This window comes from Cheilinus undulatus, linkage group 21, assembly GCF_018320785.1.
Source record: "Cheilinus undulatus linkage group 21, ASM1832078v1, whole genome shotgun sequence".
Lineage (NCBI taxonomy): Eukaryota > Metazoa > Chordata > Actinopteri > Labriformes > Labridae > Cheilinus > Cheilinus undulatus.
In genome coordinates this window covers 2311252-2378746 of record NC_054885.1, presented here as the reverse complement: position 1 = coordinate 2378746, position 67495 = coordinate 2311252, and the positions used below count along the sequence as shown (strand labels likewise).

The 67495-nt window shown below is 42.3% G+C and overlaps 1 protein-coding gene across 1 annotated transcript; it reads left to right on the top strand.

Annotated features, from left to right (window-relative positions):
• Positions 1-9891: 9891 nt before the first annotated feature.
• Positions 9892-67025, top strand: gsg1l (gsg1-like). The gene is made up of 5 exons (XM_041778164.1): positions 9892-10347; positions 32763-32810; positions 51030-51182; positions 59772-59883; positions 66662-67025. The coding sequence occupies exons 1-5, from the start codon at positions 10059-10061 to the stop codon at positions 67023-67025; spliced, it is 966 nt and encodes a 321-aa protein (XP_041634098.1). The 5' UTR covers positions 9892-10058.
• Positions 67026-67495: the final 470 nt, after the last annotated feature.

The window sequence follows — 67495 nt, the reverse complement described above, 5'->3', positions numbered from 1 at the left end:
CTTTATGCTCACTAGATGCTGGTGAGATTTACCAACGTCAGACTGAAGTCTGTGCAACAATGCAACAAAACTAGTGCATGATTCAGACCAGAGCAAACAACCTTAAAAACGCCCTTAAACATGTGAATCTGTGTGCAGCACGAGCTTGTCTGCAGCCTCTCCATGTGGACTTATGAAACGTGGTGTCACAGAGACAAACTGCTGACTTTGATGAAATACAACAACCTCTTTAGATCACAGACTGCAGTCAATTTTAGCCAAGGTTGCTGAGCGCTGACAGCTCTCAGATATCAGCTGTTTACCTGCACGCAGCTCTGCGTGTGCCTTCCCTTCACCTCTGTCGTCTGCAGCGCGCCTTCCAGATGTTGATCACTTCCTGCCGGAGGTGCTTAGAGTGATGAAGACGTCTACGTGACAGGATGCCTTTTCCCATGAGTCCCTTCACCTCCATCCCAACGCCACACGCTGCTGTCGTCTCTGCAGTTGGCTTCAGACACAGGATGCAACTCCACTATAAAAAAGGGCTAAAAACAACAGATGAGGATTTATTATGCACTGAACTTATACATCTGTGGTTTACTGGTAGAAGGAGCCGCATCAGCATCAGCATCAGTCTGTGCAGAACTTTACAGAGACACATGGAGGAGTCAGCATGTTGGATCTGTGTGTGTTAATCTATGGAGTGGATCATTTTCCCCTCTAATGACTCTGAGAGTATAAAGAGAGTCCTAATAGGATCAGTGGAGTCCTATAACGGCCCACAGTCCTCACTGAGGAACAGCTGGAGGGAATTCACTCTCCCATTACACACAAACACACCAGGAGAATTACTCTAATGTGGATCAACACACTAGGCTGTTAAAAAACACTGAAATAGCTCAAATGCAGACGTTTCAGATGAAAGACTATGAAAACCAACTGTTTGGAAATACTGAACTTCTTTTGTGTTGTGTGGTTTTCATGCTTGCATTGTTTGGTGTATAAAAGTGGGTTTGTGGGAGCTCTGACGGACCATTTATCGAAAATAACAATTTTGTCTGAGGGAGCTCTGACTGACCACAGAACAGTTTTCCATGAAGCCTCAGTCCATTTAAAATAAGCTTTGGCCCAGAGAGGACGGCAGTGTTTCTGAATCCTGTTCACATATGGCTTCTTTTTCTTCTTCTTCGTGAAGAAACACACATGATCTGCAGTTCTAATTTTTTTCTTTTTAGTTATTATTTATTTGAACTCCTGGGATGTTCCTTCCTTTCCACAGGCCTACAGGGAAAGTCTGAGGCCCCGTCCACATGGAGACGAAAACGATATATTGCTGTTTTGTTTTGAAAAAGGTTTCCGTAAAGACGGAAGCATGGAACTGCTGGAGACGCTGTAGTGCATATGCCAAGCCTGCGCGTGGTGCTGAGAGAAGATCACAGAAAACTGACACAAACTTTCTTCTAGTTGTCCTTCTGGTTGTTCTCCACGTTGGATTTAAGAACATCTGTTGTGTGCGTTTCATGGTGGTGGTAAAGGAGCATCAGATTTTTCTGTAAAAGCCATAACAAGCTCAGTAGCTTCTGCAGCACGAACACAACTGTGTAGTCTGCCATTATTGTTTTGGCCGGACCCGCGCAGACGCCTTAAGGGAGCTACACTGTGTGTGACGTAATCGTTTCAGGAAAGATGCAGATGGCCATCTACACGGAGACGAAACGGTAGTCATTTATGGATTTATGCACTCTGGGACCCGTTTTCAAAAAGTATCATTTACAGTCACCTGAAACGCCATTTCCATGTGGATGAAATGCCAATACGACCAAAAACATTTGCGTATACGCCTGAATTCGTTTCCGTGTGTATGAGGCCTGAGGCAGCGAGAGAAGCGGCAGTAAACCAGAGTAGAGCAGGCATCAAGGAACCTTGCAAAGCAGGTTTCCATGTTACTCTTAAAACCACAACATCTTCTTTTCCTCCTTTTCTGAATTTAATGATCTTTCAGGGGCCGGACAGGAAGCTTTGGGGGGCCTGATATGGCCCCCGGGCCGCCAGTTGATGATCACTGCTGTAGATGATGGGAGATTTAAAATCCTGATGACAGGAGAACCCCTGCCATCTCTGCCTCTCTAAAATGTTCCTTTTATACCCAGTCATGTTACTGACCTGTTGATAATTAACCCAGTTAGTGTCAAAATGCTCCTCCAGTTCTTCTTCATAAGTACCACTTACTTTTCCAGCCTTTGGTTGCCCTGTCGCTACTTTTATCAACAATATTTCAGGTTTAACATCTGATGTGTAGTTTATGTTCTATTGTGAATCAATCTGTGTTTATGAGATTTGGCAATCCCTGACTTCTGCTTTCATTTACATTCCACTCAGCGCCCCAGCTTTTTTGGAGTTGGGTTGTATGATATAAATGTTCGTCAGTCAGGTCAAAGGTGTTTCACCTCTAACCTGTCTCCTGCAGTGAACTTCAGTGTGAAACAGTTGCATAAACACAGCTAAACTCTAAAGTTGTGAGCAGATTAGAGACTAATCACTAACGGCTCCTTCAGCTCAGCTCCTCCTCACGTTAAAACCCGGAGTGTCTGTTGAAGATGAGCGAGCGGTGGCGTGCATCAGCGCCCTGTTGTCGTTGTTGTTGTTGTTGTTGTGTATCGTGTTGTGTTGTGATCCACTGGCGGGTGCTGAGATTTAATTCTGACGGCAAACAAAGCCGGGGTGAGCCCACAGATGGTCCCATATATCCAATGGGAAATCTTGTCAGGGGCATCCATCCAACAGCGCTGCACAAATGTGTGTGAGTGTGAGTGCAGGTGTGTGTGTGTTTCAGAGCCAGAGAGGGGATTTAATCGTCACACAGACCGAGTGATTCATAGCTCTGTTTCTGGAGCTTAAAAGCAAACAAATTACAGGCCGACGTGGAAGTTTACACCGTGTTTGTTTGGAGAGTAAACATTTGTTTGGCTGTTAATTGGATCATCTGATTTATGTGTCATAACTGGGAAGATTTAGGCTGTAATGGGGGATCTGGTTTGGTACAGTAAACTCTGATACACTGCCAGAGTCGGCCTTCATTGGCAGCCTTGAGCTCCTAACGGTGCAGGTCTCTCTAAGGTCAGCACCTCTGGGGTGGTCCACGAGGCAGGGCCGGATCATCCGGACTCCCTGTCTGTCATCAGACAGATCCTGGTCAGAGAATGACCGCACCAATCAGAGTCATTAGAGCAGAAGGAGGCGGGGCTGCAGGAGGGGTTTCGCTGAATCGACTGCAAGATTGTAAACCAGGGGTGTCAAACTAAAGGCCCATGGGCCAAATCCGGCCCATGGTGCAGTTATACCCGGCCCACCAGATCACATGATACTTTAACTGGAACTGGCCCACCAGTCTGCAGGTTTCCTCCAGTATATAAATGTAAACTTAACCTGGATGATTTGTAATTTCCTTGTAGAGTCATAAAAATCAGAAAAAGTAAACGGTAAAAATTATTTAATAAAAGTCAGGAACGTGGGGAAGAAATTTAAAAACCCATGATTTTTAATTTTATCTCAGTTTTTTTGACCTTTTAAAATGATGGTTTTGACTTTTTATTTCATATTTTAACCTTTAAGATTCATAATTCTAAATTAAATAAATCCTATTTTGACCTTTTAAAGTCATGATTGTGACTTTTATCTCATTTTTTTACCTTTAAAACTCATGATTTTAAATTTTATTTCATATTTTAGCTGTTAAAAATCATGATCTTGAATTTTATCTCACTTTCTCGTTGGAAAGCCTGTTTATTTCCCTTTAAAATGGTGCCACATTTGTAAGGAACATGCATTTGTAGGATGAGCAGCAGAGCTGAGTATGGGGGTACCAGAAGCTCAAAAAGAGTTTATAGCAACAGCAAAATCAGCTGTTTGGCATTGGCAGAGATTTGGCAAATTATTCATGGGCGTAACCCACATACTCAGCTCTGCTGCTCATCCCACAAACGCATGATCCTTACAAATGTGGCACCATTTAAAAGGGAAATAAAGAGGTGTAAGATTTACTGCCAAGAAGCATTGTTACAGCAAAGAAATAATGTACCAAACTCAAATTTCCTTACGTTTTGTGCTAAGTTTACTTAAAAGGGGTTCATTTATAATGATTATGACATTTTTTTCCTTTAATTTGCAGACAATTTGCAAATCTTCCTGCCAAACAAACACACTCTCTGGATGCATTGTTCAGCTGTCTTAAAGTGTTAAATCCTGCATGGAGCTAAACTTGTTGAACCTAAACAAAAAGAGCGTCTCATTTGGATTATTGTTATTGATATCGGTATTGATCCACACCTCCATGGAGCCTCCATATGTCACCCCTGCAGCTCTCACTAGCCAAAACATTTATATGATATACAAATAGAACTTTTCTTACATGTTAAGGATTAAAGATGTCTTTAAAACCCAAAGAGATTCATTTTTTAAGGTAATGTAAACTCAGAGTCGACTTCCTGTGCTGGAGTCACCTGAGCTAGAGTCTGCTCTGCTTACCTTGGAGAAAAACATCCTCTAACAGCTGATCCTGAGGACCGAATGTTCTCAGAGTCCGGATCAGGATGTAACAGATATTTTTTGTTTTGGCTGTTCAAACACGGCTCGCTCACAGCGGAGCAATTATCCGTCCTCAGGGTTCATTTGGTAACTGTTCACACTTTGTCTGCAGATAAATCCAACATCTTTATCTCACATTTATCATCGCCGTCTTTATTGACCCCCCTGAAGTGCTCCGTCACAGCGAATCAGACCCCGCCGACGTCCGTCACATACACAACGCTATCAGCACGCGCCAGCTCGGGTGGGTCGTATTGATCCGGGGGTGGGGGCCATAAAATGGGAGGTGATGGATGGGTGCGGTGGGCGGCTCGGCCTTGGGGCTGCTGATTTTCATGCCTGGAGATGTGAGCGCTCTGCTGGCTGATCGATAAAAGAGGGCTGGACGGTTTCTACATAGTCATCACCAGTTACACCTGACACAGCAGCAGAGGGGGGGCAGTTACATAAGATGCTCAACATTTTTACCACAGGTTTCTTTACATAACATCTGGCTGAATGAACAGAACTTAAAAATCAAGTTTTGGTGCTTTGAGAGATGGAGCTCAAAAATTGTCAACAAAAAAGTAGGGATAGGGCAACGAAAGGCTGGAAAAGTAAGTGGTACTGATGAAAAATGGCTTGAGGAGCATTTTAACACTAATTAGGTTCATTAGCACCAGCAACATGACTGAGTATAAAAGGAGCATTTCCTCAAAGTAAAATAGCCTGATTTTGAATTTCCCTCCTCTTCAGTCCGTATTATCATCAAAAGATTCAGAGAATCTGGAGAAATCTCCGTAAGCAAGCGACAAGGCTGAAGGGGCCCTCAGGGGCCACTGCAGTAAAAACAGGCATGATTCTGTACTGTATACAGCGTTCGTTTGGTTGAGTGTGATCATATAATCGAGATCAGGTGATCTCAGGCAAGCCCCCATCAGCTGACTGCCAGCTGATTCCCTCTAAGCACGCTATTGGCTAATCCTGCTCATGCTAACATCTCTGAACTACTCCAGCCAGACGACGATTTGCTGCAAGCTGCTTTCTGCAACCCTCCTCCACCCCAGCTACTCCTTTATTCTGTTTCAGACCTGGGATGAGTATTAAAAACCGGTACTGACATGGTACCAGTACCAACTCAGCCGATATCTACTGGACAGAATTACTACACAGATATCAGTGGAATTGCTGTGATTTATGTGCTAAGGTACACTGGGTTCCTGTTCTTATCCCATGTTCGACTGGTACCTTACAAAGAGATTTCTACAAACCCAGACTGGTTTTAATCGCCTGCTGACTGTCAACACGTTTGTTTTTCTCAAAAGTGTCGATTCAGGCACTGTTTCAGCACCATAAAGTTTCCAGTTAGTCCCAGTATCAGAAAAACCCAAACCGACTTCTGATTTAATCAGTGCTGTCTGTTGACTGTAGCTGTGTTTCTGTTACTCTTAGAAATGCACAAAATCTAAATAGAGCATTAAAAAACTGGTAATGGAAACACCTGGATCTGGAAAAACCTCTCAAATATGGCTAAAAAGTTTTTACGCTCTCATGAGGAGGTTTTTCAGAAGTTTCGATATAGAAGTATATCACAGAAGTGCAATAGAAACACTTTCCCTCATTTCCACGTCACAGGACGTGACGTACGGAGTCACATGACCAGTTCACGCTGAGACAAAATGGCGTGGTATGTGTCGACAGAAGAGGAGACAAGACTCTTCTCATCATACTTTTACCCTTAAATCTCAGACGCTACTATGTCCATTTTGAGGACATTCATCATTTTTATCATTATTTTGAGCTGATAGTCACATTTTTATAGATTGAGGCATCAAATTTGGCCAAAGTTACCATTTTTCTTCATATTAAAAGAAAAAAAAAGTGTTGCCCATAAAACTCTACTGACGCCAAATATCTCCATCCATCTTTGTTTGTCCAAAATCTGGACAGTAGACTTCCATTTAAAACAAGTTTTTTGACTGTGTGTCTATGGCACCAAAACAACATATAGCAACCTTTTCTATGCAGTCACTCGATCACCAGGGCTCTAAATTTCACCATTCCACAGTGATCCAGCAGATAGTGCCAGCGCACCATTTTAACCCCTTCAGCAACGCACATGCAGGACTTCTTCCATGGACTCAGAGTGTTTGAAGCGCTATTTCACCCACTAAACATCATCAGAATTCAATGAAACGATTGGTGCCACTAGATATGGATGTCTGAGAGTGGGCTACATGTGTAAGGAAAAGTTTGCGTGCTCCTACGTGTGTGCTCAGGCGTGACTCTGCGTCTATGTTTACAGCCGGACATGCTGTAAGTGGAGTGTTTACAGTTGAAAATACTACTTCCAAGCTCTGCAGTCTTGGACTAAGAAAAGGGGACATTTGGACAATTTCAACTCTCCCCTCACTTCATAGCAAGTGGATGGACATGCATGAGGATGCACGGGTCCTTTCCATCAATAGGAGAGAATATATCATATCTCAAAGATGCAGTGAATTTATATATGCACATTATGAGCGTAATCGCCATCACATTTTGGTTAGAGGTGGAAATGCGTGTGCTGGTGATTCATATCCTACATATTTCCTCTGTTTTTTTATGCCTGCACATAAAATAAACCTAACATGAACAAATGCATTTGCTTGGCATAAGATTTGGTAGAGGAGGAGGCTGAGAAAAGGATGGTAAAACTGGTGTGTTTTTGGCTCCGATAGACTCATCTGTTTAGCATGGACGCTGTCTCACTGAATCACAGCAGGCATAGTGGACAATAACTGGGATTAAAAGGGTGTAACATTGAATTTTTTATTTTTTATTTTTTTAGTGGTCAGGGTTGAAGTTGTTGAAGAGATTTGAAGTAGTGAAAGTAAAAGAAAATGTTGAAAAATGATTATTTTGTTAACATTTATTTGCATGTCTGATTTCTGGACCTGCTGACCTCAACCATGCTTAAGGTTACGAGGGAGCGAGGGTTTTACGTGGTTTTTGCCATACGTACAGACTTTTCCTCTGAACTGTCATCCACTGCCTTCGTCTTTTGTTCAAAATTGTCATGGCAACCGCTGTAGATGTAATTATAATTTTACCCAAACACAACGGGGTTTGAGTGTCCAGCTTCCCTGCAGCAGAGTCTCGTGAAATGAGATTGGGCTCATGCCCAAAACTCCCTTCAATGGAAACACATTAAAAGTGCAAAGTACATAGCCACACAATTTAAGAAATATTACTTTTATTTTGCAAAAAACTGTAATGGAAACGCAGCAAAGAAGTCCTGACTGAAATGACAGTTCTGGAGAGAAGAAGCCATATGTGAACAGGATCCAGAAACACCGCCGTCTTCTCTGGACCAAAGCTCATTTAACATGGACTGAGGAAACATGGAAAACTGTTCTGTGGTCAGAGGAAACATGGAAAACTGTTCTGTGGTCAGAGGAAACATGGAAAACTGTTCTGTGGTCAGAGGAAACCACAGACGCCGTGTCCTGTGGACTAAAGAGGAGAGGGAGCATCCAGCTTGTCCTCCTGGCTCAGGTCTAAAGCCTGCATCTCTGATGGTATGGGGTTGCATTAGTGCCTATGGCGTGGGCAGCTCTAACATCTGGAAAGGAACTATCAATGCTGAGAAGTAGAGAGAGCTTTTAGATCAGGGGTTTCAAAGTGTGTGAGAGTGAGCCTCCCCAAGAAGAAATAATTCATTCAGTGGACCCCACCCACAAAAAGGACTGAAATTGAAAAAACATTTCAATTTCAAACATTTACGTCTAATCTTTAAACATTTTTAACATGAATATATTTTGGATATTTTGGTTTGCAAATGTCCTTAAACATCTGCCTTTCCCTCTTATTCAGTTATAATGCCATAAAAAAAATACCCTTTTTCATATTTTGGGGCCATTTTACAACTTCTTTTTACCACTTTTCCTCATTTTTCCCACTTTTATCCCATTTTTGCCCTTTTTGCCCATTTAAGCTACCTTTCATCATTAAATATCCCGTTTTTCCCAATTTTTTTGCTCATTTTTGCTATGCCTTTTTGCCACTTTTCCAATTTTTTGCCACTTTTATCCCATTTTCTGCCCTTTTTTAAACAATTTTTTGTGACTTTTTGTCCTTTTAGGCTACCTTTTGCCATTAAATACCACTTGTTTCCTTTTTTTCCCTTTTTTTGGCCTTGTTCACAATTTTTTTTGCCACTGTTTGCACATTTAAACTACCTTTTACCATTACATACCACTTGTAGCCTCATTTTTGCCACTCTTGACTGCTTTTTACCCATTTTAGTCACTTTCCATTCATTTTTTTGTCACTTCTCAAACATTTCTGCTACTTTCTGGCCATTTTTCAAATTTTTCTCCCCATTTTTCACCCATTTTTTTGCTGCTTTTTGACCGTTTTGCCACCTTTAACCTATTTTTATTGCTACTTCAAGCTGTTTTTGCCTCTTTCACCTCTTAGATTGTGGCTCTTGCAAAGGTTTTTTTTTTTTAAATTTTGCTCTTTGGTTGAGTAACACTGCTCTATAGTAACTCTAAGTTTATCCATTTAGCTCCATGCACAGCAGAGGTTAGCAAAGCAAATCACCTTTTTTTCTGGTTTATGGTTCCGCCTCCCCTGAAGCTCTGTGGCGCCCCCCAGGGGAGGCCCGCCTCACACTTTGAAAACCACTGCTTTAGAGCAACATCTGCTCCCATCCAGACAACATCTCTGCCAGGACAATGCTAAACCACATACCACATCCATCACAACAGCATGGCTTCACAGGAGAAGAGTCTGGATCCTGAACTGGTCTGCCTACAGTCCAGATCCTTCACCAATAGAAGACCCAGGACTGTTGAGCAGCTAGAATTCTACATCAGACAAGAATGGGACAACATTCCTCTCCCAAAACTCCATCAACTGGTCTCCTCACTACCGAGACGTTTACAGAGTGTTGTTAAAGAAGAGTTGGTGGCCCTGTCTCTACTTTTTAGAAAACTAAAGATTTAAATCTCCTTGACTGTTGGGTTGATAAAAATGGCTCTGTCATGGACTTTGGGGATCTACTGGATGATCAATCAACAAAAAATGTTGATTAAAAAGATGCTTGAAGACAGCATTTTCGCTTTGAACGTGCCTGAGTGTTTTGGAGAGCAGTCCAGTGACGCACAGGGACGAGAGAGAGAGAGAGAGAGAGAGAGTTGGAGGGAGGGATCAGGTTTCCTCAGTAAGCATCCTGCTCGCTCTGCTCTCTCTCAGTCACTTCTCTCCTCTCGGTGATGCTGGAGGATGCTGGATGTGATGCTGCAGTAGGAGGAGGAAGCTTCTCTCTGCTCTCTCTCTCTCGGAGAGTCTCAACCACCTGTCACTTCTCTGATCTGAGGGGAAACTCGCTCAAAGAGGAGACGAGAGGCGGAGACGCGCGTAATTCCTCTGTGCGTCCTCCCCGCGCCATGCCTCCTCTCCTCCTCCTCCTCTTCCTCCTCTCTCTTGGATGAACTTTCTCGCCGTTTTGGGGGGACGCGGCAGAGATCATGAAGACGACGCGGAAATGCCGCGCTCTGCTGTCCGTGGGTCTGAACCTCGTGGCTCTGTTCTTCTCCACCACTGCCTTCATCACCACGTACTGGTGCGAGGGCACCCAGCGCGTCCCGAAGCCCAACTGCAGCAAGCAGCGGCGACACAACTGCATCGATTACGGCGTGAACGAGACGGACCCGAGCAAGGTGCACTACAGCTGGGAGACCGGGGACGACCGCTTCCTCTTCCGCCGCTTCCACACCGGGATCTGGTACTCCTGTGAGGAGAACATCCACGAGGCAGGTGGGCACAGAACGGAGTGTGTCAGCCAGAAAGTTAGCTGTTCAGAGGCGATAATCTACGACGAATCTGCCCCAAAGTGCGTCCTTCTGGTGGTTTTAGAACCACTTTTAGATCCCAACATTAAAATCTGATTTACACTGAGTAATTTAGCCTCGTATTCTGAACATTTTCCACCCTTTGACACCAGACATTCGTGTTTAAATCGCAGCTTCTCTGGTTGAATCTCTCTTGAATGACAGCAGGTCATTCGGGTCATTTTTACGCACGCATCCAAGACAAATCTCCGTGCGTAAAACTGACATAACAGAAGTTTCAGCGCGTGAATGTGGTGCTTACTGTTGTTCTGTTGTAGTGTGGCTGGTTTATACCTCAGTGGGTTTATAAAGGCTGTCTGACTGCGTTTGAAAGTCTCCTAACTGCCCAGATGTGTCGTTTTAATCTGTAAATTTGTCGATGTAAAAAAAAAACACTTTTACAGGAAACTATGGAAATCCCAGCTCAGGTTTGAAACCACCAGCGTATTTTTGGAACCTACATGTTCAGTCATTTAGTTAATAACCCTAAAATCAATAGACAGCTGAAGGAATTTGCAGCAAAAACACGAAACAGTTTTTCAGACATAAAGATAACCATGGGGGATTTTCTGGGTTAACTGATAGATCAGACAGCTCACTTTGATGGATGACAAAGAAAGATTTGTTTCTTAATTTGACTTGTGGCTATTCCATATGTGCTGAAGAACATCATGAAAAGGGTTGGGGAGTTTTTATGAGTCCAGATCACACTCAGGAACATTAAAAATGTGCCTTAACCTTTTCTAAGCCTCCTTGTGTGAACACATACAGTAGAGAAGTCAAAAGGGCCTCTGACTTCTTATCAGAGACACTCTTGTGACTCTAAAACCCCTCATCAACAATATTTCATTTATAATTTCTCAGAGAGGCTCAAATTTCCCCTAAAACAGCAGGAATCAGTGGATTCATCCTCATCATGGTTTTTTTTGCACATTAGAGACCATGGACAGATCTGGGAACACAGGACTCTGAAGTCCACATTGTTGCTTACAAAGAAGGATGGTCGCCTCTTTTGCTGACCCCATGGGTCCCTCCATAGGTCTGGACCCCTCCGTAGGGCTGGGCCCCAGAAAGCTTTCTCTTCTTCCCCACAATCCTTGTCATAATGTCATGATTAGGGCTGTCAAAATTGACACGTTAATGCGGATTAATCCATCATCTAATTGATCTGATGAAAAATTTTAATGAAGTTAACCCATCTGCAGTGCAGAATGACTCAAAATCCCTGAAACGTCTCTTGCAAAGCATTTCGGGCAGTTTGTCCAAGTAGGGTTACCGTCGAGCATGCGCAAATGGGCCGTTGATCCGGTAGTGACCAACCAACTCAATATGGAAGACGCTAAACAGCACATTGGCCCTCTCGTTTTTTTGTTGTTTTTTTTTGAGTACAAGAAAACAATACAATTGAACGTGATTAATATAGATTAAAAATGAATGATATTTAATCATGATTAATCTAAATTGATCCACAGCAACCCTGTGATTAATCTGATTAAAGATTTTAATTGTTTGACAGCACTAGCCATAATCATCCAAGGTAGACTTAACATGAACTACCAGAGTGTCAAACGATGGTTTGAGCTCCTGGAGAAGAAAGAAGCTGGCATTATTAACCGCTTTTATTTGCAAGGGAAAAAGAACACTACATAGATAAACAAACAAAAATATTAGTTTTATATCGCACTGATCGTATTGTAGTGATTGTGTGTTTACTGATTGCATCATACGCACTTTTAAATTGTATTCAGGACTGGGCAGTAATATGGTAATACCATACCAGGGTATCAAAAAACAGCCGTGGTACTGCTTTAATTACTGTCATGAAGACGGTGCTGTGAAATGAGCGAATATTTATAATAAAGTCCTCAGATTACGTCTGAGGGGCAGGGAGGGAGGAAACGAAAGCGCCTAACTAGAAATCACTTAAATCCTGCACGTGTCACCTCACAAACATCGCGTTTTAGACTCGGAACATTTTGTTTAAGGTATGAAGGAAACGCCGGTAGAGGCGCGCTCTGATCACTGTGATTGCCCGTGCACGGCAGCAAGAGCTTAAATAATGTGTTATTTAAACACCTGGCAGTAATACCATACACCCATTGGAGAGGGTATGACGGTATTAAAAAATGATACCGCCCAGTCCTAATTGAATTATACTCATCGTGTTGTATTTTAGTGATCATATTGTATCACACCGTAGGAATCATACTGATAATGGTGTTTGTACTGATCACGTTTTTTTTCTATTGGTCGTGTCATATCATACTGATTGTACCGTATTATACAGATCGTGTTATATTGTACCTCTTGCATCGTACTGATCATATCATTTTGATCGTATCGTATTTTAGTGATTATATTGTACTGAATCTATCATAACATACTGATCGTATTGTAACAATTGTATGACACTGATTGCATCATTTCTTACTGATTGTATCGTACTGATTACATCGTAATGTACTGATTGTATTGCAGTGATTGGATCGTTTCATACTGATTACACTGTATCGTACTCTTTGCACCGTATCATACTCTTTGCACCATGTCGTACACATTGCATCATATTGTACTCGTCACATTTTATCATACTCATTGCATCATATCGTACTCGTAGCATTTTATCGTACTCATTGCATCATATCGTACTCGCTCCATTTTAATGTTCTTGTTGCATCATATCGTAATCGTTGCATCATAGTGTCGTACTTGTTGCATTTTATCGTACTCGTTGTATCATACTCTTTGCGCCCTGTCGTACTCTTTGCATGGTATCATACTCGTTGCATCGTATTGTACTTGTTGCGTTGTATCGTACTCGTTGCATTGTATCATACTCTTTGCATCATATCGTACTGGTTGCATCATATCATACTCATTGCATCACATCGTACTTGTTACACCGTATCATACTCGTTGCATCATATTGTACTGGTTGCATCGTATTGTACTCGTTGCATCATATAATCCTTGTTGCATTGTATCGTACTCATTGCATCATATTGTACTCATTGCATCTTATCGTACTTGTTACACCGTATCGTACTCATTGTATCATGTCGTACTCATCGCATCATATTGTACTCATTGCATCATATCGTACTTGTTGCATTGTATTGTACTCGTTGCATCATATCGTACTCGTTGCATCATTTCGTAATTGTTGCATCGTATTGTACTCATTGCATCATATCATACTTGTTGCATTGTATTGTACTCGTTGCATCGTACTCGTTGCATTGTGTCATACTCGTTGCATTGTATCGTACTCAATGTATCGTACTAATCGTATTGTACTGATGGTATTGTATTGATAGTACCATATTGATCTTATCGTTTCGTTTTATTGGAACCTTAATTACTGCATCATATCATACTGATAGTTTGGTACTGATTGTATTATATTGACAGTATTGTAGTAATCTTATTTTACTGATAGTCTTGTTTTACCTGATTGTGTCATACTCATCCTCTTGTTTCAGCCCCTGTGATTCCCTTCTGTTCTTAAACATGAATATTTGCTTTCATTTACTACATGGCCTATGGCTCAAGGTGTAAATCAAAGACTGTGCTCATGTAATAGAATTGACCACTCCTCAGGAGAGCTGGTTTACTGTGTTGTGCTGAAGAGCAGTCCTATGTCCCCCCTCCTATTCCCCCACTGGTTTGCAGTAACACCGCTCTAAAACTGCCCTGGCTGGAGCACAGAAACACCAACACGAGACATGTAGTCTCAGAGAAACACCAACACGAGACATGCAGTCTCACAGAAACACCAACACGAGACATGTAGTCTCACAGAAACACCAACACGAGACATGTAGTCTCACAGAAACACCAACACGAGACATGTAGTCTCACAGAAACACCAACACGAGACATATAGTCTCACAGAAACACCAACACGAGACATGTAGTCTCACAGAAACACCAACACGAGACATGTAGTCTCATAGAAACACCAACACGAGACATTCAGTCTCACAGAAACACCAACACGAGACATGTAGTCTCACAGAAACACCAACACGAGACATTCAGTCTCACAGAAACACCAACACGAGACATGTAGTCTCACAGAAACACCAACACGAGACATATAGTCTCATAGAAACACCAACACGAGACATGTAGTCTCACAGAAACACCAACACGAGACATGTAGTCTCACAGAAACACCAACACGAGACATTCAGTCTCACAGAAACACCAACACGAGACATGTAGTCTCACAGAAACAGCACAATGGAGAAATACACGGGCAACATGTCAGCAACTTTAATCATCTTTTGGCTGATTTAGAGTCATTTTGGTCAGACATAGCAGCGTGCCACTGTTTAAAATCATTGTGGAGAGGAACTGTTGGATTGATTCTACACCATGTGCACGTTATGCACAGCTCAGTGTTTGTGCACATGCTTGAAGCAAAGGAAGGAGGTGTTCTGAGATTCAGTGTGGTCAGACAGTCTGGACTATGGTAAGTCATGTGTTGGTGCACCCTTAATTATAATTAGGGGCTGTAAAGTTAGTATGAAGACAAAATGACTCAACTCTTTCTGCAGACGTTGGCTTTATGATGCTCCTTATTTTCTTATTTTAGCTCCCTACATAATGCTTTATGTACTTAATCCAGAAACAGCCAGGCTGTTTCCTTTTTATTGACATTGCCTTCAGTAGCCGAGTGTCTCACTTCTAAATCTTCCTCCTGATGGTTAATTTTCTGTTTTTACAGCAGTTATGGAACAGACACATCTGCAGCTCTGACTCTGCAGTCTTCAGCAGCATTCTTCTTTGTTTAAGAGTGATTTTCTTTTCAATCTTTCATTTCTGACCCTTGTCAAAGTTATGTAATGTGAATGAGATATAGACGAAGCATGCAGAAAGAATCTGCAGGCCAAGGTTTTTTATGTAAAGAAGTTTTCAGATATTCTGGGGGTTTCTGAAGGCTCCTCTGGTATATATTAGCAGCATGTTACTGCTCTGCACAGAGCCAGGCCTTGAACCCAGCGTCCTTGGAGAGAAACAAAACAAAGATCAGGGCAGATTTATTACTCTGGCAAGTTTCCGACACAGAGGTGATACACAGAGGGTTTCCACATAAAGAGAACGGCATCGTAATAAAATCTGATAACAAGACGGCATTTTATTACCGCAGAATAAACGTCTGCATCCATCAGCGGCTCTGGAGATGTTCACCACTTCTATTTAAGAGCACTTATCACTGCTGATTACTGTTGCTAGGATACTGAAGTTACTGACTGTAAGCTCTTTTTATAATTACTGCGTATGTTTAAAGAGAAAGTAAAGCCAGAGTTCCAGCTGAGGTTCATCTACACTATGAGGGATAAGACACGCCCACTCCCTCCTTCCTACTGTCCCTAATCAGCCACAGCATCATTCAGTCTATGCTGCTATGGGTTATGCTGCAAAATGAATATGTGCATCCTTGAGAAAAACATCAAATTTCTGAGTGCACCGTGACATTTTCACATACTTGTCAGTAAAAAAAACTCAGGTTACTCCTGAAAAACCCCGACATCAGTGAAGGACAGCAGACTAGTTTATGAAAACACAGGAGGGATGTTGTAACGGGGCCTGAGCAGAGCACTCAACCCTCTGAGACCAGCATGGACGTTTGTGAGAGGAAGTGGCACAGGCTATTAAAACTCATTTAACTTTTGAACCATGAATCGTAGCCTCTAATTTTTTCCCCCTTCTTAAAGCTAGCCGTCTAATGACTCTATCCATGCCTTTGAATTCCATACAGAAGTTTTTCTAGCAAGTCTGGAACTCTGGTGTCTTTCCACAGTCTTTAAAGATTGAATCCACACCAGGTATTCTGATATTGACTGTCTTTTAATCCATTCTTTTAATCTGTTTTCAGTTGTTTTAGCCGCTAGCTTTCAATTTCCATATTGCAGGGGTGTCAAACTCAATCACAGCAGGGGCCAGATTCTGGATTCAGGTCTAACCTGAGGGCCTAACAGGGTCACCTTTTTAACCAGAAACTGTCAACCTCGTTTCACCAGATATATATATATATATATATAAATGATGATAAAATAAAGATTTTGACATTTAGAAAGTTAAACAGAGAAGTTTAAAGGCTCACAATCTGAGAAAAGTCAATTTTTTCGTTTATAAAGGTCAAAACATGAAATTGAAATTGAAGAATAACGTTTTTTAAGGAAAACATATTAGAAAGAAAAACAAAATCATGAGTTTAAAAGGTCAAAATATGAAATAAAATTAGTTCTCATGAAATTAGAAGTCAAAATATGATTCAGATTTTTTAACTGTGAGTGTAAAAGGTTAAACTATGGGATTTTGAGATCAAAGTTAGGAGTTGTAAATATGACATAAAACACATATAATTGGTTAAAAACGTCAAAATATGAATTAAAATTTAGACGTATGAATCTTAAAGGTCAAAATATTATATGAGAGGTCAAAATTATGAGTTGAAATGATAAAAGTATGAAATAAAAGTCAAAATCCTAATTGTGAGATGCAAAATTGAAAAAGTGAAATTAACACCCAAATAAATATCTTTTCCCACATTCCTGACTTTTTATCTAAATATTTTTACTCCTTACTTTTTCAAATTTTGTGACTTAACAAGGAAATCTTAAATCATCAGGATGAATTCACATTTTTATACTTGAGTAAATCTGCAGACCTCAGACTGATGGGACAGTTAGAACAGAAATATCAGATCATCTTGCGGGCCGGATTTAACTGTTCCATGGGCCAGATTTGGCCCCCAAGCCTTGAATTTGACACCCCTGCCATATTGAATACGTTGTGTTTGGTTGTGTCAACCAATGGCAGGCGACGGCCTGAATAGTTCATAATGAAGAGAAAATGACACAGAGAGGCTGTGACGTGTCCCTCTGTGTCAGACAGGAACCGCTTCAGATAATGGCTCAAATAGAACAAATACAAAAAAACAAGTGCAAGAATGTTTTGTAAATAAGTGAACATTTAGTAGATGGAGGTAAAAATCGATACAGCGAGTATCGTGATAATCTGCGTGCCGATATATCCTATTGCGTCTTCAGTTATTCTCAAACTAATTGCTAATATGAACTAAAGTCTGTAACTCTGGACAAATAGCCTCAGTTACTTTTCTGTCCACTTGATGGTGCTGTTGCGCCCTTTGTCCAGTGAGGTCGGCAGAGGTGAAGGTCAGAGAGCAGGAGAAAGGTAGTACAACCAAGATGGCAGCACCAGGGGGGGACGTTAGGATGCAAGCAGGGAAAAGACAACATGGACGTGACACACGGGGTTTTCAAAATGAAGGCAAGGCTAATGCTAAATCAGCTAAACAGCTGAAAAATGGTAAAGGTAGCATTATACGGTATCACAATACTGTGTGTATTTAAAGTTGTTTAAAATCTCAATAATACTAAATCGTGGGGTAAGTATGGTGATAGTGTCGTATCATGGGGTCACTATTTCCTAACATTTAGCAGATTTTTTTGCAACAAAATGAATTTTTTTCTCCCATTTTTTGGCCCCTGAGAGATGGAAGAAACAGTTTGTGTAAAATATTCTTAATCATTAATTTAAACTGTGTCACACATAAAATTCTTTAAATGTGAATTTCTGATTAGTTTTTTTTTTGTCTTTATATCTTTTTCAAACTGGGACTGAATAAAAAAGGAAGATAGAACGAGCCGAAACAAACTTGTGATTGTGTTTTGAAGTGTGGCTTGAAGGAAAAAATGTAAATATTAAAGTCCTTGTAAAGTGAAATCCAAAGTGTGTGTCTGAACACTAGAAATGTTGGACTCTGGCTGCTGTAAACATGTGAAAACACTGAGATCTGTGTGAATGTGAATGCACTCTGTGTCTCTTCTCTGGCACAGAGCCAGGCAGCTGCTCTGATCGTGAGGTCAACATAAGGTCAAGGGGTGGGGCTAACAGGCATGAGGGCTTCCAATCAGATTGTTACATTTTTTAAATTTGAGAGGATCGTATTTCTCCTGAGTGGGCGTGGCTTCAGCTCATTCAACAGACACGCCCACACCATCCTGGAGCAGATTTGCATCATTTTTCATGATTTTGAAGTTAAATTTCGTAAACTTAGAGATGTTTGATTTGACTGAAATTTGATTTAAGGGTTTATAACACAGTGAGCTGTAATACAACAAACCTAAATACAGATTTGTTTTCACTTTACAGGCTCTTTAAGATAGAAAATGCTACGTTACTTTACCACGTAATGACTCTCCTCCAAGTTGCGCTTTAAAACACAATCATAACTCCGTCCTCGGCTTGTTCTCTCTTCCATCTGTCCATCTCGCTCTCTCTCTCTCTTCCTGCTAGAGCGCCCCCCGGAGTCTGGGAGCTTTTTGAAGTTTCTGGTTTTGAAGCTGGTTTGGTTTAGGGTCGTTTTGAGTGTGGAATCGTTTCAGTATTGCGGTTCATGGATTTGTTTATGATTCTTGGAGAGCGGTTTGTCAGTACCACCGTGTTTCTCTTATTGAAGTTCTTCCAGACTTTCGATTGTGTCTCTGAAGTTGGCTTTTGGAGGCCGCTTGCCCTTCTCGCCCACCGTAGTGTCTTCCCCCACTCTCTCCCCCAGTATTTCCTGTCTCTCTACAGCTGCCCTATCAAAATAAAGACAAAAAAGCCCTTTTTTAAATGCAACATCTCAGATTTTTCCTAAGGTTTTCAAAGACAGAGTCAGTCTTCATTTTCATAATTGTTACAGAGCCTGTCTTTTCATGGAGGCTGCCATAACTTCTCTGAAACTGAAAGACCTGCTGGCCTCCTTCTAAATACTACGTCCTGTTTCGGACTGAGGACTCGGCCCCTCATAAAGCGTACTTACTACACAAGAACCACCGTTTTGTTAGGCTTGATAAATTTCTCATACAGAGGGAGAAGTGCACCCAGTCGTGCTTTTAAAAGTCGTTCAGAAGTGATTCTGTCCTTCTCCTGTAAACTCCTGATTAACGGCATTAAACGGTGAAAACAGACAGCCTTAATGCTTTAAACCCACACAGGTGCTGTCACTTGTGTTTTTACAGATTAGACGTCCTCTCAGAGCACATGCTGCTCGTTTACGCTCTAATTTTCATTCATCCGGTTTAGTGAACTCACAGCGAACTCCCTCTGGACACGCTCCAAAAACACACCTGTACTGGAGTGAGTTTACCCGCTCTGGTGTGGTTTTACTTTGACTCTAATTCAGCTCTCAGAGCCCTCAGAGCGTTTGCTGACGCAGGTCGATAAGGAGTATGAAGAGGAAAAAATAGACGTAGGAGCGTGTGTGCAGACGTGGGGTTAAAACATAGAGGGGGACTTTGAGGAAAAGGTTGTTAAGATGAACACCGGCTCTACATTTACTCTGAGTTTTATCAACACTAACGGGTCAAACGAAGCTCTCAGCCCTTCCTCTTGACCCAACGCTCTCTATTCTGCAGCCGTACTCAGAGGCGTGCAACCGCCAGGCAGCAGTCCTAGTTTAAAGAAACTGCCTTAATAAGACACGCGCCGTCTTTATCAGAAGCCTGTAAATAAACGGAGTCAGGGGAAGGGCAGATCAGTTCTGGAGGAGAAACATTAAATGATGTTTTGCCTGAAGCGCTGACAGATCCGGGGTCGCCTCAGGGTTATAAACACCGTCTAGCAGAGCACATCTCTCTCCGTGTTCTGATGAACAGCAGGGACGCGGTCGGGATCCACAGCGATCACGCCACCGAAGGTTAAGATCAGAGACCTGCTGTCATGGCCACTTGGTCCAGGCTTACTAAATTCATTACATCACTTCAATCTGGCACGACCAATGGAGAGACGCCTAAGCTGGGCAGTAATGAGAACAGAGTCTGGAGCTCCAAGAACAGGCTTTAGTCTGCACAAAGTTCACTCCACGTCAAACACAGAATCTTCTCAACTTCTCTGTCTGCATCTGCAGACGCGTCACCTCTCTGCAGGTCACTTTAGAGTTCAGGAAATGTGCAGCTATTCTGCTGATAAAGGTCAGTGTCTTTGCAGCTCAGTTAAAACAGTATGCAATGGATGCAAAGATTTGTTGCAGGAAGGTCAAACTGCTCACATCATGGAAAGGTCCAACAAAACTGAAGACAGGGCTTTGAAGCCAAGTTTTTGACCGGCATGCTGAAAACTTTGTCTGGGACTAACTCCAGATCAGAGATGGAGCTGAGGAGGGTCAGCTGGAATATCCTGACAGTCTGCATGCAGTGACAATGGTCCAAGACCATCAAGTCTGTCATAGATCTTTGGCCTAGGGTTCTCTGGTACCCACTACACTTATGTGCATCCCTCTGCTGGACCATGGTTTTTGTTATAGACAGTCCATAACTAGCACAGAAGTCCAACAGCAAAGCAACACTCGGGTTCAGATCAGGCAGGCTGTTTCTCCCAGTCACCCCCCTCCAGGTTTCTCCATCACTGCCAATGTGAGTGTTGAAGTAGAGCTATAGACACCCCAGGTGAGAACCCCTCCAGTACCCCACCAAGAGACTCCAAGAAGGCCCCCATCTGGCGTGTCAGGTTACTGAACTGCTGTTTGGTGCATAAGCATGATCAACAGTCACATCCTCCCCCTGCCATCGTCAGTCGCAGGGAGGCGAGCCTCTCGGGGCTTGTAAGTATCCCCAAACCCACCGGGCACCTCCCACCCTGGAGGGTGAAGGAGAGAGTCCACCCCTCTCCAGGAGTTTGGTGCCGGAGCCGGAGCTCTGTGTGGAGGTGAGCCCAACTATATCGAGTCGGCATCACTCCTTCACCACCAGAGAGGTAACGTTCCACGCACCGACGGTCAGTCTCACCACCAAGGCTGCTGACGTCCCCGCCACGCGGTGTGCACTGCATGCAGCCATCATACCCATCCCTGTAAGTAGTGAGTCCACAATGGGACCCCAATGGTCTGGAGCGTCATGGAGAGAAGCCCGGCCACCAGACACTCGCCTGAGAGGGCGCCTTGTCTGGACGAGGTATCTGGAATCCCAAAATGCTGGTTCATGGTGGGTTTTTGAATGCTCTGTCTGGGCCCTCCCCAGCAGATTGATTTTATCATTGTTAGTGTAGTGCAAGTTTATTCCCAAACTAACCTCATAACACTTCACAAAGTGGGCAGGTCTAGACGTACTCTTGGATGTTATTAGGACCTAAAGTCCATGAGCTCAGCACTAGCAGTATTTAGCCCCGTTACAGTGAGAAAACATTCCCTTTAATGGGCAGGAACCCCAAGCAGAACCAGACTCCTGTTGAACAGCCGTCTGCCAAAAACACGCTCCAAAATGTGTGTTTTTTTTTTAAATCAGGCTGTGAACGTGAATATTGTGACACGGGTGTGGGCGTGACCTCTGCTGTTCCTGCAGACAGCCTCTAGTGGAGGCTGCTTAATGGTTCAAATGAAGAAATGCCACAGATGGAAAGTCACTAAACTTAGGACAAACAGTAAAGAAATTAGTGTTTGGTAGGTAATTTCTTAATTGTAACAATGCTTCTTAGCTATAGATCTTCTACCACTAGAACGTCTGTTTACTTCCTGTTATCTGGCGCCATAGGTGCTGTCAATCAGGAGAGGTACCAGAGGCTCCATGGCAGAATAAACTGTTTGGCATTAGCAGAGAAGATTTTGCAGATTTTTGCAGAATTTTGCTGTTTCTCAGTCTTCAAACCAATAAAAGCTGCATTTCTACGTGTGCATATTTATTTATAAATCAAGGTGACTCAAAGGAGAATGCAGATCATTCTGTTCTTATTCAGATGGATGTGATCCGGCTGCAGGATGCAGACGGGACCACAACTTTCTGAGTTCTGGTACGTTAGCTTCCGTTCCATGAAACCATTCAAACTCATTACAGCAGCAATAAGCCCTGAACATCATCAGATCTCACAGTAGAGCTGCTGGCTGCAGGGAGCGATGAGGGAGTGGCGTAAAAGTGAGCTAAAAATATCCCAAAAACACATCTGAAACCACCTGAAGCCTCTTTAAATGACGGTTCCATTACTTCCTCAGAGATGGGAGCGGGATAACTGGGAGTGTTGGGGTAATTGTCGTCTTTTAGGGCCGTTTCCTCCAATGTAAAGCAGGTAGGAAGAGGAATACTGATGCTGCTGTTAGTTAGCGGTGTCAGCAGGTCACAGATGAGTCCGCTCCTTCTTTAATTACATTTTAGATTCATGTCCTAATCAGGCGCCGAGCGCCTCACCTTTAACTGCAGCTCAACAAGTCATGAACACGTTTTCTGCTTTTACTCTAACTTCCCCCGAGCTCTAACCTTGAAGACCTGAATCATTTCTGCTTCTGAAGAGTTTCTCTGCAGTGTTTGATAGTGCAGCTTTTAGAAGAGGGAAGCCATTGATGCTGCACAAATCATCCTTTTAGAGAGTGGGGATAAGATGAATAAAATGTGAGAACTTTGACCTCACAAATTACCCATTAACCACATGAAACAGTTTGTTTCCCACACTTAAACAGCAGCTTTTAATGGTCAAACTTAATTGTCAACTTTTATTTTTTCTATTTCCATTGCCCCTATTTGCAATTTTGTGTCCCCTTTTTACATTTTCTTGCCACTTTTAATCCATTTCTGCTGCTTTAGCCCATTTTTACCGCTTCTTGTAGCAACTTTTCAACCATTATTGACACTTTTATCCAGTTTTTGCCATTTTTCACCAGTTTCAGCCACTTTTATCCTGCTTCTTTGCAATTTGTCACACATTTAATCTGCCTTTTGCTATTAAATGCCAATGTTCCCCCATTTTCTCAGCTTTTTACAGCTTTTTTGCCCATTTTTGTCACTTTTTACTCATTTTTTGTAGCTTTTTGACCTCCTGTAACTCAATTTTCGTGACTTTGCATCCATTTTTGCCACTTTTCACCCAGTTTTTTTTCATTGTATGCCTATTTTGCCCCTTTTCTCCTCATTTTTTGCCACATTTTTGCCACCTTTCACTTATTTTTATTGCCACTTTAACCCATTTTCACCACTTTTCACCACTCAGGTTGTGGCTCTTGCAAAGGCATGTTGGCTCTTTGGTGGAGCAGGGTTGAGTAACACTGTTCTGTTGAGATGGAGGATGGCCAGGGCGTAGCTAGGGGTTTTGGGCCCCCAGAAACAATTTACACAGACCCCCCCCCCCCCCCCCATAGGACATATGTTGAGTCTTTTATACAAATATCTCTGCATTTTAATGTATTTTTGAAACATAATTTCCCCATTTTTGAGCAACATTTTTACTATGGTTAAATTTAAATTTGCTTGCAATATTTCACAGCACTGGACTACACCTTTGGACATTTTTAAGGGAGGAGCAGTACTGCATTTTACTCTGTTTTATGTGGATTTCAGATTGTTGAAAAATGCATTTGCAAGAGCCAGAGTCTAAGTGATGAAAGTAGCAATTAAGACAGGTTGAAGGTAGCAAAAATGGTCAAATAGTGGCAAACACTGAGAGAAAAAGTGGCAAAAATGGGTGGGAAGTGACCAAAGAATGAAAATGGTGGCAAAAATGGTTCCAATGTGGCAAAAAATGAGTGAAAAGTGACTAAACTGGCCAAAAATCAGAAAAAAGGAGAGAAAATGGGCAAAAAGTGGCATTTAATTGCAAAAAGCAGCTTAAATAGGCAAGAAGTGTCAATAAAAAGGCAAAAAGGGGCAAAAGGTAGGATAAAAGTGTCAAAAAGAAGCGGCAAAAATGGGCTAAAAGCGACAAACACTGGGAGAGAAACGGCAAAAAAGGGCAGAAAATGGCAAAAATGGGTGGGAAGTGACCAAAAAAATGAGTTAACGGTGGCAAAAATGGTCCTAAGGAGACAAAAACGTGGCAACAAATGAGTGAAAAGTGACTTATTTGGGAAAAAAGCATCAAAGTGTGGCAAAACGGGAAATAAGTGGCATTTAACTGCACAAGGCAGCTTAAACAAGCATTGAGGATCACTGCTTTAGTCACTTTTGATTTAATAATGTCACTGCTAAGAAAAAAATAAAGTACACTTTTAATAGCAGGCTTCCCATGGGCCCCTCCCTTCTGGATCTCCTAACACTTGTGCATCAGCAGCATAAAGCTCTTTTTAAATACGTTTGGGAGGAATCCCTGCTTCTGGGAGGCTTCCATTTTTCACCACATATCCTGCATTGAAATAGGCTGTTTAATCCATCCATGTAGGCTAAAAATGCCTGAAATGTTCCACTTTATTCATTTATTCTGCATATTTTATGACTCTTAAAGTTCAGGCCTTTGCTCCTGTCAGTGAACTTTGCTGGGACGGTTTGAAGAGACAGCTGAGCAGGATGATCCGGGGGTCAGATCCTGGTCTAACTGAGGGGAACCAGAGAGCGTGGGGGATCGGTGATGTGTGGGGATCGTGTTTGTCACGTCCTCCATCACTGTCAGGAGGCCACTTAGAGAAGATTTAAGACGGAGCTACAACTCCGACTCCAAAAAATCTTTTTCAGAGGAGAAAACAGGATGAAAGAAAGTTCCGAGAATACCAGAAGTTAAATCTGAGAGTCTTCTGAATTTTTAATCTGCTCTCTTACATAAAGAGGTTCATCAAAGTCAACCCGAGTTTTCTGTGAATTTCAGACTTCAGTTGTTCTGAATGTTTGGAAGTTTCCAGAATCAGAGGCTTTAAGTGGAATTCATGCTCAACACTTTGCATCACAGAGGAATTCCTCTTATCCTTAATGTCACCCCATAAGTTCAGATAGTGATAAAGCTGAAGTCATCAGGAGGTCTGGACACCAGAAAGAGCCGACTTAACCCTGAGGGACTGTTTTCTTATTACTCACTCTCAAGCTGCTTTCATACAGTAGCTATAAAGAAATATTTAACAATATTAACGATATTCTATTCTACCATCACTGAGCTATTTTTTCACCTACAACTGACTTAAATATTTACAGCAAATATTCATTAAATTTTAAAGATTTAGTTTCTTTAAATGCAAGTTTTTGGTCATGATGCCACCATGTTTTTGAGTGAAAAAACAGAAAAATGAACTATTTTTGGTAAACTACATACAAAATCTTTTTTTTGTGTGTGTGTGTGTGTGTGTGTGTGTGTGTTGAATTATTAAAGCCTGGGAAATGTCAGTAATGAGCAGCAACACTGATTTTAATGCATTATTATTTTTTGTGCAGTGTCAAATACTCACTCTCAAGCTGCTAGGTGCCAAAAATGCACTTTTCATATGGCAACGATTATATATATATATATATATATATATATATATATATATATATATATATATATATATATGTTTCACTCTACTGTTATTGAGCTCATTTTTTCAACTACAACTGACCTAATTATTGATATCAAATATTCAATAGATTTTATGGATTTTAACCCCTTGAATGCCAGTTTTTTGTCATGATACCAGCGTGTTTTTAAGTAAATAAATAAAAACAACTGAAAAATGAATTATTTTTAATATACTACATGCAAAGTCATGTTTTGTGTTAGATTACTACAGACTGGGGTATGTACGTGATGAGCAGCATTATAGATTTTTATGCATTTCTATTTTTTGTGCAGTGTCAAATACTCACTCTCAAGCTGCTAGGTGCCAAAAATGCACTTTTCATGTGGTAGCCATAAAATACACTACATTAATATTTGATTATACTTATTTTTGGCTCATTTTTTCACCTACAACTGACCTAGTTATTGATATGAAATATTCAACACATTTTTATTTCTTCAGATGCCAGTTTTAGATTACCCTGCCACCATGTTTTTGGGTGAAGGAACAGAAAATGAATTATTTTCAATTACTACATGCAAAGTATTTTTTTTTGTGTGTGTGTTGAATTATTACAGTCTTGGATATGTCAGTATAAGCAGCAACATTTATTTTAATGCATTATTATTTTTTTGTGCAGTGTCAAATACTGACTCTCAAGCTGCTAGGTGCCACAAATGCACCTTTAATACAGCGGCCAAAATTTTTTTTATTTTAACCTACTGAATGCCAGTTTATGTCATTATGCCACCATGTTTCTCAATGAAAAAAACCCCAAAAAAAACAGAAAAATGATTTGTTTCCAATATGCTACATGCAAAGTAATTTTTTGTGTTGAATTATTTCAGTCTGGGAAATGTCATTATTTATCAGCAACACTGATTTTTATGCATTATTATTTTTTGCACGTTTAGGTTTTTTTTTTCTCCATTTGCCAAATATGGTCAAAATGACGCCATCTGGTGGCGAGTAGTTAAAAGGATCAAGTCCAAGGCAAAAGCCCAGGTTGACACCCAGATAAAATAAAATGCATGTTTTCTGCTTTAATGGAAGTGAGATCAAAAATGTCAGTGTGAATGGGTTTCATTGGGGCATTTTTGGCTCTTAACAGCCTGAGTGTAACTTTTGCTTGTAAACAGTGTCTTTTAAACTTACTGCAGGAGCTGAGCTGGAAATGACAAGATCAGATAAAAATACACAATCTTGCTAAAATTCATGCCATAGACAAGACAAAATTATCAACAAATGAAGAATGGAAAGTGTGTAAACTCTCCCCTGAGGATGAAACACAGCAGCTCTGAATCATAACCCAGCCTGGAAAGAAAGACACGTTGGCTAAAAGTAAAACACAGCTGATCTGATGCACAATCATTGGTAATATTTATTTACATCCTGCTAAGGAACCATTCATTCAGCCTTTCAGAGGCCCGGACACTTTTATGCCAGGCCTGAGCGCAGAAGTTTGTGTCCTCTCTGATCAAATAGAGCAGACTCTGAGGTCAGGTGTACTCAGATCCTGATGTGAAACCACCCTAAACCTTTATTTAAACTCAGCTGTGTTTGAACTCAGCCTGGCAGGTGCTCCCCCTCGCTGATCTGACGGTAGATCTGCTTGGTAAACAGCAGTGATGATGCACTTTCTACTTCAGATCCAAGTTTCCGTTCTGGTCTCTTGGATCCTCACAAACTTAAATCATCCTCGGTACCCGGGAGCAAACGGCGTCTTCATCTGTTGTTTGCTGGGCGGGGGTGCGGGCGCGGGTGTGGGGGGGTTGTGAGGATGCTGGTGGTCCTGCTGGTTATGGATGGGCCGGCTCGCTGCCTCAGACACCGCAGAGGCTGAGTTATGGCTCGTGTTGTGGCTGCTGATCTGTGACCTGCGGGGTCCCATCGAGCTCTGATCAACTCTCTGCAGCCCCAGTGTGCAGGAGAGCAGAGGAGACTGCAAAAGGCTGCACAAACTTATGCTGCAATGGTACAGAGCTAGAAAGACTAAACACAAGGATACTGGGATGGTACAGAGCTAGACAGACTAAACACAAGGATACTGGGATGGTACAGAGCTAAATACATGGATACTGGGATGGTACAGAGCTAAACAGACTAAACACAAGGATACTGGGATGGTACAGAGCTAGACAGACTAAATACATGGATACTGGGATGGTACAGACTAAATACATGGATACTGGGATGGTACAGACTAAATACATGGATACTGGGATGGTACAGACTAAATACATGGATACTGGGATGGTACAGACTAAATACATGGATACTGGGATGGTACAGAGCTAGACAGACTAAACACATGGATACTGCACAGATAAGATGCAAGAAAAATCCTCTGAATGGATGTTGGACTGATTAAAGTCACCACTGTAGACAGGTTTAATAGTATCCAGTAGTTCTGGATGTTCTGGAGACGTCATGGACAATAATGGACAAGAATATTTTATAGTAACTGTAGAATATCTTTTCTACCTCATGGTTTTATTTTAGTTTAAAGTAGGGATGTGTTTTTAGAACTTAATCATACTTCCAGAGTCAGGGGGGTTCATTCAAAGACTCTACAGCCCAGAGCAGCGTGCAGCTTGAAGTTATGATGATTACACTCCTGATGATTTGAACATCATTGAGGAGAGAGGGGGGGTGAACTGATCTGGTCTGTGCCGTCTTTGGAGGAAGTGGAAGAATCAAAGAGGTTAAAATGGATAAAATGATTCACTGTTGTGTTACTGACCCTCTGATTGTTTTATGTTCACTAGGGGCGTGTCTATCATCTGATTTGATTATTAACTAGTCTCAGTCTGTCGCTGATAAGTCGACTATTCGCCACTTCAGAAGCCTCTTACATTCACATGGTACCAAAGAAAACCCAGAGAGAAGCTTCCAGTGATGCCTCTGATGGTGAAATAATGAGTCACTGAACACTGCAACCTGAGTTTCTCTAAACTCACCTCACCTGGACCTCACCTGGACTCAATCAAGACCAGTCAGACCCAGACTCACCTGGACCTCACCTGTACTCAATCAAGACCAGTCAGACCCAGACTCACCTGGACCTCACCTGTACTCAATCAAGACCAGTCAGACCCAGACTCACCTGGACCTCACCTGTACTCAATCAAGACCAGTCAGACCCAGACTCACCTGGACCTCACCTGTACTCAATCAAGACCAGTCAGACTCAGACTCATCTGGACCTCACCTGGACTCAATCAAGACCAGTCAGACTCAGACTCACCTGCACTCAATCAAGACCAGTCAGACTCAGACTCACCTGGACCTCACCTGTACTCAATCAAGACCAGTCAGACTCAGACTCACCTGCACTCAATCAAGACCAGTCAGACCCAGACTCACCTGGACCTCACCTGTACTCAATCAAGACCAGTCAGACTCAGACTCACCTGCACTCAATCAAGACCAGTCAGACCCAGACTCACCTGGACCTCACCTGTACTCAATCAAGACCAGTCAGACTCAGACTCACCTGCACTCAATCAAGACCAGTCAGACCCAGACTCACCTGGACCTCACCTGTACTCAATCAAGACCAGTCAGACTCAGACTCACCTGGACTCAATCAGGACTAATCAGACTCAGACTCACCTGGACCTCACCTGATTATTCACTCAGAGACTGACCAGAGTGAATCTCCCTCACACAAGTTAGATATTAATATGATTTCACTGTTTACTGGAGGGATGAGAGAGGAGCAGAGGGGAAATGTGAGCAGGAGAGAAAAGATCTGGTGTTTTAGAGAAAAGTCGAGGTTAGAGATTAAAAATGCAAACAAGAGAAAAATCACAGAGTGGAGGAAACTGTTCAGATAAATGTTAACCCTTAGACAGGCCACATACAGGGTCTTAAGCCTGACTTGAGACAAGATCCTGTTTTTTTTCTGAAGTCATGTGACCACTCAAGGTCGTAGGCAGGTGTGTGGTCTCCAGTGATCTGACAGTCTCTAACTGGTCTGTGGTCGCCCACGTCTTTAAAATCATTTCAGGTTTAAAATCCTGTTGACCATGGCCGTCCACGATTACGCCGGTGTGATTTCATCATCTGCTATTTTTGTCACATGAAAATAAAATCACACTTTGCATCGCAGTCGCTCAGAGTGAAAAGCCTGATTTTACAAGTTTTCTTTCTTTTTTTATGTCAGTAGGCCAGGTAAAACAGGAAATATGATCATTTGAGTTTGATATAATTTTACATATAGACCAGACTGTACAGGACTGACTCTGGTAATGTTTTTCATAATTTCAGCATTTTGTAATTTCTTTTTAAAAATGACTGCATATTGTTGTAAAATAACATTTTTAACAGAGATAGTAAAGATGTGAGATGTCTCACTCCTCATAAATCTCCTCTCCAGCATGAAAACATCCACCATTACAGAACCAGTAAATCATCCACACTTAAACTCAATGACATTTTTTTTTTATTGAATTTTATCAACAAAACTGACAGTTTGTGTCCTTCCTCGGGTTTATACTGCAGTATTGTACAGCGACAAGAGCTCACACTGATGCTGGACTCTCCTCATGTTATTATGTGTCTGCTAGCTGACCTTTGCATCAGAGATGCTGGTTTAGTAGTTACCTGTGTATAAAATGAGTCTTGGTTTGAGCTGCAGGTTGAATGCCTCCTCATTTAACAGATAAACAGATTCATCTAAACTCTCATGAACCAGACAGGCTTTGAATGCTCTGCAGGTGTCACGGTTTAATCTGTGACCCTGCAGGTTTGTAGTTTTCATTTAAGACTTAGCTGATGAGCTAGTGTTGATATTATAATATATTATAATAAATAAATGAACAAAAAGGCCAGTAGTAAACTCTCTAACAGCTGTTATATGAGAGAAGCTCTGACAGCAGGATGGTTAACAGGGAGCAGCTTTTTAAAGTGGAGGTTGTCGTGGTGAGGAGGACATCAACAAAACGTGTCGTTCAATCAGCCCATGTCTGTGAGCCCTGTGATGCTCAGCAGCGTTAGCATGGTGCTCTATTTATGCTAACTAGTGGTGCAGAGACCGTACTGACCCAGAGCTGGGTCAGATCATTTTAGTGGCCCTTTAAGTAAACTACTTTACCTCTGAGGTGATCCACACGTTTCTTTTTATCAGATGATGTAGGTTTCAGCTGTTCACATGCATCTCGACAATCCTATTCCTTCTCGATGCAAGCATCTGCTCTCCACTCCAGCATCTCCACGCTCACATTTCAGCCCCTGCATGTGGACTCACTGAACAGAGACATTTGTGCAATTGGATTTATTCATGCAACTCAAGTTAACTTCATGCAACTTGCTGAATTCAGTCGAATCAACTTATATCTATTGCTTTTTTAAGTTTGTCCACTTTTATTTTCGATGCATTTTCTTGTGAGCAAAAAAAACATTAAGACTCACTAAAGGTCTCCTTCAGTGGACAGACAGATTTAAAGATTATTTAAAGATTTTTTTGGTTGGATATACTTTGATAGGACATCTGAGGAGAGAGAGACAGGAAACATGGTGAGAGAGACGCACCAAACATCCTGCTACCAGAGCATGAAGAACTACAGCCTTAGTTTAAATCCAGTACTGACATGGTACCAGTGCCAACATGTCGGATACCTACTGGACTGAATTCCAGCACAGATACTGATTCTTCAGTACCCTACCACTCCTCTGATTTATACGTCAAAGGTTATATATTATGCAAAAATCACTTTTTCAGGCGTTTCTAACAAAATATGTACCCCTGGCCTGTCCACAATCCCCTCAGTCATGTACCCCAAGTACCTCATGATGTCATGTAGCCCCGCCCCCAGGTTCAGTTGGCCCTCCCTGCTTGGAGGAACGTTCCGCCCTCCTCTCCTGAACCTGGGAGGAGGATCCGGAGAACCGGAGAACCACATCCATCAGGCCACATCCATTTCATGAGAGAGGCGGAGTCAGGGGCGGAGTCAGACAGCTTGTTGACATTTAATGCCACAGACACAGAAACAGCTCGTTCATAACTGGGCTGAAACAGAGGAGTTTTTAGGCGTGCAAAAATCCAGTACTGGAGTGTTTTTACAGCAACAATCTTCACAGGAATGTTTTCTGCAAATCATATATGATACCCTCAGGCACCGTTTAGGCACCGTATAAAATGTACTGATTTGGCACCAGTACACCCTATTTACTGGAGCCTGCTCTACCAACTCAGCTACACCAGAGCCGAGGAGTTTGTGTTTTTTATGCTCCGTTTGTCCTCACTCTGCATTAAGACCGTAATTGTGTTCTAGGAACAAAACTTAAAAGATATTTGATGCTAACTTTGGCACCATTTCACTCTGGTTTTTGCCGTTACAAGATTTTGGGCTGGACTTAATGCATGCCACTCTTCTGCAGGGTTTTTAAAATTTCTCCTAGGGATGTATGCGTGCAGTCTTTGAAAGAGATGCCTTTGAAATGGCCCTCATTCCAAACTATTCCTGCTCCACTGCACTATAAATGATGATGATTATTCCTGTTACACCACTGTTGCTGTTTGCTCTACGACTGGGATTTAATGAGTCAACATGTTGTTGTTCTGGTTGCCAGCTTGAATCGTGTTCTTACTCCACATTCGCTCCAGGCTTCCATTAAAGGGGCTGAGACCGCCATCCTGGCTCAGTTGTTTTATTCCACCTCTGACTGCTGAGTTCACTTCTGTCCAAACAAACCAAAGAGAGAACTCTCCAGGTGTGAATGCACCTTCAGTCTAAACAATGCTTTTAGAGATATGTGGACCTTTGCACCGTGCTTCTTTACTTTAGTGACATTTCAGTGCAGGATTGAACGGTTGAACCACTCTAACTTTACTCCAGCCTTGCTCTGAGTTTCCTCTCGGACTCTCTCTGTCGTCGTTTTCCTCTCTGACCCATTTTTATGATCTTGTTCAGTCGCTCTGACACTAATCCTCCTTTCTCTGCCTCCTTTCTCATCAATCACCTCTTTACCCCTGCATCCTCGTCTCCTCGTCCATCACCTCCTCTCCTTCATCCCCAGCTTCTCTCACCTTCCTCCTTCACCTCCTTTCCCTCCATACGTCCCTCTCTCCCCCTCCCCCCCCCTCCCTCTCTCCCCCCTCTCAGGTGAGAAGTGTCGGAGCTTCATTGATCTCGCCCCGGCATCGGAGAGAGGTGAGTAATGACCGTCATTAGGCTTCGCCGACACTCCCTGCCGCTCCCCACCTGTTCGACGGAAAGAACCGGAAAACAGGAAGTACACTGTTTCTGTGAGGGTAGAGGATTCTAGAAGGTCTTCAGAGTTATTCAGCTTCATTTATCTGCCTAGAAACAAGATGTTTACTGTCAGTGTTTAGATGTTACCTTACGGCCTGGTTCACCGTGTTCAGGATAGTTTCCTACGAGCGGCGTTCAGTTGGTGTTGGTTCTAGACCGGTTTTTACTTTAAATACTGAAAGAGAAGAAAAGTGCTGACTCAGGCAGACTGTCTGACCTCTCGTTCACATCTCAGTCGAAAAACATGAGCTGGTATCTCCTCTCTTCTCCTCTCTCCTCCTCTTATCACTCAGCCCGCCAGCAGAAGACACTTTTCTGTTAAAGTGTCCAGTTTCATAGTAAAACAACTCTTTACTGTACGGAGGCCCTGAGTGGACATATGTGAACAAAAGTGGGACTGTACGGAGGCCCTGAGTGGACATATGTGAACAAAAGTGGGACTGTACGGAGGCCCTGAGTGGACATATGTGAACAAAAGTGGGACTGTACGGAGGCCCTGAGTGGACATATGTGAACAAAAGTGGGACTGTCAGGGTGTCTTACTCAAACACTCGTACTTTAATATGAAGTTTGACCCCTTCTGCAGCTCTAACAGCCTCCACTCTTCTTGGAAGGCTTTCTACAAGATTCTGGAGTGATTACAGAGTCTATATCAGTGTTACAAAACCCAAGAGCCAGACTGTTAAAAATACCTTTACAAGAGCCACAGTCTAAGTGGGGAAAAGTGGCTAAAACGGCTTGAGGTAGCAATAAAAATAAGATATGAGATAATGAGAGAAAAGTGACTTTAATGGGCAAAAAGCAGTCAAGAGTGGCAAAATAGAGCAAAAAACAGGAAATAAGTGGTAATTAATGGCAAAGGTAGCGCAAATGGGTAAGAAGTGGTGAAAAAATGGTGAAAAGGGGGAAAAATGGGATGAAAGTGGCAAAAATTGGCAAAAAAGAAGGAAAAAGTGGTATTATTGGCGATGGTAGCTTAATTGGGGGAAAAGTGGCAAAAAAAATGGTGAAAAAGGGCAAGCAGTATGAAAGTGGCAAAAAAGGAAAAAGGGGTACTGAATGGCAAAAGGCAGCTTAAATGGGCAAAAAGTGGTGAAAAAAATGTAGAAAAAGGGCAAAAATGGGATAAAAGTGGAATAATATGGGGGAATAATATTTCGAAGAAGACATAAAGGAGCCACATGTGGCTCCAGAGCTAGACGTTGACTATCACTGGTCTTTCTAGTCCATCTTCGGTCTCTGGGCCACAGTCATGCTGGAATAGAAAAGGACCTTCCCCAAACTGTCACACAGTTGGAAGCGTAGCGTTGTCCAGAATGTCTTGGTCTGCTGAAGAATTAAGATTGGCCTTCACTGGAGATAGGGGGTCCAGCCCAGACCCTGAAAAACAGCCCCATACCATTATCCCTCCTCCACCAGACTTCACAGTCAGACAGGTATCAGACTGGTAACGTTCTCCCAGTATCCTCCAAACCCAGCCCCACCCTGACTGTAAACAGAGAAGCACGTTTCCACTGCTCCACCAATGTCGGTGTGCTTTCCTCCACTCCATCCGTGCCTTAGACTTGGTGATGTGAGGCACACAGCTGCAGATTTAGTTTGAGTTCCAGGGTCCTTTCCAGTCCACATTTAAAAAGCCAAACTGGTACCAAATGAAGACCAGCTCTTATCACTTATCTGAGCCAAATGATCCGGTTCTCTACGTGGAAACTGAGTTCTCCACCATAAGGAGCGAGGCTGGATGGACATCAGCTGTGGAAAGATCAGGGTTTACTGTCACGGACTGGACTGCTTGGTGGACCACAGGCGCCTTGTCTAGCTCTGCCCCTCCAGACTTTAGATGGAGTCTTCTAATCCTCTCCTGCTGCAGGTCTTCCACGAGCGTTTTACATTTCTAAATCTTTGCATGAATGTGTCACTACTGCCAGGACTCAAAGGTAGCTAGTTTTTTAAATTTGCTTTCCATCTGGAGTTCTCCACTCCATCGGCAATCCACATGTTCAGAAAAGTCCTGATTTTCATCTTAACTCAGAGGCCGGTGGGTTTTGGCTCCTGATAATTGTTAATCTGTTGTGTGTTTGTATCTGTATTTTAAATCCCTCAAACACCCTGTCTTTCCCGTTTACTGCAGATTATTTGGTGTAATGTAAGTTCAGTTACTGAGTGGCAGGGCTGGCATCATCACCATTCAGAACCAGCCTCTAGTGGTCACATGTGGAACAGTGGTTTAGGAACTTCTGCATCATTTTGCAGCCGTTAACTTTCCTCTAATCTTTAACTGTGAAAGGTTAGGTTTTAATTGATTTGCCAGTGTGAGCACAGTGGCGCCTTACTCAGATGTGTAGCCGAGTCCATGTTAAAGGGGTGGTCTAGTGCAGCGGTCCTCAACTAGTCTAGGACCAGGACCCACCATCACTTCCTTATCGACAAATTGAAGCCTATTTTTTTTAGATTTTCAATTATAAGCAAATCCTTTAAAGAAAAATGGGACCGTTTGGACTTGAGATGAAGCAGAAGATGGGATGGATGCAGACATATTCTTCAAAATAAAATCACATAATAGACTTTTTCTGACATGTTCTTACCAAGGCACACCTTCAGGCTGAGCACCGAGGGTGTCTGGACTCAGGCTTGTTACGTAGGGAATGTGAGTGCAACCATGCATGACTGTGCACATACAAACATACACCAACAGACCGTACATCTGCTGTCATGCTCAGGCATGGCTGCCCACCACGGTGCAGAAAGTCAAGCTCTTGGATCTATTATTTATGCTCTGTGTACTAAAGCAGTGGTTTTCAAAGTGTGAGGCGGGCCTCCCCTGGGGGGCGCCACAGAGCTTCAGGGGAGGCGCAGAACCATAAACCAGAAAAACGGTGATTTGCTTTGTGAACCTCTGCTGTGCATGGAGCTAAATGGATAAACTTAGAGTTACTTATAGAACAGCGTAACTCAACCAAAGAGCCAAACAGCTAGAAGTAGCAATAAAAATAGGTTAAAGGTGGCAAAAATAGTCAAAAAGCAGCAATAAAATGGGTGAAAAGGGGAGATAAAGTGAAAAAATTATCAGAAAGTAGCAGAAATGGGTGAGAAGTGACAAAAAAATGAGTGGAAAGTGACTAAAATGGGTAAAAAGCAGCCAAGAGTGGCAAAAATGGGTAAAAAAGAGGAAACAAGTGGTATGTAATGGCAAAGAGAAGTTTAAATGGGCAAAAAGTGGCAAAAAAAAATGTGAAAAGGGCAAAAATTAGAAAAAAATGGCAAAAAGAAGAGGAAAAAATTTGGAAAAAAAGGAAACAAGTGGTATTTAATCACAAAAAGTAGCTTAAATGGACAAAAAGTTGCAAAAAATGTTGGAAAGAAAAGGGTAAAGATGGTAAAAAGAAGGGAGAAAAATGGGAAAAAGTGGCAGAAAGATGTCGCAAAAATGCAAAAAATGTTGGAAAAAAGGATATTTAATTATGAACGGTAGCTTAAATGGGCAAAAAGGTGAAAAAGGGCAAAAATGGGATAAAAGTGGGGAAAAGGGGAAAAGAGGCAAAAAGAAGCTGTAAAATGGCCAAAAAAAATATGAAAAAAGGGTATTTAATGTCATTATAACTGAATAAGAGGGAAAGGCTGATGTTTAAGGACATTTGCAAACCAAAATATCCAAAATAAATTAAAGTTAAAAATGTTTAAAGATTAGACATAAATGTTTGAAATGTTGTTTAATTTTTTTTAATTCAGTCCTATTGGTGGGTGGGGGTCCACTGAATGAATAATTTCTTAGGGGAGGCTCACTCTCACACACTTCGATTAAAAAAGTGATACACTTTGATTCACTTTAATTCATGCAACTTTTAACCAAGTTGACATTTTTTTCTACTCATTTTTACCACTTTGTTTTTTGGCAGCTTCGAGTGGTCAGTTTGCTGCTTTGTAGCATTTTTGCCACTTTTTTAGAACTTCTGGCCACATTTAGCCCATTTTGCTACCCTTTAGCCCATTTTTGCTATTGTTTGGACGTTTTTTGCCCCTTTATAATCCCTTTTAAAACCTTTAAACCACCTTTATTGCAACTGTAACTTATTTTTGCCACTTTTCTGCCATTTGTAACCTATTTTGCCACCTTTTGGACATTTTTGCCACCTTTATAGCCAATGTTCGCCCACTTTAGTTTTTGTTTGGTCACCTTATTTGCCCAAATCTGCCCTTTTTTATCACTTTAAACCCATTTTTACCACCTGATTACAACTTGTTACCCTTTGAGGCCACTTGTTACCCATTTTTTTGAGACTTATAACATGTTTTTGTCACTTTTAACCTGTTGTTTGGCCACTTTTTTGCCAATTTCTGCCCATTTTTACTCTGTTTTGCCATTTATTACCCAATTTTGCCATGTTTTTCATCACTTTTAACTCATTTTTGCCACCTTCCAGGCATCTGTTGCCAACTCCATGATTCCCCAGTTGGCTGGGAATCAGAAAGCCCCCCCCCTTTAACCTCCCTTAGGGCCACCTTGGCTGTAACATTATTCAAAAGTGTATTTTGTATTGATATGAATATGGTGTGCCTTGAGATTTTGGCTTGACTGTAGGTGTGCCTTGGGAGAAAAAGTTTGGAAACCCCTGCTTTGGAGGATCCTACAGCTCTCTCTCTGAAGCTCTCTGAAGCGTTGGTCCTGATTCTGTTGACGGAGGAGGGAGAAGAAGGAAAGTGACATTTATTAATTGATATGAAACCAGCCTGGTCTGCTCTGCTGTGGTGTCAGCTGTGATTTATGGAAGTAATAGAGGCGTGTGAGCTCAGAGATAAGGCCAACGCTGCTGATTCACATCCAAATTTAAACAGAATCTGAGCCAACTCTGTAAAGTTGTAACATGGGAACTATTTCTCTATCATCAAGAAAAAACACAAGAAGAAGAGATGAACTTTATCAGAGGAGCACAGGAAGCCTGAGAATGAGTCTGAGCTTTCATGAATGTATAGATTTGCTATCAGATCATGGAGAGTCAGTGCACGTCTGCAGCTTTTAATTCTAAAGACTTTTTTCTTTATTATGGCATAAAAACGCCGTCATATCCTTACGCAGCTGAATTTAAGGTTGTATTCATTTAAGAATTTGACAGACAAACTATTTTAATAGTTATCATGAAGATCAGAAATAAATTGAGGCAAAAAAAAAAGATTTTAATCACATTTCAGACTCTGTTTTGATTTAATCCTGATTTTTAAAAAAGTTTTTCCAGCTTTAACAACATAAAACTAAAGTCAAAGCATGACTGAATAGCAAGTGTTAATTTTACTCCTCTGACCTTAACAATGTTGCATATCTTTTTACTTTTTTCTTTATAATATGAAACAAATTCCAAAAAAGTTGGGACACCATGCAAAATGGCAATAACTGAAAAGAGTGATCTTTTTCAGCCTAAAATCAACTGTTTACAACAAATACAAGACACTTAATGTTCAAAGTCACTAACTTTGATTCTTGCAACATGTTCCAAAAAAGTTAGGACAGGAGCATGTTTACGTTCTGCTCGATTACCCTTTGCAGGATGAGACGTAATGTTGATAAAGTGATGATTTACGATCGGGAGTCCGTGCATTGTGTTTTATTTTGAAAGAACCGGATGTTCTACACTTGTGACTTCCATGGTTGGTGCTTTCTGAACAACAGTTAATTTACGAGGTTTGGCAGCAGCCGGCGCTGAAAATAGCCCTGCAGCGTATCTGAAACGAAGTGGAGTGAAGTGCCGCTGCCAGCCTGGAGCGCCGGCTATGGAAACGCTCTGATAGACTAGAAAGGGAGTGAAGTGCTCCACAGTTCGATTCGCAGACATTACGCGGCACGCACGCTGTATATGGAAACTGGGGGTAAGTGTTGCTCCAAAACCTCTCAGTATTAATGCTGCCTTCACAGATGTGCTGGTGACCCATGTCATGGGCACTAAAACACCCACACTCCACCACAGATGCTGGCTTTGGAGTTTTGTGCTGCTGACAACGGTGATGTTAATGTTGTTAAAGTTTTAATAATGTCCATGCTGACCGAGATAAGACAATCATGATGCAAGACTTGGCTGGTATATTTCAGGAGGTTTAATCTCTGCAGGTCCTCCTGATGGGGCAGCCCTGCAGGATCCTTACTGGATAATATAAACCTTTGCTTCATCCTACATGGATGCATGCAACACAGAAGAAACAGTCCAAAGGATGCTCTGTCCCATTAAAGTTTGTGTCATAATTAGGAATCTTCTGCATCAGTTAGCATCCTCAGTTTCACCCGTTTCCAGTCATGCTTCTAAGCAGGCATACATCCTGCTCATCTCTGTCATAGTTGAACTCTTCTGCAGTCTCTCTGGGTTCATGGTTTCTCTAACCTTCTAACATTTTTCTATTTTAGAACACAACAAAAAGACCAAAGATCTCACTATCAGATGGGAAAGGGGCTTGAGCTTGTTTAGAGTTTTCTAGTCCTCTGACTACTCCAAGCACTTTTACTCTGCAGGTCACGCCTACCGTTCACACACTGATGTTAAGGGTTACTATGCAGACAAGCTATCAGCATTAGCCAACACATTAACAAGCCGTTGATTCAGTAGTGGGAACATTTTGGGGTTAAAGACATTGCCATGTAATTGTGGCAGCTGGGGATCAAACCTATGACCAAATGTGGGCTCATCAGACCACGGCACACTTTACCACCAGTCCATCTCAGATCAGCTCAGGTCCAGAGAAGTAGGCGGGGCTTCTGGATGTTGCTGATGTAAGGCATTAGATAGAGTTTTAACCTACATTTGTAGATGCAGTGTTAACTGACAGTGGTTTTCTGGACTTTTCTTGAGCCCACGTTGTACCATCCACCACAGAATAATGATGGTTTTTACTGCAGATTCTCAAGAGGGGTCAAAGGTCACAGACCTTCAGTTCTGGTTAAGGTTTTGCCCCTTTAGATGCAGATATTTCTCCAGATTCTCTAAATCTTTCTGACTGTTGACTGTTGGACTATTTGCCCTTTCAGTCTTTCACAAAGCTGAGAACCTCGTTCATGCTTAACAGTAAATGACTGAGCTTTTTATGGCTGCTTCTTTTATGTTTTATATCAAGTACCGTACTTACCTGTGGAATGTTCCAGGTGTTTTAAGTATTCTACAACTTTCCAGGGCTTTTCATGCAGCTGTCTCAACTTTTTTGGAACTTGCTGCAGGCATCCAATTCAGAATGTGTGCATATTTAAAAAACAAAACAAAGATATATGTGTTTGGACATTAAATATCTTGTTTTTGTGCTGTTTTTAGAATGATGAGTTGAAATTCACTGTCCCAACTTTTTTGAAACTACAGTTTTAATAAGTGATGCATTTTTATTTTCATATTTATTTGTTGCGTGCTTACTAAGGCTAACTCTAGTTGTTGTTGTATGGTAGTTAAAGGGTTAATCTGCATGTTTTTAAGCTGTTTTTTAGCAGAAAGTTGTTCAACACTAAGAATAGCTGTTGATTTTTGTTCTCTGTGTTGTTAACGTGAAGCCCAGTAGTTTATCAGCCTCTAACCATCTGCAGAGATGTTCGTGATCATTCTGTCTTTTATCTCCTCTTTTTGACATGATCTGTTATTCAGAACATGCGTCAGGTGCTTGTTAATGAGAGAAAATCTCCTCCAGATTCTTCGTCCTGCAGCTCAAAGCAGATTATTTCCAACAGAGCGCGGCGTTTAAACATCCCGCGGCTCATGAAAGGAATATTTTAACGCCCAGAAGAAAGGGAATATTTTGGAGTGTGTGGGCGTAGCCTCTAATTCGCTGTTTCATGCAGAGCAGGTAGTTAATAATGGAAGTTCTCTGATGGTTTCATCTGTTAATGCCATCTGGAAGAAGAGGATGCTGCTGCATGGAGCACGGTGGTGGACGGTGTGATGGATGAAGCTGAGCGAGCGTCCTTCTCATACAAGGATGCCGTATGTAAATCAGACGTCCTCTGAGCCTGACGGGATCACTGCTGTGTTTGCTCGAACAGCTGCTCCACAGTCAGATACAGGATGGGTCTTAATGGACTCTATGACCATGGCTCACTGGGTGTTTTTAAATTTAGATCAAAATTTGGAAATAGTGAGTCAGAGCCAACCATCAGAACCAAAACAACTAAACACAGCGCCCACACCAAGCTCTGCACTGTTATAAAGCTTAAAAACATCACTGATTTATCACCTTTTATCATATTTCTGCAGGATGTCATTGCATGAGTCGCTGCAGCGCTGGGCTAAAAACGAACCATCTTGAGCTCAGTCCGTATCAACCCTCTAAGACCAGTGTTGTTGTAGACAAGAAGAGACACATGCTATTCAAAGCTGAATAACTTTTGAACCATAAATCACAGACACTTGCTTGTTTTGTCCTCAAATGTGCTGTTCTAATGATGCTATCCATGCCTTTGTTGCTCTAACAGAAAGTTCTCTTAAGAGCCTGGAACGAGCCTAGGCTGTGACAACCAATGGCATGCCTTTGTCAAACTGTGCTTGTGCACAGATTTAGAAATGGTAGAACAGAGCCTGACTGAGTCAAAATAGAGAGAAAGAGACACAGAGAGGCCGTGACGTGTCCTTCTTTGTCTCTGTAGACAGAAACTGCTCCAAATAATGACTCCCCAAAAGCACAAGGTATTCTTTGGTAAAAATTGATAAATTTGAAAACTTTTTGTCAGAGAATGATAATTTTTTCATTCTTTGGTCCCAAAGAGATGGGAGAACAAGAACAAGAAACCCTAATCATTCATGCTTACTAAGCCCAGAGAATGGCCCCGATAAACCAGAGAATGGGCCCTGATGAACCCAGAGAATGGACCCTGATAAACCAAAGAATGGACCCTGATAAACCCAGAGAATGGCCCCTGATAAACCCAGAGAATGGGCCCTGATGAACCCAGAGAATGGACCCTGATAAACCAGAGAATGGACCCTGATAAACCAGAGAATGGGACCCTGATAAACCAGAGAATGGCCCCTGATAAACCCAGAGAATGGGCCCTGATGAACCCAGGGAATGGGCCCTGATGAACCCAGAGAATGGACCCTGATGAACCCAGGGAATGGACCCTGATAAACCAGAGAATGGGCCCTGATGAACCCAGAGAATGGACCCTGATGAACCCAGGGAATGGACCCTGATAAACCAGAGAATGGACCCTGATAAACCAGAGAATGGGACCCTGATAAACCAGAGAATGGCCCCTGATAAACCCAGAGAATGGCCCCTGATAAACCCAGAGAATGGCCCTTAAAACCCGGAGAATGGGCCCTGATGAACCCAGAGAATGGACCCTGATAAACCAGAGAATGGCCCCTGATAAACCCAGAGAATGGCCCCTGATAAACCAGGGAATGGGCCCCTGATAAACCCAGAGAATGGCCCCTGATAAACCAGACAAAGGGCCCCTGATAAACCCAGAGAATGGCCCCTGATAAACCCAGAGAATGGCCCCTGATAAACCAGACAATGGGCCCCTGATAAACCCAGAGAATGGCCCCTGATAAACCCGGAGAATGGACCCTGATAAACCCGGAGAATGGGCCCTGATGAACCCAGAGAATGGACCCTGATAAACCCGGAGAATGGCCCCTGATTAACCCGGAGAATGGCCCCTGATAAACCCGGAGAATGGACCCTGATAAACCCAGACAATGGGCCCCTGATAAACCCAGAGAATGGCCCCTGATAAACCCAGAGAATGTCCTCTGATAAACCAGGGAATGGGCCCCTGATAAACCCAGAGAATGGCCCCTGATAAACCCAGAGAATGTCCCCTGATAAACCAGGGAATGGGCCCCTGATAAACCCAGAGAATGGCCCCTGATAAACCCAGAGAATGGCCCCTGATAAACCCAGAGAATGGGCCCCTGATAAACCCAGAGAATTGCCCCTGATAAACCAGACAATTGGCCCCTGATAAACCAGACAATGGGCCCCTGATAAACCCAGACAATGGGCCCCTGATAAATCAGGGGATGGACCCTCTCGAGCTATGATATAATGATAATACATTTGTGTGTTGGATCAGTAGCATTGATGCTAGCATCCTGGCTAACACTTCTAACCTTTTTTGATGCTGAAATTATTTACCACTTTCTAAACCATTTTGGGTACTTTTTAACTGCTTTTCACCACTTTTTTTTTGCTGTTTTTGCCACTCTTGACCCAATTTTGCCACTCTCTACCATTTTTTGCCCCTGGTATTTCTTTTCACTTTAAGTAATTGTTTGCCAGTTCAAACTCATGTGTGCCTCTATTAATCCTATTTAACTTTTTCTGCCCCCATTATTGCCAACAATAATGGGGGCATAATGGGCATATTTTAATCTAAAACACTCTTTGTATTGCTCATCTTTCCAGCTGTAAGCCCTCTTCACCTCTTTATCTGCCTGTTGTTAGAATTTTTCAGCCATTTTTTGCTGCTCCATCCCTCGTCTCCGTCTCTGATGTTCTGATATTCTGCTGTTAAAGCTGATGACCGATTCCTCCATCCTCTCCTGTTGGTGGAGGCTGTAAGCTCTAATACTCCTCCATCTTTAATCTAACACCAAATCAATTCATCGATATTCCCATCAGAGCATTTCCTGTGGGTTCAGACTTTATTAGATCTGAGATGTTGAGAGAAACACTGAAACATCAGAAATGTTGACTGTAGAAGTGTTGACGCTGCGATCACTCATTAAAACACAGACAGACTGACTCTCAGAGTAATTAAAGATGTAATTATGGGAGATGAGATTCACTCCAATGAGCTTCTTCCTTCCTGTTATCAGCGCCGCAGGTTAAATCACTCTGAACGTATCCCGCCCTTAAATTAAGTCTCAGTTTGCTCCGTCTACTGTTGAATATTCATAAAACAGAAAATTATTTTGTTAATATTACAGCGTAGTGATTTTACCTTAAAGGCGTTTAGAAATGTGCGTCCACGGGCTGGATGAAGGTAAATATGCAGCCATTTAGAAGTCAGAGATTTGTTATTGGAGCTATGAGTGTTTTTTGTTTTGTTTTTTTTATCACAAGTCAGAAAACAGAGCGAGCTAACTCATCCATATGTATGCTGTTTATTTCTCATAACACTGAAATACTCAACACTAGAATACATAAAACTTCATTAAAGTAGTATTTTACTTCTAAAGTACAGCTCATTTTGTGGGGGTTTATGAGCTCTATTATCATGAAATGTATGCACAGATCTACAAATGTATGCACAGATCTACAAATGTGTGCATGGGTCTACAAATGTATGCACAGATCTACAAATGTATGCACGGGTCTGCAAATGCATTTATAGGTCTACAAATGTATGCAAAGATTGGCAAATGTGTGCACAGATTTTACAAATGCATTTATAGATCTACAAATGTATGCACAGATCTACGAATGTATGCACAGCGCTACAAATGCATATATAGATCTACAAATGTATGCACAGATCTACAAATGTGGGCACAGATCTACAAATGTATGCACAGCTCTACAAATGTGGGCACAGATCTACGAATGTATGCACAGAGCTACAAATGCATATATAGATCTACAAATGTATGCACAGATCTGCAAAGTGAGTAGATGTCTAGATGGCTAGGTGCAAGCTAGGTGAGGGTAGGTCCTGCTTGATGTGATGCGTACGCACACATTCAATGCTGAGTCAGGCAGTGGTTTTAGATGTAACTTAAAACTAAAACCAAAAACTTAAACCAAAAAAGACTGAGTTTTCTGACCCCCCCAAAAAAAGCAAAGTCAATAATTCAAATTGGACTACTCATTTGCAGAATCATGTACTCATTCATAGCGTTTTGCAAATCATTTTACATATTTGGAAATCTTTGCACACATTAACTGATTTGTGCATACATTTGTAGATTTGTGCATTTGCAACTCTATCAGTGTATTTCCAGATTTATGTACAGATCCATGCATGCATTTGCAAATAGTTTGGCAGCATTAATAGCTCCATATTGCCAAATAACTCTGGACTTGTAGGTCTAGTGAAGGTTTTCATAGGATTAGATGGTTCACATGGACCAGTGGTTCTTAACTGGTGGGTTTAGAGCCAAAAGGGGGCCATGGAGCTGTATTTAATGGGTCAAGAATGCGTGCCCGTAAAATAAACATTGGCAAAATGATGTACAGAAGCCTTTAGCAGATTTTCTCCAAACATATTTTATTTATTTATTTTCTCATAGCTCTTTACTCTGGGATGTTGCCTATCCAGTAGGGGTGTGACGAGGTCTCATGCCACGAGATCTCGCCAGACCAAAATGTCACGAGATTTCTTGTAAAGGAAAAATCCGTCTCGCTAGATCAATATTGCGCAGACACTTGGAGCAGCAGCTCTCCTTACAGAAAACAATACCTAACTGGAAGTCATATAAGATCACAAAGATGCCCTGGACACTATAAAACTGTTAGTGGGAGAGCTAAAGAAGAAACGGAGCTGATCTGTGACCTATTCAGATTACGCTCCATCCCCCAACCCCTCCTCCACTTGCGCTTCTTGGGGCTGCACACGATCCGCCAATGCATAATAAGTTCATCATAATGGTCCAAAATGATGAAATGTTGCTGCTGTGCAGTCTCTGTAAGGAGAATATATAGTAGTATATATAGTATATATAGTATATATAGTGTTAAATCAGTTCGTGTATGTGCACACACTCGATCTTAGTGCCGGTATCTGTGAGTTTGTAACTTTGTTTCTGCGCTTCTTCGTCATGTCTCCTTCTCGTCTCACCGTCTGTCAGCCACACATCCATCAGCTGTTGGCGGCGCGTATCATCAATCAGAAGATTAACATAAGCAGCGCAGCAGGTGGTTGTATACTTCAGCGGTAAACTTAACGAAACAAACTCTCTTTTCAGCGCCATAGAGTCCATTGTTAGCCCCAAAAATTGCAGTTTTAGCCCCATTTAAACCCGCCCTGCTTGTTGTCTGACAGGCAGGGCAGAGACACACACTCGCTCACCAACGCACACACATTAACACACACGCTTATCTGTGCATCATGTCCAACACTGTCAAAGCTCATATGAACAAAAAACCCACAAAAACGATCAAATTATCTATTTCTCTACATGACAGCAAATGTGTTATTGACAGGAATGTTTCTTTGAGTGTTTTAAATATGGATGTCCTTAAAAAGGATGAGAAATAGTTTGATTTTACTGACGCAGCTCTTTATATCTCAGTCTGTTGTAAACAGTGTTTAAAGTACTTTCAAAACAATCTAAATGCTTTTATAATAATTATTGTAATTGTGGCAATGACTGTATAGTGCAGTAAAATAAAAATTTGGTAGACTATTAAAATGAAAGGTTTGATTTAAAGAGCATTAAAAATGTAGAGTCTGAGTCAGAGTTAGACAAGATAAACTGTGTGTAAGCATTAATAACCTATTCAGTATAAGAGTAGTTAGTTTAAACATTTTGGAATAGACCTGAATGCTTTGCAGTTATGACTTTCAGTTGTATAAAGGACATATTATCCACCCATCTATTTTTTTCCAAAATTAAAAAACGTGTAAAATCTCGTCTCGCCTCGTGTCTTGTGGGCCCAAATCTCATCTCTTCTTGTCTCGTGAGATAAGAGTCTCGTCACACCCCTACAATCCAGTCTATGTGTTTTTTGGATCTCAAGAAGGTTTATGATTGTGCTTCTGGGGGGTCATGTGGGTGGTCCTTCAGGACTATGGGGGTCCAGGTCCATTGCTACAAGCCGTTCTGTTCCTGCCAAAGTGAGAGTTATGCTCGTTTAGGTGCAAAGTCGGACACGTTCCTGGTGCATGTTGGCCAGGGTTGCTGGTTTCATCTCTGCTTTTTGCAGATGATGTAGTTCTGTTGGTTTCTTTAATAGCGGACCTCCAGCAGGCATTAGGGCGGTTTGCAGCCAGTGGTCTCGAGGGTAGAAAGAAGCGTGAGATTCTAGATGATGTACCGAGGAAGGTGATTTAGAAGGCACTCCTTCACTCCTACCTTCACCTCATGAGTTTTAGGTAATGGCTAAAAAATGAGATCACAGTTTCTCAGAAAGCCGTCGGCTCAGCCTTAGACGGGGGTAAAGAGCCCGGACATCTGGAGGGAGCTTGGAGTAGAGCCACTGCTCCACAATAAAGCAGTAATTACTAAGTCCGCTCTACATGTGTTACACCACAGAGTTATAATAATCTGAGTTAAAATACTCAGAGTTATAGCACTTTAAGTTTCACTGATTTGACTTTTTCTTCTCTTTGCATCTTTGTGCTGCAGGCTGCCCTGAGCTCCTTTGGTTTGTGCCACTTTTGCTCCAAACTATGCAGTAAACCACCTTGGATGATTGGACATAAATGTGTCAAGGTTTTTATATGGGCTCAGACTAACATCATTTTAAGGGAACATTGTTGGTATGTTGTTAGGCAGCATTAGATCAGTCAGGATTCTGTTGAAAAGATCATATCAGGCTCCAGGTTCTTTTATTTTCCATGTTACTGTATGGCACGTTCGCCCCACAGATGTGTGCTGCTCCTATAAAACCGTTTCCTTCTTTCTAACCTGATATTCTGTTTATACCCTCAGCCTTTTATAAAACAATAATGAATCCATGAAATGTAGAGCTACATTTGCTCTGCCAGGCCGACAGACAACTCTGAGGATGATTTATCCACCAGTCATGGCTGCTGAGGGCGTGGGCCGTCCCCTTAAATGACTGCTGCTCAAATTGAAAAGTCAGCCTGGAGTTTGTTCTTCAGCTCATCTCCATCCTCAGCAGAGCGAGCCCAGCAGATAATCCCGTTTAATGCTGCGAGCCTCAGCGATTCAAGAGCAGCTTCTGCCTTTCAGAAATTACCGATGTGGAGAGCATCGCAGAGAAAAGTCTGGAAGTCAGAGCGGATCCCGAGGGCCTTTTCTGTTGCAGAGTGACAGCTCGTGTCTGCTTTAAGAATGTTCCAGAGCGTGGAGAAGGACAGAGGAGTTGTAAAACTTGTTCATCATCCCATATAATGTCTCTGTCTGCTCTGATGGGGTTTTTTTCCCGTTGGTGTTATGACTCGAGGGCTCCGCCGACACGGTTAAGAGCCTATCAGTGCATGTCAGACATGCAGGTGGTGATATCAAACACACCCGGCCTTACCCCTGTGGGCCTATCAAAAACAAATATTTCACTTTATTGTGAGCTCAAACGGTCTTGCTGTCCTGTGGAGAAACACGTGGCATCATTCTCTGAAGATTCATCAGGTTTCTAAAGACAGGAGGAGTGAGAGAGGACAATAAATGGACGAATAATTCATGTCCCCGCCCTCAGAGTGAGCCTGGAGGTCAAAATACAACATAAATGGAAATATAATACCCACATCTTCCATGCAAGACACACTGACAGTAAATTAGATCCTTATATAAGAGCTTAGCAGAGAAAAATGCAAGCAAAGCAATTAAAGAAAAACCTGAGGATAGTTTTACAGGAGGGCTGCACGTTTGTGCAGTGGTGAAAGCATTCCTCACAGCAAAAAGGATCCTGGTTTGAATCCTGGTCAGACAAGGACGTTCTCTGTGCAGTCTGCATGTTCTCCATGGAAGCATGGCTTCTCTCCTGGTGTTCCAGGTTTCTCCCATAGACCAAAGAGATGCCTGAAACTTAGAGAAACCTGTCCTCAAGGGTGGTCCCTGGCAAGATGTGAACGCAACTTTGCTCAAGTATGGAAAGCCCATCAAGGGTAGAGCTAAAAAGGCAACTCTAAACGTCTCCTGACTCATCAAAAACATATCAGTGCAACATGGGCTCATTCTGTCCTTGGATGGATGGATGGATGGATGATGGATGGATGGATGGTTGGATGGATGATGGATGGATGGATGGATGGACCAATGGACCAATGGACCAATGGACCGGTGGATGGATGGATGGATGGATGGATGGATGGATGGATAATTAATGGATGGATGGATGGATGGATGGATGGATGGATGATGGATGGATGGATGGATGGATGAATGGATGGATGTATGGATGGATGATGGATGAATGGATGGATGATGGATGGATGGATGGATGAATGGATGGATGGATGGATGGATGATGGATGGATGGATGGATGGATGGATGGATGGATGGACAGTTGCATGGATGGATGATGGATGAATGGATGAAGTTCTAGATACAAATCCAAACACCTTCTGTCTTTTAAAAAATTACTGTATTTGCTCATCATTGGCCCGTTTCCTCCTCTGAGCTGAACGGCTGCTATGAAGAGTGTAGTTCTTGGTAATGTTAGTAATAATAGAGACATCCAGAGCTGCAGGGTGGAGTCTACTGTCTGCAGAGAGGATAATCAAATGTAAATACATGGTTTGCATGGCTGCTGCTTCTTTCTTCCTCTTGGTGGATTTGCAAACGTCTTCTAGTGGCGTCTTCTACTTGCACGCCACCACCTACCATATCAGGCTGTACGTATGCAGGCGTGCTCAGAGCTGGAATGATGCTGGTGTGAAAGCAGGGGAAGGGGGGGACAGTCACACCCGGGCAAAGTATGAAACAATCAAGCCTTATGTGAGAATGCTTTCTATTCATGGAGGATGCAACCATTCAGAAATGGAAGATAGTTAAACTCAAACTACAACCAATCACCTGAAAACATCTTTCTAAATCGTGGTCTATGTAAGCTGCAAGATTCCCTGCCTCTCTCTCTCTGCTCTGCCATTGCCAGCTCTTGTTTTTACCTCACCAGCAGCCCAGCATCCACCTGTAGGCTCCAGGTTTATCTAATCACTCCTCAGATTCACATGCTTTTATCTGCAAGGAGTGATGCATCTGAGCCGAGATGTCAGTCTGTGCTTTACATTCTGCTACCTATCAGACTGTGTAATACCCAGATGTGCATCTATTCTAACTGCAGGAAACTTCAGGCTCCCCTGTTTTTTCTTCATTTATAGCATGCAGGACACTTTAAAATCCTGAATCTCCAGTCCTGATATTGACCCAGGAATCTATTTAATCACAGTTTTTAAGATTTTATATTTTATGTGTCACCGTTCTTTGGTCTTTTATTTACTGCTAAAATGTCTCAGCAGCTCAGAAAATCAGAAAATTTGACTCACGGTCACATTCCTCCCATTCAGTCTTTGATTAATGTTGAACTCATCCAATCAAACGTGAACCCTGCTGTCGAGGAATTTTAACTGCACACATAAAGGTTTCACCTCATCTTTCTTCAGCGTGTACAAATACAAAAAATAAAGATGTTTAAGGAGTCAGAACCCTGACCTCTGGAGTCTGGGAGTTCTTAAATGGGAGCTAACGTTTCTTTTTGTGGACTGCTGTATCACCGAACATGTCTAAGGAAAAATATAGCCAGAGCAGGAGGAACATTATCCCATAAGTCCTTGCTGTATTTAGTTTGATGTATTTCCTCTGTTGGAACCGATCCCAGCCTTCCTGTGTCCTCTGAATGACCATGTCTCCTCCAGATAGATGTTTATATGATAGCACGCTCATTCTAAACCCAGCGATGGGCTTGGACCTTTAAGTGCATTGAGAAAATTGCACAAAATCCTATTTTTGTTGTTAGTTTCCTGCAGGAGAGTGGTTTTATTTGTGCTCTGATATTTGCAATTCCAAAAGTACTATTATGGAGGGCATTTAGTCACAATTAAACATTCCCTTTTACTCTGACACAATCCAGCTCCTTAATTTTGTGTCACAGCAGGTAAACACTCTTAACTCTGCTCCACTTTCCTTTGTTAGACTCCTCATTTGTGCATCATTGATTTGGAAAGGCCAAGTAGTCCTCAGCAGAGGATTCAGCAGCACACTTGTCAAGTATTAAGACTCATTTATTCTCCACTTTCATTACGCAGAGTGACAAGTCTTGTGCCTGTAATCAGTGATCCTTTTGTTCCAATTCCTGCACTTTTTACGGAGCTTCCAGGGGTGGACCAGTGTTGCAATACTTCTAAAAAACATGGGAGTAGCGTCTAAGAATGACGCCACTCCAGTCCATGAGAGATGGAGCCTCCAGCGTCCAGGGAGCATAAATTCACCTCTAAGCTCTTCCTAAAAGTCTTCTTTAGAGTTGTAGGTTATTCAGCACCCTGGTGTTTGTCCCTGCTGTGTCTGAGGTGTTTGCATGTTGTCTTCCAGGTGTGTTGTGGTTGTCGGTGGTGTCAGAAGTGCTCTACATCCTCCTGCTGGTGGTCGGATTCAGTCTGATGTGTCTTGAGCTTTTCCACTCCAGCAACGTCATCGACGGACTCAAACTCAACGCCTTCGCCGCCGTCTTCACCGTGCTTTCTGGTGAGTTTAACCCAGACCTTTTCTTTAAATCTTTGTTCAGTATGTGCCTGCAGACTCTTGCAGTTTATTTTAGTTCTTTATCGAGAACGGTTTTGAAATACTTCTACTCTTTTGTTATGAAAGGCCATGGTAACTCTAGGCTTGACCTCAAAGGCAACTGGATGTTGATTAAGATTTTTGAGGATGTTTTACATCCCATCTGAAAGCTTCAGCCTAACTGGCTTCTTTTCAGCTGAAGGATGGTGTGTGAACTAGTGCCATAATTCAGTCTCACTTCTTATGAGAGAACAAGAGCTGGATGCCAAAGTTCTCTTTGGACTCTTTGGGAATAAAATAGACTCCAACCCCACTTGTTGTCTTTTTACAGTGGAGAAGTTACTTTAAAGTTTCTTTAACAGGGTCCATATTAAAGCAACCTTAACCGTCCACACCCTGCATCTGGAAGTTCTGACACTAAGATGCAGCTGTTTGCATTCCTGTTGCAGCTTTTTGCTTGTATCCTGCAACGTGGGGTTGTTTGCATTTGCATTGCAGCTTTTGTGTTGTGGTGCTCTGTACTTGGGTTACACCCATGTGCATTTATATTGTAGCTGCTTTCAATTTTGTTGCGGTTACGTGCAGTCATGTTCTAGCTGTGCAAATTCTTGATTCTGTTTGCATTTTTGTTGCAGCTTCAATCATTTATGCTGCAGTTAACTTGCTTTTATGCTGAGATGATATGACTGCTACCTGCACTCAGGTTGCCACTACTTGCAGTTGCATTGTGGCTGCTGATGTTGCAGCAACTTATTATCTTTTGTTGCTGTTTTCATTGCAACAACAACTTGCATTCCTGTTGGGGTTGTACTGTGTTGCATTGTGCCCTATTGAATTGATGGTGCAGTCATTTGCATTCATATTTCTGCTTCTTCCATTTATTTATTTTCTGTTTGCATTAGAGTTTTGGCTAGTTGCATTCTTGTGTTGTGCCTTTATGCACATGTGCTGCTGTCTTAGTTTGCCTTTCCCTGGATGCATTCATGTTGCAGCTGTTGGTTTTTATGTTGCAGCTGTTTGAATTAAAACTCTTTAAATTTAGTTGCAGCTGCATTGATATGTGTTGCAGCTGTTTTAAATTATGCATTAGTTGTTGTTTTTTTTGCTCGAGTTGCAACTACTTGCAATTGTGTTTGGCTACTTGAAATCATGTTCTAGCTGTATGAATTCTTGTTGTAGCCTTTTGCATGCGTTATGCTGCCACAAGCATTCATGTTGAGGACACTTGCACTTGTGTTGCCACTACTTGGATTAGTGTTGCAGCTTTTTGCTGCTGTTGCAACAACCTGCATTCATGTTGAGGTTGTACAGTGTTATACTGTGGCTTATTTGCATTGCGCACAATTGAACTGATGGTGCAGCCATTTGCATTCATATTTCTGCTTCTTGCATTCATGTTTTTATGTTTGCATTAGAGTTGTGGCAAGTTGCATTCATGTTGTAGCTGTTTCTATGCAAATTTTTGCTTTTTTTTGTTGCACCTTCTGCACATGTGCTGTGTCAGTTCCCTAGCATTAGAGTGGTGGCTGTTTGTATTTTTGCTGCAAGTGCATTGTGTTTGCTTTAGCTGCAGCTCCTTTCATTTATGTTGCAGGAATTTGCATTTTCTTTTTTGTTAACCCCGCATATTTTGGATTTACATTGTTCTGACACTTTCTGGCCACCGTACTTAGAAGAGAATTTGAATTGGTACCAAAACAAAGACCTCAAAATCGACCAAAGAAACTGCAATCGACTTGTCTTCACACAGGAATTTAAGTTCAACACCATAACTTTTAATGGAGTGTGTTTTCACAGCTACATTGGCTCTTCTTCTTGTGTGAATGACCTGAATTCTTCTGAACCCACTCTGTGTGGAAGTAGGTGAAGTTCGGTAAGAACCCCTCACTGTGAGCCCTTCCTGCCCTGTTAGTAATCTCCTGTCAATGTTCCTGTCCTGCGAGTCAAAGAGATCTTGTAATCTCTGTGGGATCAGGATAAAAATATCAAATTTATGATTACACTTTCAGAAAAAGTCAAAGAAAATCATGGGCAGAAGAGAGACAGATGTAGATTTGTGATAGGTTTTTTGGGGGGGGGTTGGAGGTTATCCCCTGGAAGACTTTGCCTTGTTGGATGCCAGGGATTTTCTCCCAACTTAAACCTCTTACACAAGAAGCTGGCAGCGCGTCATCTCACACAGACTCACACATATGCTGCACGCTGCTAGCCTGCTGGTCGGCCTCTCTAAGGATGTTCCCAACGGGACAGCAAGTCTAAAGCTGTGATTGAAAACGTCATAGCACCGGTGATTGATTTTATCACAGTTCTTAAAAGTTGTTGGAATTAATGGTGTTTCAATCGGGACTGAGAACTCAGATCTGAGTACACTAGACCCTAAAGTCCAGGTCATTTGATCAGTGTGAGGTCAGAGGAGATGTTTATAACTTTATGATTTCTGATTCTGATGTTAGCTCTCCTGCAAACTTCCTGTTACATAAAAAGAAATGGTATTTTTGACTGATCTTTCTTCAGTGCTGTTTGTGCTCGTTAACATGATCAAAACACCACATATTATCAGTATTAAACTTCTCTCTTTAGCTTTACAAGCCTTCAAGGGCCGGCTGCTGAGAAGCATCCCCACAGCATGATGCTGCCACCACCGTGCTTCACCGTGGGGATGGTGTCTGATGGCCTCCTCTTGACCATGGAGTGTCCCACATGCCTTTTGGTGAACTCTAGTTCAGATTGGGTCTGAGATGGCTTTCACACTAGGGGCCCAGTCCCGGACCCGAGTACACTTGAGCCCAAAGTCCGGTTTGTTTTGGTAGTGTGAATGCAAATGAACCACGCCCGGGTACCGGGCCCAGGTCCACTTGGGGAGGTGGTCTCGGGTGCAATTCAAGTGGATAGGATGTGAATGCAACCACACTCAGTTACGGGACAGAGCATCATATCAGCTTCATGACATCATCGTAAAAACTAAACTTTTTCCTCAGCCGGCAGTTTGTTCACATTTTTCCTCAATAAAAAAGCAGAAATCATCAGAATCCAGCCAATAAACAGTGTTGTGACTCACCTTACAGATGAACACAAGTTGGAGTCAGTGAGAGGAGGTGCAAAGGAAATAAAAGTCTCCTGTCACCTCAAAAACCGCTGTATCTGCGCAGCGCGAGCCCATTTAATCCTCTGAGCTGTAGTAGATGTGCAGATACAAAGAGCTAAGTTACTGGCATCTTAAAAAGTGATTTTAATCATCCATGGCTGCAGGATGGACTTTTTGCCGGATCAAAACAAAAATAATCTTCGCTCAGGTCATGACCCCAGTGGTTGCCATGGTAGCTTCTTCTTCTTTCTCCTCCTTTGCAGGGTTGTAAACCAGCTGGGTGCATACCGCCCCCTGCTGTTTCAGACTGAGTAAATACGCAAGTGCACCCGAACGGTTCGATGTTGCTAGTGTGAAAGCAAGCCAGCGGGGTTTTTGAGTTTTTCTTCAACAGTGGCTTTCTCTTTGCCGCTCTGACGCTTGGAACTCCTTCAGAGAAAAATTCTAGTCTCCTTCTTGCACACTCACTCAGTCTGTGAGGACGGTCTGATCTAAGCAGATTTACCCATGTGACATATTCCTTCATTTCTTCATGATGATTTAACTGAACTCTGGGGGATGTTCAGAGACTCGGAGATGTTTTTGTAACTATCCCTTGTCTTGCACTTTTTAGTCACCTTTTCTCTGAGTTGTTTAGAGTGTTCTTTGGTCTTTGTGGTGTAATGGTAGCCAGGAATACTGATCAACCAGTGGCTGGACCTTCCAGACTCAGGTGTCTTTATACTACATCACTGATACACTGCTCTCAGGTGATCCCTGTGTCACTAACTGTGAGACTACTAGCACCAGTAGCTGGACCTCTGTTGGATTTGGTCGGTCACTTTGACTCTTTAAGCGCCAAGCAACACTGCTGAATTAAACAGGCTGTAGCTGTCAAAGGGGTGCCTAATGTTGTTACTACTTTACACCAGGAGATGGCGGCCATGAGTAACTTCAATCCCAGCAGCATTTGTGGGCGTGTTTCTATTCAAAGTTTTGGAGTAAAAAGAGTTTGAAGACACACCCCCGGTCGAGGAGACGAGGAAGTGGTAGTAGTGGTTGTAGTCAGTGCGTAAAAGAGAGAAAGAGAGTGAATTGTAGTGATAATACTCACAATGCCGGGAGGAATAGAGGAATATTCACCCTCTGACGGTGACGTTCAGTCGTCCGGTGAAACCGAGACTGACGTTGCATCGGAGCCACAGCGAGTTTGTGTGTCATGAGAGTCCACAAGCAGCACCTACCGAAGCTGATGCTTTTCCTCACAGTGGCCAGGGTGGGTACGTGGTGGGGGTTGCAGGGGTGGTCAATACATGACGTTCAGTCATCTGGTGAGATCGAAACTGCCGTGCGTCTGTGAGCAGCCACAGTGAGTGCGTGCGCCATGACTGTCCACAAGCAGCGCATACTGAAACCAATGCCTTTCCTCACCGTGGCCGGGGTGGGGGTTGCAGGGGTGGTCAAAACAAGAATAGTGATGAAGGTAGTAGGAATGAAAACAACCAAGAACCTAGCGGTAGAGGCCGTGGCGGTGGAGGCTGCCTGGTGATGTCAGAATATGCAAATTAGATGAGTGAATTTACTCCCATCACAAACTTTGGGTCATACTGAAGAGTTTTCTCATTTACAGTATGCCTTTATCTCTAACCACTTTCAAGCTACAGCCTTCTGAAATCTTGATATCAAAATTGAATATTTTTTTGAGAAAACTGTGGCGCCAAAGGGTTAAGGGGGTGAATATTTATGCAGCCAGGATACTGTGGTACCATCCAGCCTCAAAGCGACCTTCGTCTCGTCCCCTAACGGAGCTCCAGCTTCCACAGAGTGACGGTGAAAACACATTATTTCCTCAACGTCAGTAATAGATGCTCACATTAACGCAGGAAGACAGTTCCTAGAAACGTCTGCGGCCGGTGTTGGGCTGGAGGAGAAATGAGCCTCTTTTATGGTCGACTGTAAATCTGGAGCAGCTGAGTTTTATTAGTGAGACCGACTATAAACACACACACGTGGCTTCAGCCGTCACACACTCCACGTGACACACTAACACACACTCCAGTGGTGAGGATGTGATGTATAACCTCTGCATTAACGTCTCTCCTCTCTCTTTGACTCGTTGGCTGCGTGGCTGTTTGATTCACTGGACATTTATGAGTGATTACATCCCTATCTATAATTGATCGGATGTCTTATACCCAGGAAGTGAAATCAATCAGCGCTGCATAATGAGTAATTAGAGTGGTTACATGTGTTCTGATTTATAGCAGCTTTTATGTTGAGTTGCATTTTACAGCTGCTGATTTAATGTTGTTTAGTTTATGATAATTATCACAGATTATCATCTGATGATGGGTTATAGTTAAAGAAAGGAAGAGCATTAGATTTTAGTCTCTCTGTTGGTTTAAATATGCATCCTCATGCTTTACTGTCAGGTAAACCAGCATGTTTGACATTTAAGGGTTTTAACATCTGAAAATGAAATTTGTTTTCTGTTTCAGATGATAAAATCTAATGCTTCATTTCCTCTCAGGTCCTTTTGTTTATTTTTCATTGAGAGTCTGAAGAGTAGGGTGGAACGATTGGTGAATATAATCTAACTGTGATTTTTTTTCAGCAATTTAACGTGCGATCATTTTAGGTTCCTAATCTAACATACACTATATTGCCAAAAGTATTCACTCACCCATCCTAATAATGTAAATCAGGTGTTCCAGTCACTTCCATGTCCACAGGTGTATAAAATCATCACCTAGGCATGCAGACTGTTTCTACAAACATTTGTGAAAGAATGGCTCGCTCTCAGGAGCTCAGTGAATTCCAGCGTGGTACTGTGATAGGATGCCACCTGTGCAACAAGTCCAGTGGTGAAATTTCCTGGCTCCTAAATATTCCACAGTCAACTGTCAGTGGTATTATAACAAAGTGGAAGCCACTGGGAACCACAGCAACTCAGCCACCAAGTGGTAGGCCACGTAAAATGATGGAGCCGGGTCAACGAATGCTGAGGTCATAGTGCGCAGAGGTGGCCAACTTTCTGCAGAGTCATTGGCTACAGACCTCCAAACTTCACATGGCCTTCAGATTAGCTCAAGAACAGTGGTAGAGAGCTTCATGAATGGGTTTCCATGGCCGAGCAGCTGTATCCAAGCCATACATCACCAAGTGCAATGCGAAGCGTGGGATGCAGTGGTGTAAAGCACGCCGCCACTGGACTCTAGAGCAGTGGAGATGCCTTCTCTGGAGTGATGAATCACGCTTCTCCATCTGGCAATCTGATGGATGAGTCTGGGTTTGGCAGTTGCCAGGAGAACGGTACTTGTCTGACTGCATTGTGCCAAGTGTAAAGTCTGGTGGAGGAGGGATTATGGTGTGGGCTTGTTTTTCAGGAACTGGGCTTGGCCCCTATATATACATATATATATATATATATATATATATATATATATACAGCGTGCGCACTGCGGGTTTGCTCCGACCGAAAGAAGGGCGACCTCGCCCACAGCCCTGATCAGCAGGAAGAGATCACTGGAGAACTGCGAGTTCACGCAGGAAATCATGTCAACAGCGGACTATTTTACCTTAGGGGTTAATTTATCATCCTATCCAGTATAAGTCCATAATATTATTGCTTCCTCCATTGAGTGAGTACATTAGGAAGTTAAAAGGTTAATGTTTGCTTAAAGGATCTGTGGTTTTACGCAAAATTCTTTGGCTAGATATCCTCAAAAGTTAACTTCTCCTCAACAATGGCGCCATTGTAGCTCTGTGACCCACTGACCTCTTGGTGACCCTTTGCTCTCACTGTAGGATGAGGCGTAATGTTGATATGGTTCTCATTTATGATCAGTGTGTGACTTCACAAATGCACTTCAGGAAGAATGGTCAAAAATTCCCATTAACACACACCTAAACCTTGTGGAAAGCCTTCCCAGAAGAGTTGAAGCTGTTATAGCTGCAAAGGAAGGACCGACATCATATTAAACCCTATGGATTAAGAATGGGAGGTCGCTTAAGTTCATATGCCAGTCAAGGCAGGTGAGCGAATACTTTTGGCAATATAGTGTATTTTCTGCTAAATACAAGAAATTACATTTAGAAAAACATACTTTAGTAAAGCAGGTCTGTCTGGTTGTAGAGCAGAGCACCACCTCTGCAGCCACCGTCATTGATAGGATTGTTTCTAATGTGGATAAGAGGAGTCGCTGTGCCGCTGTTTTGATTGATTTATTGAGAGCATTTGCAGAATTCAGTTTACAAACTTTAACAGTCAGGCTCTGTCCCATAAATATAGCTAGGACTCAGAGAAAACCTACTTGGGCTTTAGTCCAGGTCGAGCTAGAGTTTCTGGGCCTGATCTCAGCTCTCATGTTAAAGGGATACTTCAACATTTTGGCAAATTCGCCCTTTGCCATTATTCCTATAGTCTTAGTATTAGGTTCATTTCCTTTAGTTGCCGTTGCAGGCTGTTTCCAGATCTGGGGGGACCGTTAAACCAGCTGCACAGCTAACGCTATGGAAGCAGACGGTATTTTTGGCTTTCCCTCATCAAACTCATCAAATACACAATCCAACAACTCCAAAACGCTCTCATGGACAAGTTGTGACCTGCACATTCACCACGCTATGAAATAATCATGGAACATTACGAGACGTAGATGTTTCAAAGCTAAATGCAAAGCCGGAACTACCAAGTAACAATGGCACCTCCATAGGTGCGCACTGTGTCACTCCGCCTGGTGGTTTACTCGGAAAGTAGTTCCTAGTATTTGTTTCATGTGTCGTAATGTTACACAATTATACGTTATTATTTCATGGCGTGGTGAATGTGCAGGTCACAACTTATCCACGAGAGCGTTTTGGAGTTGTTGGATTGTGTATTTGATGAGTTTGATGAGGTAAAGCCAAAAATACCATCTGTCTCCATTGAGTTGGCAAAGCAGCTCCGAACTCGGCAGTGCCGATCTAAAAACAGCTTGCACCGACAACTAAAGCTAACAAACCTATTACTAAGACTATAGGGATTATGGAAATGGGCGAATTTGCCAAAATGTTGAAGTATCCCTTTAACAGAGCAGCTCTGACAGCTGGATGTAAAAGTAGAGAGATGCTGGCTAACAGTGACGAGGACAGATTCTTCAGGTTCACTGAGCTGGATCAGAGTCTGGGACCTAAACTAGCTGTTGATGTTGGTGAGTCCTGTAATGCTGAGCAGATAACGGCTGTATTGGACAGTAAAAATGACCAGTTAGGCGACACCACAACCAAACAGGAACCAGAAATTACCAAAATAAAACTCAGTGCAGACACGAAACGCCACATGTCCTGTCTAAAGAGAGTTTGTTCTGGTCTATAAATCTGCCCTGAAAGTCTCATATTCAGCCTTTAAATCTGTGTGTTACACACCTGTTTGTCCTGCACAGATGTCCTCTCTTAGCTCTATAAAGCCCAGACCTCTGACGCTTTCATCAGTGATGATTTCTGTGTTTCAGGTCTTCTGGGGATGGTGGCCCACATGATGTACACACAGGTGTTCCAGATCACAGTCAGTCTGGGTCCTGAAGACTGGAGACCTCACAGCTGGGACTACGGGTGGTCCTTCTGGTGGGTTTACTCACAAACACAAAAATGGACATAGACGCAGGGAATCATGGGTAAAAGACACTATGATCTGAAGTATTCACAGCGCTTCTATTTTCCCACGCCTCCTTATGTTACAGCCTTTTTCCAAAATCAATTCATTTCATTTTTTACCTCGAAATTCTGTTTTGATTATACTTTTATTCTGAGGTGTTTCCGGGATAGTTCCTCAGTTGTTGCAGAAACATGCAAAGTTGCTTTGGTGTTTAAAGATCACATGTTTGCCCCCTTTAAGACAAGTTTATATCGGTCTCAGAGGTCCCCAAAACATGCCTGTGAAGTTTGTTGCTGTAAAAACACTCCAGTATTGATTTCTGCATGTCTAAAAACCCCTCTGTTTCAGCCCTGCTCAGAACCAGCTGTTTCTGTGTCTGTGGCTTTAAATGTTAATGAGCTGTCTGACTCCGCCCCTCCCAGGAAATAAATGTGGTTTAATGGATGTTGCTGTCCAGAGCCACTGCAGAGAGGAGGATCAGGATAGGAGGGCGGATCTTTCTTTCAAGCGGGGAGGGCCAGCTGAACCTGGGGGCGGGGCTAACTCCCCACATGACATCATGAGGGGAAAATCTTTGAACGGCTTGTTTCAGCACACATTTTCTAAGAGGTGGAGAAAAGGGAGTGGGAGGAGATGGATTTTTCTGGTACTTGAGGGGATTGTGGACAGTCCACATGTCCTCTATAACTTTCCTTTCGTTTCTACTCAATGTAAACGTTTTAAAAACATCCGATTATTAGCGATATTAGCTCCAATGGGATCTCCATCTCCTTCTCTGCTCAAAAACTGTTGTTGCATTGCTCATTCTAGGTAACTGTTGCAATGAGGATGAAGAAAAATGTTTGATTTTTGGTTTCCTACTGTTGTGCTGCAGAAACCTGCAAGATGCAAAAATCCAAGATGGCGTCCATGGAGGGGGAGAGTGCTTACGCATGCAATAAAAAATAAAGCTAAATCAAACTGAAATCATTTAGTTGTTTAAGCCTCAATTATTATAAATGCAGTTGATTATTTACAAAGCAGATTATATCAGATAGTGTAAAAAAATCATGATAATAAACAGAGATAGGATTCATCAAAGCTCATAATGATTATTTTACTAAAAAGATGATACAGATCAGTGATAGCGACATATTCCAGGATGAATATTTGAGACCCGGCATCATCTCTCAAACATCATTCTTCAGTCTGTTAGTGAAATAATCACAATTAAGCCTCGTCCGTCTCATTAGATAATGCTCCTGAGGACAGGCTGGTGTCACCGTCTCTGAGCAGAGATGACGGGGACATCGGGGCCGCTGCCTCCGAGATAATTAACCAGACAAGACGCACCTTGACCTTCGCTGCTCGCCGGTAAAGGCGCTTTGCTGCAGCTGCCGTCTGGTTCATGATGCTCGTTTGTGGATCAAGGACGGAGAATCTCAGAGAGGAACAGTGTCTAGACGACTTAATAAATCACTCATATCAGGAGCAGCATGGATTTTTTTAGAAAGGTGGCAGTGAAAGATGAATCTCACTTGTGGAGCTTCTGATTGGATTAGAGGATTTTCTCCTGCCTATGGACCGGCTGATGAAGTAAACCGCTGTGTTGTTGATGTTTCAGAAGAGTCTGATGGTAAATCTTAATCCATGTAAAAGAAAATAGAAAGACCATAGAAATGCCAGATTATAATCCTCCAATCGTAAAGAGCCGACCACGCATGGTTAATCTGAGTAACCCTGGGTGGATCCACCAGGTGAGGGACAGGTGTTGTGATTATTATAGCTGCCATTGTGGCATCAGTGGAGCAGATTCTGGATCAACAGTGGCAAAATGGTTGAAAAGTGGCAAAAATTTGTATAACAGTCGCAAACGTGATCAAGAATGGGTTAAGAGTGGCAAAAAATGTTGCATGAATGGTCGAATATAGTGGTGAGAAATGATTTAAATGTCAAAAATGAGTTAATATTGGTGCTGAATCACAATCAGAGAGGGCTAATTCTCTGGGATTTTCAGGGGTCCAGCTCTGTCTCCTTATGGCCTGCTGCATTGTAGTAAATAGGGATAGATCTCACTGGTAATGCCTAAAAATGTCCTGTGATTGAAAGGAAATACAAATATTAACACAATATTTATTTAATTTTTGTTTATTTGGAATCCCGGCTGTTCCTAAACTCTTCCACTTCCTAATAAAATCCCTGACAGCTGACTGTGGAAAATCCAGCATGAACTCTTATTGCTAAGGTGTTCTCCATCCCAGAGCTCTTCAGAACGACACGCTTAGGATCACAGATGTTTGAGACGGCACGGATGGGTGAGGATACACACCTGTGAGAGGTATGATTGAGTCACCTGAGTTCATTAATTAACAGGTGTTATCCTTCACCTCTCATTGGTCCATTGGTGTTGGCTAGGTGGCCAGAATGGCTCCTTCCTGGACCCTAACCCACGACTAATTTTTTTCCCCTCGTTACCGTTCTGAGGCCAGGATTTCCTGTACATGACTTCATGATTCTACGACCTCTATCTGACGGCGGCGTGTCCCGTGTGGTCGTCCTAACAGCTCGGATTCAGAGGGCTGATCTGTGAGTTTGACCGTCCAGATGGACCAGCCTCTCCGAGTAACATCTGTGGTGATTCATCGATCACCCTGGGCTCCTCAGCCTCGGGCTCTCCTCCAGCTAACGTTAGCGGATGGGCGGCTAATGAGAGAGCTTCAGCTGTGATATCAGGTAGTTAACAGAGAGGCTAACAGTCCCTCTGAGCAGAGACAAGACATGGGCATGCAGCACGCTCCTACATAAGCCCAGGAATCAGAGCCTTGGTATGATTTGATTTACTCGTGTTTTTATCCATCTATAAGCAGAAATAAAATGCAAAATAAACCAACAATAATAATCATAAAGTCCTGATAGAGTCAAACACGGTGCATACATCACACTGATAACACCGTCCTGAAACGGCTTCAATATTTAAAACTCTTTTTCCTTAATAAGTGTGGTGCAGAAAAGCTGCTGTTAATTCTAACTGCAGGTTTGTGTGGTCTTTAAATGTTGCTAAGTTCAGCTCATACCCAATCATTACCCTCAAACAAACCAGCGAGAGCAGAGCAGAGAGCTGTTTGCTTGGTGGACTCTTTACCCCGGAGGTCAATCTCAGAGCTTCAAACAGCTTCAGATCCAGAGAAGATATTTCTGTGTTTACTCAGAGATCAGCCTTAGTAATAAATCATGTTGAGTTTTAGTGAATCTGAAAGCTCGGGAGAGACTCTTCAGCGAGTTTAAATGAGAGGGAGAAGTCAGAAATGTCTAGTTAAGATTTTGGAGGGGTTATCTTCAGGAATCCAACGTGCACGGTGACGCAGGAAGGAAACCCCGGCCTGTCCGCCCCGGCCAGGTTTAAACTTCTCTCAGTTTGATTTATCCAGAGCAGGAGAGAGGGCGTATCGCTCGTTCACATTCACCCTCATTAAACCCCTGAAGGAGATTTGTGTCCCTCTGGTGGAGTTTAATTCACTCCTGCTGAATTTATTCCTCTTTAATGATGCTGAATTATCCCCACATGGTGGAAAATGAGAGGAATGACAGACAGGAAGTCTTCATGGTTAGTGCGGAGCTCTTGTCTCCTAGATTTCACTTCCTTAAAGCCTTGGTTTCTTCTTCTGCAGTTTTATTTCTGTTGCTTCTTATGTGTAACACATGCATGATGGAAAACATGGATGAAAGTGAAATGTTTAACCTTGGAAACAGCTTTTTAAAACGATCAAACCATTTAACAGCTGTTGGAGCATCAAATGATCTTCATTAGCGGATCGCCTGCTGCCAGAGCCAAGGATGACTTTTACTTTGAAGGGCTGGTGTAGCACCAGGAGAATTCACTGTGAATGGGTTTTAAATGCTGAAACTCAATGATTTGTACATCTATAGCAGCGTTTCTCTGATGGTGTGGCTCAGAACCAGGTCTCTGTGTACCGTAGAATCACACATAATCACTGTGAGTATATAATAACTTAAATTCAGTCAGGAAACACATCAGATATGTGGTCATAGATACTTTTCTTTATTGGCTGTTGTAAATTTGCACTTATTGCTGTTATTCACATGTGGCTGTCCTGGGAAGGAGGAGCTGGGGGGGAGGAGGGGTGAAAAAAGTGGCTTGCAGAGGGAGCAGCGAAGTATATCCAGGTTAGAGCAGTTTAAATAAGGCAGCATGGGTATAAAAATAAAGGAGAGACCGGGGACCCCCACTGAACCTGAAGGTGGTTGAACACAGCCATGAACTTTCTAGAATAGTCATGTGGAGACAGGCTGCACATTAGGGGGATTAATGGGAGAGTTTTCTGGGGCCCAGCCGAACTCAGGTACCATGGAGGTCAGCAAAATAATCGTCAGTTTAAAAGTTGAGCTGTAAATCCATATTTTATATTAAACCTGAAAAATTAAAACTCTTATCATATAAACAAACATAGTTTTTATTCTTCTGTACTGTAGTAAATAGCCTTGTTAAGAATGTATAAAATGATTAAAATGGGTTAAAATGGGAGTAGCAGTGACAAAAAATGGACAAAAGTGGCAAAAAATATGAAAAAGTGGTAAAAATGGGTGGAAATTATGGTTATATGGGGAAAAAAATTGGTTTAAACTGGCAACTGAGGCAAAAAAAATAGGCAAACATGGGTAGAAATTGGTTAAACTGGTAAAAATGGGTATAAAAAAGAGTGAAAAAATGGCAAAAATGGGTTAAAGTGGCAAACCGGCATAAAAAGTGGTACAAAGGGATTAAAAAAGTGGGAAAAATGGGTGGAAAATTTGGCTTTATGGGAACAAATTGGTTCAAACTGGCAACTGAAGCAAAAAAAACAGGCAAAAATGGGTGGAAATGAGTTACACTGGTAAAAATGGGTATAAAAATAATGAAATATGGTTAAAATGGGTGAATAAAGTGGTTAATAGTGGCAATAATGGGAAAATAGTGGAGGAAATGGTTTAAAATGGACAAAAATGGATTTTAAGGGGCAAAAATGTGTTTAAATTTGACAAACTTGTTTTGAAGTAGTAAATGTGTAATTTTAAAGATAGTAGTTTTTTGATGACATACGGAGACCCCGTCTTAGAGTCTCGACCCCCACGTTAAGGACCACTGCATTACAGAATAGCATGCTTAAAAACAAAGCAAATCAGCTGGCTGTCAGCTGATGAGGACTTGCAGGAGATCAGCTGATCTAGATTTTGTAGCAGTGCTTTACTCTGTAGCTTGTCTGAGCTAACGCTATACGCTCGATTTACTGAGCAGGTTGAAAACCACTGATCTAAAGCAACATGAAATCTGCTCCATGTCACAGTGCAATTCACTAAAAATGATACACCAATGATATTCCAGAGCAGACAGAACCAGAGAGACTGCTCCATAGCTCCATGCCATGGGACATATAAACATCTATGTGGGCAACACCCCATAGATGGTGTTTGGGGAGGACAGAACCTCTCAAAATTAAAAAAAAACATTTTCTTTTATCATTATTATGTTTCATTTTTTCATCATTTATTTTTTGTTTTATTAGCACTGTTTTCACCTGTTCATTTAATTTTACTACGCCTTTATTTATTCCTTTATTTATTTATTTATTTATTTATTTACTGTTTTAGAGTGCTTTAAGGTAGACGTCGACAGACAGGATTCGGGGGATTGTTCATAATATTAAAAATTATTTAGTGCTGTTAAAAATATCATACTTTGTTTTTGTTACATAATCATTAATAAAATGTTCAAACGAACAAATGAAAACTTCTCAAAATAAAACTTAAAGGTTGATTGACGTTCTGTCAATCACATTACAGACCAATCATCGACTAACCACACTTGTTGCTACCGCCTCTTCTGCCTCAAAGTTCACATTTATGCAAAATACACTTTTTCAGGGTTTTATAGCAAAAATATGTACCTTCTGTCTGTCCACAATCCCACCAAGAATCAGAAAAATCCATCCACCCCCCCCCCCCAGCTTTCAGAAAATGTGTGCTGAAAAAAGCCGCTCTCAGATTTTCCCCTCGTGATGTCATGTGGGGAGTTAGCCCCGCCCCCAGGTTCAGTTGGCCATTCCCGCTTGGAAATAAATCCCGTCCTCCTCTCCTGATCCTCCTCTCAGCTGCCAGTTGAGGATCAGGAGGGCCACATCCATTTCATGAGAGGGGCGGAGTCAGACAGCTCATTAACATTTAAAGGCACAGACACAGAAACAGTTCATTCTGAGCAGGGCTGAAACAGAGGGGTTTTCAAACATGCAAGAATCAATACTGGAGTGTTTTTCAGCAACAAACTTCACAGGCATGATTTAGGGACATCTAAGACCGATATAAACTTTTCTTAAAGGGTAAAATATGTGACCTTTAAATGATGCTGATTGGTTATTCTCCAACTGGAAATCAGCCAATCTGAAGGGACTATCCAAACGCTTTGTCAGGTGAGTGCAGGCTTACCTGTAGTCATTCTATCCCGCGCATTATGCGTCTTTTTGTGGAGTTGAGCTGTCAGCATCTCCTCTCTTTGCTGTGTTCTCATCCTGACATCTGTTCACATGTGTTTATTAGTGGAACCTTTTCTATTTCTTTATAGTTTAAGTCCTTACCAATCAGGTGCAAGCTTCCCTGACCAATCAAAAGTGATTCCTCAGGTCATGTGGTTGACATTTGGCTAAATTCTGTCAGAGGTGATGTTAGGACTCACCTCATCGTCTTCCCTTCTAACCGTACATCTCTCTCTCTCTGCAGTATGGCCTGGGGCTCCTTCACCTGCTGCATGGCGGCCTCCGTCACCACCCTCAACTCCTACACCAAGACGGTGATCGAGTTCAGACACAAGAGGAAGCTGTTCGAGCAGGGTCTACGCGAGGAGCAGAACTACCTGGACCAGGAGGCCTTCCACTACTTCCGGGACCGCTCCCTGCAGTCCATTTCCAGCACCGTGGAGGTCTACCCGGGCCACGGAGGACCCAGAGGGGGTCTGGTCGTCGGGGGCCCAGGTCCAGGTCCAGGAACTGGTCCCGGTCCAGGGCCCGGGCGGGGAAAGAGATCCACGTCAGCCTCCATAGACTTGGGGGAGAACACAGACTCTCTGGGGGAGGAGCAGTGCTGAGGGGAGGTCCGTTTATACCCAAGGGGGGCCACAGGAGATGTTAGAGCTGCTCCTAGAAGTCTGGACTGGTTCAAGCACCAAAACCATGAAAGCACAGCAGACCTTACTTCCTGTTTGAAGACTTTAAATGAAGGAGGAAACGGAGGAGGCATCTGGGAAATAATCAAGAATAAAAGCGACTCAGATTAAGGACTTGAAGGACTAAGAGCTAAGGGTTTGTCGTGGATGGAAAACTGGTGTTTGTCTGCATATTTAAGGTGCTATGTGTAGTATTGCAACACCTTTGATGGCATTTTAGTTGGCTTGTTTATCATGAGCTGCAGAGGCCAGATGTGGGAACTACAAATAATGTTGAATGCTGCATCAGCAACACCACCAGGATTGCATTTCATTGTACATTTATCCTTCATGCATTATCACAGCAGCAGGAGTCCGGGTAAAAGCAGAGTACTAATGCTTCCAACAACACC

Excerpts from the sequence above, each read along its gene's own strand:
- gsg1l (XM_041778164.1), top strand. The coding sequence starts at position 10,059 with ATGAAGACGACGCGGAAATGCCGCGCTCTGCTGTCCGTGGGTCTGAAC. Across the intron at positions 10,348-32,762 it reads GGAGAACATCCACGAGGCAG|GTGAGAAGTGTCGGAGCTTC; the intron begins GTGGGCACAGAA and ends CCCCCCTCTCAG. Across the intron at positions 32,811-51,029 it reads CGCCCCGGCATCGGAGAGAG|GTGTGTTGTGGTTGTCGGTG; the intron begins GTGAGTAATGAC and ends GTTGTCTTCCAG.